At 54.6% G+C, this 70,079-nt stretch overlaps 1 protein-coding gene across 1 annotated transcript; it reads left to right on the forward strand.

Annotated features, from left to right (window-relative positions):
• Positions 1-9,574: 9,574 nt before the first annotated feature.
• Positions 9,575-59,554, forward strand: KCNK12 (potassium two pore domain channel subfamily K member 12). The gene is made up of 2 exons (XM_002709881.6): positions 9,575-10,773; positions 58,522-59,554. The coding sequence occupies exons 1-2, from the start codon at positions 10,383-10,385 to the stop codon at positions 59,421-59,423; spliced, it is 1,293 nt and encodes a 430-aa protein (XP_002709927.1). The 5' UTR covers positions 9,575-10,382; the 3' UTR covers positions 59,424-59,554.
• The last annotated feature ends 10,525 nt before the right edge of the window (positions 59,555-70,079 follow it).

A 70,079-nucleotide genomic window follows, 5' to 3' on the forward strand; every position in this document is an offset into this window, starting at 1 on the left:
ATCTGTTTGCAGCAAGAGTTTTAATTAGCATCTAATGAGCAAATCTCTTGTCTTTTCATGTATTTCCCAACTCACAGCCCAGAGCGAAGAGCAATCTGGGGACCAGGACAATGGCGTCCCTAAACTCTGTCTCCTCTGCAAAGCTGCTTTCCATTCCTTCTCCTCCGGGCCTCATCCTCTTTTTAAAAGTTTCCAAGCCAAAATGAGTGCTCTGATTCTCAACATATCAGTTCCTTATTCTTAAGCCTCTAACTCATTCAAACAATGAGCTATTAGCTATGGCAACTGCAAGGCGACTTTCTCCTCGTGCCTTTCTCTGCCACCATTTCTTTGGAAAGACACCGAGACAGACAGAGCTCACTCGCACGTGCCTCTAATGGCCAGGCTGGGCTGGGCCACGGCTGGGAGCCAGGTACTTGGCCCAGGTCTCCCATGTGAGTCGGAATCCAATCACCTGAGCAACCACCGCTACCTCCCAGAGTCTGCTTTAGCAGCAAGTTGAAGTCAGAATCAAATCCAGGTAATCTGATCCAGGGGCAGATGTCTGAACCGTTAGGCTAAATGCCAGCTTCCTCCCTGCCTTGTTTATTTTTATTTTATTTATTTGACAGGTAGAGTTAGACAGTGAGAGAGAGAGACAGAGAGAAAGGTCTTCCTTCTGTTGGTTCACTCCCCAAATGGCCACTATGGCTGGAGCTGCGCCGATCCGAAGACAGGAGCCAGGTGCTTCCTCCTGGTCTCCTATGTGGGTGCAGAGCCCAAGGACTTGGGCCATCCTCCACTGCCTTCCCGGGCCACAGCAGAGAGCTGGACTGGAAGAGGGGCAACCGGGACTAGAACCTGGGGCCCATATGGGATGCCGGAGCCGCAGGTGGAGGATTAACCAAGTGAGCCACAGTGCTGGCCCCCTGCCTTGTTTTTACTGTTAGTCTTGATGCCCTGGTGTTATGGGATTGGAATGTTAACGAATGTTTCATCTCTCTCAGTCACAAGAACAGTAATTGAAGGAGAAAATCCACAGGAAAGCCAACCCTGACAAGACCAGGGGGAGCAAGAAACCTGAGCAAGATGGGAAGATTGGGAGATGAGAGAGGAAAGTTGAAGCAAATGAAGAAGTCAGGTCTATGGTAGTCTCACCGCACCTGAAAGACTAAATCCCCATCTCAGACTCATTCCAAGCAGGGACTTTGGAATACGGCAACAGTGGATCAGATACACAAAGGTTAATTCTCTCTTTCCAGATAAAACCAGAAACAGGCAACTCTGTTCCTCCACACTGCAGCTTCTCACGCTCACCTCATGATTCAAGGTGGCAGCCAGAGCCCCAGCCATCTCATCTACATTCCAGGAAGGATGACTGATGAAGGAGAAATCATGGACGGGAAAAAGGTTCCCCTTCCCAATGGAACTGTTTCCTTCATGGAGCTTTCCTGAGAATCTCACAAAATATTTTGCTAAAACTTAAAAATAACATCTCCCCTAATGATAAAGGAAGCTGGAAAACAGGGTTTTTTAATTGGGCCTATGGATATCCCAAATAAAATAGTATTCTCTGGGTAGGACAGTGGTGAAGAATGTGTTTAGGAAGGAACTAGCAGTCTCACCAGGAAGCCAACCCCAAACGTGGATCGGGATTTTAATAGAGAAGGAAAGACTGATGAAAAGAGGAGGAGACCTAGAAAGCTGGCGCTCCCTGCCACTGCGACGCCCGGCCGCAGCTGCACCAGAGAGGAGCTGGGCAGACAAACGCAGCTCCTGTGCACACCGATGTGAACGAAGTCCCGTGGTCACCACTGCGACGCCCGGCCGCAGCTGCACCAGAGAGGAGCTGGGCAGACAAACGCAGCTCCTGTACACACCGATGTGAACGAAGTCCCGTGGTCACTGATCAATCCCAGCTACCTTGAATAATGCTTGGGACCTAGTAGGTGCTCCATAAAAATGTTTCTGGATGACCTACCTGAAAGAGTGTAAAGCAATATATAAAATATCCCTTAACTCTAAGAAAAATACGACATACATGTGTACAGATAGTTTAGAGAGATGATAGAGTGAGCCAGCCAACCATTAAAATGATTGATAGCAGTAATTCTCTCTGGATAATGGGATAGAATTTGGGGTACTTTTTATTAATTTTCCAATTATTCTAAGTTAATTATGCTTTACTTATAGAATCATAAAAAGTTATATCAAAATCCATTTGAGGTAAAATCAATACATGTATTTGTTGGTACTGCTTTACCTTCATACCAAAAAATCTGGCTTGGATTTTAAATAAGAAAGAGTTGCAATAGACATTTCACATCACTTCTTAATAGGGGGAGTGATTGGCACTGGGGAAGAGGACTCCGTGGAGATGTTTGGACAAGGAACCAGCAGCTTCCTGGACAAGGTCAGGGAGAGAAATGGCCTCCAGTGGCCTTTAGCTCCTCTTCCCCCCGGGGTTCTGCCCACATTTTCTAACTCCCTGTAACCGGGCATGACCAGTGGCTCCCTTACGCCTCAGCTATGCTGGTGACATAACGACGACACAGTGCGTCCTTCCCAGAGACAGGCAGGAAAGGAGCCCAGGATCTCACACAGAGCCCCTGACTCCATCGCTGATGCGCCTCATCTCTCTTGCTTGCCCTCTGCAGATGCAGCCCCGGCCTCTCCATGTGGCCGTGGATGTGGGGATGCCGCGAGTTCACCACAAAGCTGTTCAAGCCCAAGTTCGCCTGCATTAGATCTCTGACTCCCCTCGCAAGGGGGACCGCTCTCCTTTGGGTTTCACAGGGGCCGCTCCGGCAGGCTCTGAGAGAGGCCGGCCAACGAGGTCAAGGATGATAAAGGAGACATCCCTCCCACCCCTCTCCCCTGCTTCCCCTCTGCTCACAACAGTTCTGTCTCCACAAAATGCTTTTCCTGTTGGCACACGTGCAGCCAGGTCAGCTCTCCTGACTGGGGTGTTTCCTTTCTTCCATCTTTGAGTCTAGTGCACATCCGGCTGTCTAAAGCTCCCTTGTCTGATGGCCCATGAGCAGCAGAACCACTCAATTAGCTCCTAACTGCATCTGCTGTGCTGTGCCATAGTCCTTACTGCATCAAACGTGTGCATGTGTCTCCCCAGCCAGGCTTGGAGCTAGTGCAGGGAGAGTGAGGCGCACACACAGTTCATTTTGTTGGACCTGGTAGATTTTCTTTTTTTCTTTTACTTATTTGACAGGTAGAATTAGACAGTGAGAGAGAGAGAGACAGAGAGGAAGGTCTTCCTTCTGTTGGTTCACTCCCCAAATGGCTGCCACGGCCAGCGCACTGCGCCAATCCGAAGCCAGGAGCCAGGTGCTTCCTTCTGGTCTCCCATACGGGTGCTGGGGCCCAAGCACTTGGGCCATCCTCCACCGCCTTCCTGGGCCACAGCAGAGAGCTGGATTGGAAGAGGAGCAACTGGGACAGAATCCAGCACCCATATGGGATGCTGGTGCCGCAGGTAGAGGACTAACCAAGTGAGCCACGGCACCAGCCCTGGACCTGGTAGATTTTTCAACGACTGCTTATTGTTTGAAAACATTCCAGGAGGCAGATGAACAATCATAGGAATTCTTTAATAGTTTTAAGACATAGAGTTGGGGCCGGTGCTATGGCATAATTTGCTAAGTCTCCGCCTGTGGCACTGGCAACCCATATGGGCACTGGTTTGTATCCTGGCTGCTCCTCTTGCGATTCAGCTCTCTGCTATGGCCTGGAAAGCAGTGGAAGGTGGCCCAAGTGCTTGGGCCCCCTCACCTCATGTGGGAGACCCAGAAGAAGCTCCTGGCTTCTGGCTTCAGATTAGCACAGCTCTGGCATTGCAGCCATCTAGGGAGTGAACCAGTGAATGGAAGACCTTACTCTCTGTCTATAACTCTCTCTCTCAAATAAATAATAAAAATCTCAAAAACAAACAAACAAACAAAAAACATATAGAGTCTCAGGGCCAGCTCTGTGGCGCAGTGGGTTAAAGCCACAGCCTATAGCTCTGGCATCCCATATGGGTGCCAGTTCCAGTCCTGGCTGTTCCAATTCTGATCCAGCTCCCTGCTAATACACCTGGAAAAGCAGTAGAGGATGCCCAAGTCCTTGGGGCCCTGCACCCACGTGGGAGACTCAGATAAAGCTCTTGGCTCCTGGCTTCAGCCTTGCCCAGCTCCAGCCATCAAGGCCATTTGAGGAGTGAACCAGCACATGGAAGACTCTCTCTCTCTGTTTATGCCTCTGCTTCTCTGTAACTCCACCTTTCAAATAAATAAATAAATTTAAAATAAAAAAAGACACAGACTCTCATGATCTAACCACACGCTATGTAAAAGAGACTCAGTTGAGCTCCAAACACAAAAATAAGTCAAAAGGGAAAGGACAGAAAAGAGATATTTCATGCAAATGGTGATCAAAAGAGAACTGAAGTGGCTATATTCACATTAAACAAAAGAGATTTTAAGTCAAAAATTGCTTGGAGATAAAAAAAAGAAATTATATATTAATAAAATGGTAAAATGGCAAATCCACCAGGAAGCTATAAAAACTATAAATATATATGCACCAGATAACAGCCCCCAAATACATGCCTCAAGTAATTTGGAGGGAGAACTAAACAATTTCACAATAACAGTCGGAGATTTCGTATCCCAATTTCCTCAATCAGGAACAGAGGCTTCTTACTGATGACCTTTATTCAGCCCAAAGGACACACCCTGCTCTCAGTGCTGCCTGGAGAGAAGGAGTGAGGTACTGCAAATGCAGGCACAGGTACAAGTGCCACAGCAGGTGCTGCTGTCCCATTTGGGACATCGGCATGAGGCACCACTCTGCCACTGAGGCGCTCTCTCTTCCAATCACAAGTCCAGGTTCAACCTCGTCTTCAAATCCCACATGGTTCAAGGGCGATGAACTTCCAGGCCATCTAGCACCAGTTATATCCTGTGCCGCCAAAGCCCGCAGACCCTCCTCTGAACCTGAGTCTCTGGTGAGACCCCCTTCCTCAGAACAAATGCATAACAAGTGACCCTTCTCCCAGCTGCTGGGTGAGCCCCTTCCTATCCCTCCCCCCACCACACACACACTTCCACCCTTCTGCAACAAGACCTCCTGACCTCAGATTCAGGGAAGACCAGATACCTGGCTTTCCCAGAAAGCTCTAGGTAAAATGGGTTCACTCCTCCCCAGCCACCAGTTCTGTGAAACAGGGTGTGAGAAAACATTTGCCAAAGCACTTAACACATGACAGGTTTTATGAAACTCTAATTTCAGGATAAGAGAAGGGAGGTGGCTTGCTGCATTTGTACAACTAGGAAGGAAACGCAAATGACCCTTCACAGACTACAGATGATCAGCTTCTCTATTTTTTAGAAAAAAAATAAGTATCCTGTTCCACAGCTAATTGCCAATGAATAATGCAGACAATGGATATTAGCCTCTGAGAACAAGGAGATCAAAGAACTTTGGAGGCACCCAGGACATTTGAATCTGTCACTTAGAATGCAGAATTTTTAATCAAAATTTTATCAACACAGATTAGTGTTTTAAGAGAAAGTATTTTCCAGAACAAACTACTTTATTCAATTTAACTTTATAATCCATTTTCTCTACCGCACAGCTAAATTGTTTCTAATTTTTCCTGATAATTTAAGAAATTATTTTCCTTAGGCTCAATTCTAGTTTTTTTTTTCAGTATTTTCCTAAATATGTTGCATTTGTAGGTATCTCATCTATATTGAGATGTAACTCACATTCAATTCACTCATTTGAAATGTAGTTTGATGCTCTTTTAGTATATTTATAGAGATACACTACCCTCACCACAATCAACACTAGAATATTTTTTTCAATCCCAAAAGAAACCTCATATCCATTAGCAGTCACTCCTATTCCCCATCAATCCTGCAGCCCTAAAGCAGCCACTAAGTTGCCTCTGTCTACAGATTTGCCTATTCTGGATGTTACATACAAATGGAATCACCCAATATGTAGCCTTTTGTGAATGGCTTCCTTCACTTAGTGTGAGTTGTCAAGATTCATGCATGTGGCAACATGTATTAGCATTTTACTCCCTTTCATTGATGAATATCTTATCACATGTATACACTACATTTTAGTTATTCATTCATTAGCTGATGAATCTGTGCATTGTTTTGCTGCTATGAGCAACAGAGTACAAATTTTTGTGTGGATATATGTTTCTGCTGATCTTGGGTAAACATCTAGGAGTGGAGTTGCCAGTTGGCTGCATTTGAACTTGTCTAACTTTCCTAACACTCTCACGGTGTTTGACACACAGAGAATGACAGAAAGAAAGAGAGAGGCTGCACCTGTTCAGATGTTTTGTCTGAACCTCCTCAGTGCATGGCAGATCCAACAGCCAGGACAAAAGTGACAGCACCAAAGTTATTGCGCCAAACTATCCAACAAAGGGGGCCGGCATTGTGGCGTAGCAGGTTAAGCCACTGCCTGTGATGCCATCACATGTGAGTGCTGGTTTGTGTTCTAGCTACTCCATTTCCCATCCAGTTCCCTGCTAACATGCCTGGGAAAGCAACAGAAGATGGCCCAAGTGCTTGGTCACCCATGTGGTAGATCCAGAGGATGCTCCTGTCTCCTGGCTTCAGCCTGACCCAGCTCTGGCTGCTGTGGCCATCTGGAGAGTGAACCAGTGAATGGAAGATCTCTCTCTCTCTCTCTCTCTAACTCTGACCTTCAGATAAGCAAGTTAATCTTTTTTTAAAAAAATCCTACAAAGGAAATGTTTTCTGGAAAAAAAGTCTAACCTTAATTTAACTGGTATTTGAACATGAGAAAACAAAGAACTTGGCACTCTAGTAAGGACCACAGCACAAAGACCTGGTGACGGGGTTGAATATGGAGTGCTTGGAAAATAAGAGGTAGTAGAAGGCAAGGTTGGAATGACTTGACGGGAATCATATTAGCAAGGGCTTTGGATGGCAGCCTCAAGAGTTTAAGACGGAGGTTGGTGCTGTGGCACAGTAGGTTAATTCTCTGCCTGTGGCGTCAGCATCCCATGTGGATGCGGGCTGCTCCACTTCCAATCCAACTCTCTGCTATGGCCTGGGAAATCAGTAGAAGATGGCCCAAGTGCTTGGACCCCTGCACCTGCATGGGAGACACAGAAGAAGCTCCTGGCTCCTGTCTTCGGATCGGCACAGTTCCAGCCATTGCGGCCATTTGGGGAGTGAACCAGCAGATGGAAGACCTTCTCTCTCCTCTCTCTCTCACTGTCTGTAACTCTACTTATCAAATAAGTAAAATCTTTTAAAAAAAAAGTTTAAAGATGAAATTTTTATAGCTTTGGAGGAGCCACTGAAGACTGTGGATTAGAGACGCTGTCACATAACCAAATCAGCAGGGCGTGATCCCATCAGTGACTGGCAGGTGAGAGCAGGATGGGCCTTAGTGGGAGGGCAGAGAGAGCCATTCCTATCCTCACCAAGCTGTTGCAGCAATTCAGGGCTGAGGCAAAATCTTTGAGGACTTTGAGCCAGCTGGAAGTCAATGGCTTAAATATTGATTCAGTGGGCAAAAGCCACATTAATCATGAGGCCGATTCCCAAAAGGACCCGTGCCTATGTGCAAAGAACTCATCACTGCCCTATTACAGAAATTGATGAGGTCCTTCGGAGAAGATGTTGATGCCAGAGGTTTGCTGCTAATCAAACTGGAATAACAAGTTGGAGGACAAGGCAGGCTCTTTGCCAGCTGGGCAAGGAGCTGGCCCCAGAGGCACAGAACACTGCAGTGAAGCACCCTGTCCCTGCTCCGGGAGTCTGACAAAGACAGCCACCGAGGCCAGGCCATGCCCTTCAGCTGCCATCCGGAGGCTCCAGTCCTTGGCATGCCTTCTCTCTGGACCTCTGTCAGGGATGACCAGGGAAGTAGAATCCAGCCCAAGGTCCACGCCGGAGGGAGCTTGTAAGAGCTAGGAACTGGGTGAACAGGGCTGAGGTGACACGGTAGAGAGCCCAGCAGAGGCACTGGCTTGGAGAGACAGCAGCGGATGGTAATAAAACAGTCTGCAGAGACAATCATTTGTGTTTGTCTAAGGCTCCCACTACGCTCCAGAAAAGGAGGCGTGGGCTCAGCTTTCTCGGCGGCTAAAATGTTCTCCCCTTCCCCCTCACTTCGGCAAAACAGCCATCACTACCTGAAAGCCTCGTTCTGACGTTCTGACCACTGTATGGTCACGGTGGAGTCTCCCCCAGCTGTCCCCTTGCTGACCCAGAGGCGAAGGCAGACGCCTCCAACGATAAACTAGACAGACCAGCGCTTCTAGGGAGACCCAAGTCTGCAATGTGCCCTGCTTTGGGAAAACCGGCAACAAGTCGGATGCTTTCCAACTTTCTGGAAGCCGTCCCGTCGCCAGCCCAGCCCTCAGTGTGCGTTAGGCGCCGGGTCCGGGGACCCCTGTTTCCCAGCCGTGGAATGTTCTGTGAGTGGTAGAGGCTCAGGGCCAGAAGATATACCTGCCCCGCGGTGGACCGACGCTGGCCCCTCCACTCTGGATAGACTTTAGCTCTCAGCTTTTCTGGTCGCAGAAGCCGGACAGCCCAGCACTGGGGAGGGAGCGGTGCGGGGAGGTGCAGTCCGTCCCCTAGGAGTATCTAAGCGCAGTCACCATCACAACGTTTGTTTTCTGTCATATCAGGGTCCCAGTTCCCACAGCCCGTAGAAGAGGGGAGGCCAGAAAAAGAGCGCAAGCTACCGCGTGCACCGAGGGCGCTCGCGGCCACCGAACTTGGCTGCCCCAGCCAAGCGGGCTCGTGGCCGGTGGAGAAGCGCCCGCAGCGCGCGCAGCACCTGCCGTCCTTCCCCGCCGCGGTGGGGCCGGGAGCGGCCATTTCCTCGGGGCGTTCCAGAGCGCCCCCTTCCCAGCACCCGCTTCGTGGGGACTCGCTAGTGAGCTTCCCCTACACCTCCTCTACCCTCGTCCCCTCTCCCAGGGTCTTATCCTCGTCCTGGGCTGGAGGGGATCAGAGAGCTGGGGTGGCCAGAGGAAACCTGGCAGCCCGCCCGGCCCGGGCGCCTGCTCCTCCTCCGGTGGCACCGCCGGCCCCCACCCGCGCCAGACTCCGCCGCGTCTCTTCCGCAGCGTCCCCACCCTGTCGGCACCCTGCTCCAAAGCCTGCACCTGCCTCGGGGCGGGGGCACCGCGGGAGGCCAAGAGGAAGACGGGGAGGGCTTGGGAGCTCGGCGCAGCGGGTGAGCAGCCTAGTCCCGCGCCGCCGGCCCCAGCTGCCCCGGCGCCGCCCGCGCCCCGGCTGCGGCACCCATGCGCTGTCCGCGGTGCTGACGCGGACGCCCGCCCGCCGGGCCGGGAGGGGGAGCAAACGCCCCAGCTCCCCCAGAGGCACCCTCTGCGTCCTGGCGCTGCGCTGGGATGCAGGGCAACGGAGTGAGCGGAGGGAACTTCAACTTCGGACTGAAGCCCGAGAATCCCGTGTCGGGGATTCGCTAGGTGCGACCCCAGCCCTGAGACCGCAGAACGCCCTCAAGTTACACAAAGTTTCCCGGCGGCTTGAGACAAGGGAGGGATCCCGGAGCCGAGGGGCAGGGAGGATGAGAGAGCTCGCTGGCGAGGTGGCAGCCAGCACCGCAGTCGGACACCTTCCCGGGCGGCCCGCATTCGCGCCTCCCCAGCGGCCCCGAGGCGTCGCCGCAGCCCGACTCTCCACCCTCCCTCCCTCCCCAGCTCACCCCTCCCCGACACCCCGCCCCGGGCGCCAGTGACTCCGCCTCTCTGTGCCGGGCGCCTCTCCGGCTGGAGCTGGGAAGGGAGCGCTTCCCTGGACTCCGCTCCGCTCCGAGGCTCCGAAGCCGACGCCGCCAGCTCAGCCCCGGGGGCGGGAGCAGGACTGCCCGCGCGGCCTGCGCCGGAGAGACGCCGAGCCGGGAACGCCTCATGGGACGCCCCCGGGGGCCCTCTCCGCGCCCCGCTGCCGCGTCGCGGTCCTAGGCGTCCGGGCTCCACGGCCCGCCCCGCCCGCAGCCCGCGGCCTGTCCGGAGAGGAGTATGAGGCCCGGGGCCCCGCGGACGCCGGCCACAGGGCGGCAGGGGCCTAGCTGCGGAGCCCCGCGCCCGAGGGCGGCGGGTAAGGAGTCACGGGAGCCGACGAGGCGTCGGGGCGCGGACAGGAGCGCCCCAGCCCGGGCGCCCTCTGGGCCGCGGAACCCGTGTGTGGCCTGAGCGCCGGGGAGGAGGCGGAGGCGCGCCGCCGTCCGGGCTCTGGGGGAGACGGCGAGGGGCTCCTCCGCAGCCCCTGAGCCCTGGCCACCATCCTCACGCTCCTGCTCCCGCGGGGGGATGTCGCGGCCCGGGCCCCAAGCGCCACCCCGGCCCCGGGGCTGAGCTCCGGACCATGTCCTCCCGCAGCCCCCGGCCCCCGCCCCGCCGCTGCCGCCGCCGCCTGCCGCGCCCCTCCTGCTGCTGCTGCTGCTGCCGCCGCTCGCACCTCAACGAGGACACCGGCCGCTTCGTGCTGCTGGCGGCGCTCATCGGCCTCTACCTGGTGGCGGGCGCCACGGTCTTCTCGGCGCTGGAGAGCCCGGGCGAGGCAGAGGCGCGGGCGCGCTGGGGCGCCACGTTGCGCAACTTCAGCGCGGCGCACGGCGTGGCCGAGCCGGAGCTCCGCGCCTTCCTCCGGCACTACGAGGCCGCGCTGGCCGCCGGCGTCCGCGCCGACGCGCTGCGTCCGCGCTGGGACTTTCCTGGCGCCTTCTACTTCGTGGGCACCGTGGTGTCGACCATAGGTGAGCGGCACGCCGCGTGCGCGGCTTTTCCCCTCCGCGTCTTTCACCTGCCGCCCGGTCCCCTGCTCCGCGGCTCGGCCCGCGCCCGCAAGGCTCGTGCCTGCCCGAGGTGCCCCATTGCCGACTTTGGTCCCGCGCGCTCCCCTCCGCGCGCGTGCCCCTCCTCCTTCCGCATCTCTCCTGGCTTTGGGCGCGGGAGGTGGCCGGAGAGCCCCATCTCTGGCGCTGCCCCAGCGATGACTTGCCAGGCAGTGTGGCCGAAGCGGGGGATCCTCACCCAGGTGCCCGCGCTCCAGAGCTCGCCGGCCCCTGACCTGAGCTCCGTGCACTTGGCTTCTCCTCTGGGGGCGAACGTGCAGGACAGGGGCCGCTGGGCCTCCGTTTCCTCACCCAGGTCGTTTTGAAAGCCCTCTGTGCCCCGGCGCCCAGCGCTGTTTCCTCTGCCTTCCCACGCCCCTGCTCTTTCATCTTTGACCTTTACCCCCGGGGAGGGGGAATCGCTTCTCCCACCTTGCCTCTTCCCAGTGAAGCCCGGACTGCAGCGCCGCTGTCCTGCGCCCTCCCTGGGTGTTCTGCCCCCTCCCTGGGTGTTCTGCCCCAGTCTCCACCCCCGCCTCTCCTCCGTTTTCTCGGTCGCGGTTCGGGTTCCCTGGCCACTTTTCCCAGCCAGTAGTGGCGCCAAGGGGTTGCCTAGAGAAGGGATAGCTCCCTTGTATTTCCCATCATCCCTTATACTTTTGGTATCCACAGTTGATGTTTTCCCAACCTTGCCAACCCTGCTATGTGGATGCCCGCCCCCCCCCCACCCCCCAGTCTGCCGCTTCCGTAGAGATTCCGGAGCCAGGAGCCCCCGCTGCTCCCCAGCCCACCCCTTCCTTCTTTTTTCCTCTCCTGCCACTCACCTTCCGCCTCCTCACCAGTCCTTTCCCTGGGCCCTGGGGGTCCTGTGAAATCCAGTCCGCAACCAGCCTGCCCCGCTACTCACCTGGATGGAGTGCAGAAGGAATGCAGCCTCAACGCTTTGGCGGCACTCTATGTCCCACCCACTCCAGTTTCCAGTTCGAGGCTGGGGGGATGCACCTCCTGTCCAGCAAGGCGCTATCTCCTGGTGGTGCACTTTTTTGAAGCGGGGGTGGGGTGGGGTGGGGTGGGGGGAGTGGGGGTGGATTTGCTGGGCTGAGAAGTGAGAGATTCCATGGACACACCTTCCATGGTGGGCTCTGGTATGGTTTGGTATTCCAGCTCCGAGACAGGCGCTTGGACTCACCGACTAGTGTGAGCTGCTGCGGATGGCTGCTCGGAGGCAGGGAGAAAGGCTGGAGCGGTGTTCTGGCGTGAGCAGCTAGCGCCGTCTCTCTGACTGTATATGTAGAGTCTGTGCAAGGCCTTCCTTGCCTTCAATGATTTTTTCATGTGTCATGCTTGATCTGATGATTTTAAATAGAAAGGCAGATACGGCCCAAGTCCAAAGCACACACAAATTGGATAAAAATACCTTTAAAAGCTATATCATGTTGTTATGGTGATTGAAGATATAAAATGACCCCCCCTCAAAAAAAATCCCCTTTTAAGAGCTGCATCAAGTTGCTATAGCAACTCGAGTTTTTTTAAATGCTTTAAAAGTACTAAAGATGCTTAGTCCCGGAGGATGACGTCATGTGCTCATAGCTCATTACTGATTTGTGCTCTTCGTCTTGTAAGCACACCCTCTTGCTAAAGGCCAGCTATGCACATATGGGTGGGTACAGCGTTCTGCCCTGGTAATGTGTGTGCTGGCTTCCTACAGGCTACAGGGGAAGTGCTGTCAGTGTCCTTGACCCCTGCAAGCCGTGAGAGCATCCACACAGGCTCCCATTGCCGTGACCTGTGGTCTCTGTGCCTCTCTGATGAGCTCCCGTCAATCTTTCACACACTGCCCCTTTGGAGGCAGTGATCCCGAACTGGCCACAGCTTCTAAGGCTTCTCTCTCAGCCTTTGCACAGAATCAAGTGAGTACGTTGGTACATTGTCCCATGTTCCAGCCTTTAATCTACTGGCAGGTTGGCTATTCTGTAGTCAAGCAGAAAGGAATGCTGTTCTTTCCTGATCTGTGCTTTCAGATGTAGGCAGGCAGTATAGGCGACCTCCACTGAAGAGTGTGGCCTTGTCCTGAATCATCCAGCACATGGTTTCCAGAGTCTGCAGGGAAAGTTCTGAACCAGCCTATAGACAGCTCAGGGTTGAACTAGCCCCCTGCAGGGATGGCGAGACAGCCACACGGTAGGAGTGGCGCCTGCCTGGCTCTCTGGGGCAGTGGTTGAAATTGGCCACTCTTTTTTTAAAAGATTTATTTATTTATTTGAAAGTCAGCGTTACAGAGAGAGAGGGAGAGACAGATCTTCCATCCATTGGTTCACTCCCAAAATGGCAGCAATGGCTGGGGCTGGGCCAAGCTGAAGCCAGGAGCCAGGGAGTTTTTCAGGTCTCCCACATGGGCCATCCTTTGCTGCTTTTCCCAGGCCATTAGCAGGGAGCTGGATTGGAAGTGATGCAGCCGGGACATGAACTGGCACCCACATGGGATGCTGTCGCAGGCAGCAGCTTTACCTGCTGTGCCACAGCACCAGGCACTGAAACTGGTCACTTCCGTCCGTCAGATAAGTCCCCAAGTGCATGATTTCCATATCCGCCTTCTCTTTGCAAAAGGTAGCTGGATGGGATTTAAGGGAAGGCCTACCTATGTCAGTTTCTCATCTGCTTGCCTTCTTCCTTTCCCTTAAATGCTGAGTCTGCAGAGACAATTATTATTACTGCTGCTGCTTTTTATGGGTTTGCCAGCTCAGGGAGCCACAGCTCAGTCCATAATCCTCAGTCAGGATTCCCCGCTGACACCTCATCTGGTGCACAGGACAACGAACATGTACTCAGTTTCACTGGATCAGTGACGATCACAGTGTGTGTGCAGCAGTGTGGAATTCAAGGGACCAAAAAGATTTGCTTCAACTATGAAGCCAGTGTCAGCTCATGTCTGTTTTGTGTGGTGTACCCACAGCTCAATGACAACATCTAGACTTTGGTGTAGAAAGCCCTTCCTTCCTTCCTTCTGCAAGTAGGAGGAGGTCTTGCGTGTGTCAGGTCCAGCGGTGTATTTTGAATGGCTGGAGCTTACTCTACCTGACAAAAGTTAAAGTATGTGCCAACGTGGGTAGCTGGACTGCAGCATTAGCAGGCTTCATTTCATCTAAAGATGACCACAATAAGAAGAGGGCCTTTAGTTCGATCCCGTGTGGCATAGGGCTAAGGGACTTGTCCAGTGTCACATGGTTAATGATGGGTTCAGGGAGGTCTAGAATCCAAGTCCTGTGGTGTACGTCCCACCATTTAATTGTTGGGAACATTCTTGTCTGAGACGGAAGTATTTAATGATGGTGTATGTGTATCTAGGGGTATGTCTGACACCAAGGCAGGAACAAGCCTGTTGGTCTGGCCGGTAACTGATTAAGTGGAGAGAAAACTTGAAGGATCAAAGAAATCCTACAGTTTAGGCAGGTTTAGAAGCACCTGAAAGGTCGGAGACAGCTGAGCTAGCAAGAGCCAGTTTGAAAAAAGTCCGAGACAGGGGCGCTGGCAAGTAGGAGACTTTCTGGCAAATTCTGACTCAAGGACAAGGGCCAGTTGCTTCCTACCTTCTTTGGTATCAGTGTGTGTGTGCGTGTGTGCACGCTCATATTCTGAGAACATTAGTGTGCATAGGGGACGGGAAGAAGCAGCAGCAATGGGTCTTCCACCAGCAGGAGACATAAAGATTCAGGAGTGGCTGTGTGTACTCAAGGTGAGATGGAACACCATGGAATTTGTCTTGACATTTGGGCGCCGTATTCAGAGCTGGGCAGTTGGCAGTTGTGTCAACACATCTGTGTCCACACAGCACCCAGATCCGGCGGGAAAATTTGCCATGATTATTCAGCAGTAGTTGAATAGCTCAAGCAAATGAGAATCCGCTCTGTGCTCTAAATTATTCATACAGCCTACTTACATGGAAGTGAAGTCCCAGGTAATTATTATTTGTCCCATTCACACTATGTGACTTACTCCCTAGGGGCTGAAATCCAGTTTGTTTTAATGCGACAGCACATATTTATTCGTTCCTGCATTTAACAAGCATCCAAGACAACAGCGCTGTTGTGGACGCCTGTATGGCCTGTGGCGCCATGGGTCCCTGCATCTGCTCTGGTGACATGAATCCTGAAGATAAAGAGGGCGGCCATTGTTCCTTCTGCGCCAAGCAGTGTTCTAGGAGGCAGTACTCTGGCTCAGAGATACTCAGAGTGAGCCATAAAGTATTAATCCATCATTTCACATCCTAAAGGATGTTTTATTGGTTTACTTTGAAAAGATTAAAAGGAAACTCTCCCTGGGTTTTTAATTATGCATCTGCTGTCAGATTTACACATAGAAGAGAACATATTTAAAAATCTTTCTCAAATGGCAGCTTAATATAAACAGAAATATTTTTGCTTCCTTTTATTGGGTTTTCTGGCAGCGTTTTGTAGCTATAAAGCTAAAATCACGCTGTGTAGACGGGATGGTGTAGATATGAGAGCTGTCACTTTTGGCACTGCATAATTTAGCTTGCTACTTTCAGAATTAAGCACACTTAATTATTCAGCCATGAGATTAGTAACAAGTCCTAACCCCCCCCCCCCACTCCTTTGAACATGGATTTTTAGAAAATGTTTTTGCCACAAAGGAAACTGAGACATTCTAAGATTGAAATGTCACTGCCACATTTACATTTGGGTCTGACATGCAGGTCGTGCTGCTGGCGGTGTGGTTCCAGTAGCTGGAGTGACGTATATTACCCAGGAGGACAGCAGTGCCTTCTCTGCTATTTCTCCCTGTCACTGTTTTTTGTTTTTATTGAAAGATGATGTTATAATAGCACAGGAAAGATATTTGGAAAAAAACATATTATTGAATGTGGGCTTCAGATGGCGAGTGGGGAATGCACATCCATGCACTACTCCAGCCTCAGCATCCTGCATCGGACCCAGCACGGTAAACACTCACTGAAGTCGTTATCAAATTCTCCTTATCAAGAGAACACATTGCTCACAATAGCGCCACCAGAACCCGACTCTTTTTCCGTCTTTGCAGACTTCCCTGTGCCTCCTTGACACAGCTTTTGTAGGGAAAAGAAAGGGAGCGAGCTGACATGTGTCCAGGCCTTCCCTTTGTGTGACCACCTTAGCATCCTCCTTGTTTCTGGGGCTCCGCTTGGCCTCCCGCGCTGAGGTTAGTGGGTAGGTTCACTCCGCCGAGTGGATGTGCTGTGATTTACCGCCCCTATTGCTGCATGGCGGGGTGGCTCCCAGTTCGGGGCTATTTTGGGTAATGCCACAGCAATCATCTTTATGCACATGGCCTTTTCTTTCTGGAATACTTCCTTGGGATGAATTCCCAGTGGGGGAATTGCTGAGTCAGAGGGTACTGCTGTCTCCAAGGTGCTCATGGCCAACTCTGAGCAAGGAACTGCCCGGTCTCTCCCAAAGCCTTGCAGAGACCGGACAGCTATCCAGCTAATTGCTCCCTGGGAACAAGCCACAAATCCACTTGGTTTTCCCAGGATGGCGCTCAGCTCCAGGCGCTGAGCTTACTCCTGAACAAGGCTGTGGCGTTGGAATCTTCAGCCCCCTGTTTCCATGAAAGTTGCTTCCCTTGGGAAGTTTTGGGTGAGTGGAGAAGGGCAAGGATAGGCAGCTGGGAGCAGCCAGCAGGCGTCGAAGCCTCAGACAGAGGGGAACTTGGACCCTCTTCACTCCTGGAGTGCTCTGCACTACTCTCCGGCCAAGCCGGCAAGGGGGAGCATCCTTCCACTCAGTCCTGACCGTGCCCGAGGACCTAGCCCAGCCCGGAGTCATGCCAGACCAAGCAGAGATACCCTCCCAGAGGTTCCGGCGGGGGTGCCTTAGAAATCCTCAGAACCTTCTCCACGCATTTAGACCGTTTGGCCCACAGAAGCCAACAAGCAGCCCAAGGCAGAAAACAGCAAGCAGCAGAGCTGCTGCAGCTGGGGTGGGGGCTGGAGCCCTGACTGCTGGGCCTCCCCTTGGATGCCACCCACTCCTGGAAGTCTTTTTCCAAGGAGCCCTACAGCTCCTCCAAGACCCATCTTGTTCTTCACCTTATCTGAGGCTGGGAGGGCAGGCAGAGGCTGCCCGTGGTTACTCACACAGCGGGGGGCGGGGGGGAACATGAGCTAAAAGATCTCGCTCTCACTCAGGAAGAGTCGTGTGAGTATTCCTAAAGATGTATGATCTGCCTCTCCTCCCCCCACCCCCGATACCCCATTACGCACACACACGCACGCACACACACTCAGAGGGGGAGACAAGTGCTGGCTGCAGCCACAGTTCTGAGCAGCCGCCTGGGCATGAAGGGGGAGCGTTGCACTGTACAGAGAGGAGGGTGTGGGTGGCTGGGGAGCCGCAGAGGCAGCCGGAGGAAGTGACAGTGTCCCTCCAACAATCCTCGCCTGACCTGAACGTGGTGGTGGCGGCGGCGGCCTCGGGTCGGGCTTTGAAAGTGACATTCAGGAAGTGCCCCGCTCCCTGTGAGCGACAGCGGAGACCCCCTCCCCCTGCCCCTCAACCTTGCTCAGCCAGATCAGACCCCATGAAGCCGGGAGGCAGCTAAAGGCCACTGGTCTGTTCCTGTGGTCAACCCAGTTTTCTTCCTCTGTCTACTCCCATTGACCTTCCCAGGAGCCCAGGGTTGGAGCAGGGGCTGCCAAGCAGGAAGCCCAAGGTGGGTGTGCCAGGCAGGGTCCTGAGCTCTGACCCTCACCACAGCAGATCTCTATAGGGAGGGTTGGGGTGGAGGGTCTTAAATCTCTGGGGGCTTCGTACTTTCCATGAGATTCGGGAAAGCTGCATTGTAGGGCAGGGGAGGTAGTGGCAGAGTTCAGAGTGGAACTGAAGCCTAGGGCCTCACCCCAAACTGGTGCTTGAGGCCGTAAGACTCTGGCCTCAGGCAGTTCCACTTCAAACACTGCCATTCATAGCCACTGCCAGCTCTAGACCTCCCTTGGGGAATCTCAGCCTCTTCTCCATGTGCCTGGGCTATGATTCAAGGTGCCCTGGCCCCTACCCATCAGCCACATCCTCCCTGGGCTTGGCCAGTGGGGTGTGCCCAGCTCTGGAGTAAGCCCCTGGCTCATTCGTGGGTCAGCAGTGCAGTTGCAGCTGGGCCCTTGGAAGGAACCAGCAGGTAACTCGCTCCATCTGCTTCCCCTGGATCCCAGGGGGCTCATCTAGAGGTGATCGGGACAGAGCATCCAGGATCTTGTGTCCGTTCACAATGCCTTTATGCTCACAGTAACAGATGTCACAGAGCAGGAAGGCAGGGCAGCACCAGGGGTTCTTCCCAAACCACAGCGTGCAGGTGCATCACCTGGGGATCCATTACCCTGCCTGTAGGCTTCTGTTCAGTAGGTCTGGGGTGTAGCTCCCTGTGCTGCCTATCTGCTGACCCCCGGACCACACCTGATCCGCCCAGGTGCAGGGAAACAGCAGCAAGTCAGGGTCTGGTACCCTAGACCCCGCTGTGCCATCACTGGCTGCATGGCTTTGGGCAGGACACAGCACCAGCCATTGCCTCAGTTTCTCCATTCATTTATTTTTTTCCCTTAAAGATTTATTTATGGGGCCAGTGCTGTGGTGTAGTAGGTTAAGCCTTCAGTTGTGGCACTGGCATACCATATGGGTGCCAGTTCATGTCCTGGCTGCTCCTCTTCTGATCTAACTCTCTGCAATGGCCTAGGAAGGCAGAAGATGGCCCAAGTGTTTGGACCCCTGTCACCTACATGGGAGACCCGGCGCAATGGGTGCAGACTGGAAACAGGATTGGGTTCCAGTCCCGATTCTGCCACTTACAAGCTGTGTGCTCCTGGTCAGCGAATAAATGTCTTTGCCTCAGTTTCCCCCCTGTAAAGTGAAGATCCTGATGGTTCTTCCCCTTGGGGTTGAAGATTAAAGGAGGGAATCCTGGTGGTCAATGCCTGGGAACCCCGCTGGGGCCCCAGCTCCTGTGGGCTGGGCCACCCTACGGTGCAGGTGGGCAGAGGCCTCTGCTCTCTTCCCCTCCGGAATTCTGGGTCTCAGCCACCTCTGTCAAGTGGCTGCCCTGTGCAGGTGCATAACTGGCCCTCCAGGTGCTTACCAAATGCCTTTCCTGGGGTCCGCATCCAGACTGTCTTCATCATTCCCCTCCTGGAGATAGGGAGACTCACTGAACAAGGGTCAGAGTGGCCCTTAGGCCACATCCACCGGGTCTTTCCTGCACCCCACTCCCAGAGCAGCACCTTGGACAGCCACAGCCCTGGCTACCTCCTCTCTCCCAGTCGTGCAGGGGCCTCTTGGCAGTGCCCAGGCTGAGGGGGTGGTCACAAAGCAGAGAGCAGTGGAGCAGCCAGCTGCTGGCCGAGGCCAGGCACTGCCACGCTTCTCCGGAGTGGACCCAGTATTGGGGCTGCAGCTGGAGGCCGCTGTGGGGGAAGCTCAGCCGTAAACAGCCCCAGTGTTGGTGAGAGCCCCCCAGGTGGGTGAAGAAAGCCCCAGGGCTGACCATCTGGGGCAGGAGGAGGCTGCAGGGCCCACCAATGTCTGCCTGCCCCGGACCAGACCGTGCAGCAGCCAGGGCTTTGCTCTGGGGAGTGAGTGGACAACTGAAGCATCTTCGGTCTCAGTGAATGACTCCTCTCCCCACCTCGTGTCCTGCTTGCCTATTCACAGTGTTTGCTCAGAAACCTCTCCCAAACCATAGCACAGCAGAGAAGATGATATCCCAGTTCATGGACCAAGCGACGAGCCCAGAGAGGTTATGTGCCATTCTTGGCACTGCACAGCCAGTAAGTGACAGAAGAGGGGACCCGAGGTTGATTTGCCCCTGCACTGTGTACCACACGGGAGAGAAGCATCACAGCCCCATCTGAGGTCTGCGAGCCGTGAGGGTGGAACAGGATGGATCTCCAGGGCTGAAGCACCTTGTAGGCGCTCAGGCTGGGCTGTGCTGTGCTCCCTGCAGCTGCATAGCCAGGCTGAGGTGAGGGCTGCCTGCTTTCTGTGCTTCCCAGCCCAGCATTGCTCTGTGGGTGTGGCTGCCAAGCACGGGGCTCCCCATGAGGCTCCCCTAAGCCCCGGGAACTGCTATCGAGGGGCAGTGCGGAGGCCCAGACAGAGGCCCCTGAGCCTTGTACACGGAGCAGAGACGCAGCACAGAAAACCCAACAAGGAGGCCCTCCGATGAGCACACCAGCTAGACAGGTCCGGGAGTGCGTCCAGTCCCAGGCTCAGTCTCCCGGACCTGCTTGATTGGAGAGAGACCCTGCCCAAGGTCAGGTGCAGGTGCAAACCCTGCCCAGATGTTAGGGAACACATGAAACCAGATACCTGTCTGTGTACCTCCCTCTCTGGCCACCCCCCATCACACAGCACCCCAACCCTCTCCTCCCCCCAGACCCCAAGCCCACACTCCAGGCACTCTCACCCTGGGCCATTGCTCATGCTGCCCTCTCCCCTGGAAACTCCCTCCCCCTGCTCTCCAATTCCTGCCGGGTGAGCTTGGTCTTTAAGGCCCCGCTCCAGAGGTGCCATTGGACAGGGACTTCTGTGAAGTTCATTTACTGCCGCAGGCCTGTGGCAATGACTTGTTTCAGTGCAGCTTCCCTGGCGCCCATGTGAGTCCCTGTTTCGTGGGATAAGGTGCCTTTCCTCTTCCTGCAGGTCAGCATCTCTGTCTTATGGTGCTAGCCCTGTTGCAATGAATACAACAATAATAACCGTGATGGAGGCAGCCTGGCGTTGAATGACAGCTATGAAGTGGGCACTCTGGAGATGGAGATAATTAAAGAGGTAGTTTCTGTCAATCATGGTGTATAAAGCATAGCACAGAGTAGGTGATTAATCAACATATGTTGAGCAAATTGAATGAATGAGAAACTGAAAGCCTTGGATTGCTGGAAATTAAGGGGAAAAAAAAAAAAGGCAACTGAGCAACCCCAGGCCAGCCTCCAGGAATCTCCCAGTGCCGCCGCCTCCACTCCCCACCCTGCAGCTGGAAGTGTTGGCCATGTTCTGGCGCCTTTCCTGGGACATTGGTTTAATGATCTCTCTGCGGCTGGCAGGTGTGCAGCAGGGCAGCCAGCTCATTCCCTCTGGGGCTCCCCTGGCTGGCTTCTGACTCAGCTGGGTCCTTGTCCTGACCCTCCCAGGGCCTGGCAGGAATGAGGACACTGTGGCCAAGCCACAGCCCCTGGAGGGAAACCAAACCAGTGGCTTCTGAGCTCCCACCCTCTGTCTGCCAGGGGGCGGTGGGAGCGGTTCAGTCCTGAGCAAGGAGGCCTGGCTCCCACTGACTCGGATTCCCAGCCTGGCCCTGGCCGCATCCCTCTGCTGTCAGGAGGCCCTCTCCATCCAGCACTTCGCCCTTCTCTTTCACCTTCCCTGGGACACACCCCTTAGAAACCTGGTATCGGGTTTGATGGACAGATTTGATGGACATCATGCAACTCCACAAACCAGGAAAAGCCACCCCTCCCCACCCAGGCCAGCACCACTCCAATGCCTCCAGAAATATCTGGGGATGTTTATATCGGAATGGGGTGTCGCAGCTTTCTGGAAAGTTGCCTTTGAAACTGATGCAAACGCTGACTTGTGCTCTGTGTGACTTCTCCCTGATCCAGCGGCCGCCGTCTCCTTCCCTGCTGCCGGGTGCTCTGAATTCTGAGCCTGTTTAGTTGCTAACACAGGGCCTGCCAGGAAAGCTGCAGGGACAGCCCAGGCCCTGGAGGGAAGGAAAACCACCCCTGCCCACTCTGGCCTGGGTGCATCCTGGAGGCTGTGCGGCTGTTGGACATTGAGGTCTCTTCTAAGATGGAGGCCCAGTAAGGAAGCTGAGATGGTGTGAGCCATCCTGGGGGAGGCCTGCCAGCCCTGGAGGCAGGGGAGAGGGCCCTGGCCACATGGGCACAGGAGCGGGGCTGCCAGGCCCTGCCCCACCCCCTCTGTCATTCCCCACACTTCCACTTGGGACAGCATGAAATTATGTGTGTGATGATTTGTTTAGCACCTGCCTCCCTTGCCAGACTCTGGGTTCCTGGAAGATAAGGTCTCTGCCTCCTCTGCTCCCTGCCATATCCTCTGATTCCTGGCACCAGGCTTAGCCCATGGGAGGGCTCCAGAGAGATTTTTGGAATGATTGTGTACCTGAATGAAGAGCCATTTCTAAATTCTCAACCCTACTGAGGCATCTGTTTAAGAAAAAGAAATGAAGAACTCTGCAATGCAGATTGTGATTCACTTTGTAAAAGGAAGTTTCAGGGTGGGCATTTGGCACAGTGGTCAAGATGCCGCTTGGGACACCTGGGTTGAACTGCCTGCGTTGGAGTCCCAGGTCCACTTCTGATTCCATTTCTGCAAATGCACCTCCTAGGAGGCAGCAGGTGACAGCTCAGATGTTTGGATTCCTACCACCCACATAGGAGACCCAGATTGAGTTCTGAGCTTGTGGCTTTGACCTGGCCCTGCGCTGGCTGTTGTGGACACTTGAGTAAGTCAGAGAATGGGAGCTCTCTGTCTCTCTCTACCTTGCTCTCTGCCTTTCAAATAAAGTGAATACATATAATTTTTTTTTTTAATTTTGACAGGCAGAGTTAGACAGAGAGAGACAGAGAGAAAGGTCTTCCTTTTTCTGTTGGTTCACCCCCCCAAGTGGCCACTACAGCTGGAGTGCTGCGCCGATCCGAAGGCAGGAGCCAGGTGCTTCCTCCTGGTCTCCCATGCGGGTGCAGGGCCCAAGGACCTGGGCCATCCTCCACTGCACTCCCGGGCCACAGCAGAGAGCTGGACTGGGAGAGGAGCAACCAGGACAGAACCAGCGCCCCAACCAGGACTAGAACCCAGGGTGCCAGCGCTGCAGGCAGAGGATTAGCCTAGTGAGCTACGGTGCCCGCAGTACATACAAATTTTAAAGCAGGAAGCTTCAGCTTTCAAAGGGATTCACCATAGGCCCCCCTGTGAGTTAGCCAGGTACCCTAGTACTTAAAAAAAATTATTTATTTATTTATTTATTTGAAAGAGTTACAGAGAGGCAGACGCAGAGAGAGAAAGAGAGAGGTCCTTCATCTGCTGGTCCACACCACAGATGGCCGCAATGGCCAGAGCTGTGCCGATCCAAAGCCAGGAGCCAGGAGCTTCCTCCAGATCTCCCAAACGGATGCAGGGGCCCAAGTCCTTGGGTCATCTTCCATTGCTTTCCCAGGCATAGCAGAGAGCTGGATCAGAAGAGGAGCAGCCAGAACTAGAACCGGCGCCCACAGGGGATGCTGGCGCTTCATGCCAGGGCTTTAACTCGATGCGCCACAGCACCTGCCCCTCCCCCAGTACTTTTAAAGTGAGCTGTAACTTGTGACAGTGTGGCAGGCACCCAGCAGCTGCAGAACCTCCACACTGCTGCCATCTGCTCCTTCACACAAGCCCCAGATCCCAGGCCTAATGTCAAGTTAGTGAGCCTAACAAGAGCTGAGGTGGACGGCGCGCCCTGTACTGACTGTGCTTGTCCAGGCTTTCCTGGAGCAGTAGGGCAGAAATTAGAATGAGGGCCTAACATCCAGAAACTGCCAGGCAGAGCCCTGCAGAGTGCATTGTTCAAGCAGGCAGATGTGTATTATCATCCACATCTCCATTTTAAGATGGAAGAGATCTGAGACCGCTTGCAGAGCAGTGCAGTGCGGTGGCTGGGCAGAGCGCTGGGAGGCCCTGGGCCCAGCTCTGATTTCCTCCAGCTCTGCCAGCACCCCAGTGATGCTCATGCTTACTGTAATCTGCCCCACTCCAGTCTTCCCCCACCCACCTGCCCAAGACCCCAGCTTCCTAATCACTCTCTGTGACCATGGTTTTCCCCATCCTGCTCCAGCAGCCACTCAGTTCTGTGTCCTTGCAATGTCCAGGAACTGTACTGATTTCAGAGTTTTTTACTCCAAACATCTCACCTCCCCACTGCTTCCTTCCAGTTCCCGGCCACTGTGGCCCCCAGGACACTAACCCTTTGCCACAAGATCTACAGTCTCTAACTCTCCTATCTTGTACTTCCCACATCTTTTTTGGCCTCTCATTGTGTGTGTGTGTGTGTGTGTGTGTGTTTTGGTTTTTTTGTTTGTTTGTTTTGTTTTTTGACAGGCAGAGTGGACAGTGAGAGAGACAGACAGAGAGAAAGGTCCTCCTTTGCCGTTGGTTCACCCTCCAATGGCCGCCGCGGCCGGCGCACCGCACTGATCCGAAGGCAGGAGCCAAGTGCTTCTCCTGGTCTCCCTTGGGGTGCACGGCCCAAGTACTTGGGCCATCCTCCACTGCACTCCCTGGCCACAGAAGAGAGCTGGCCTGGAAGAGGGGCAACCGGGACAGAATCCGGCTCCTCGACTGGGACTAGAACCCGGTGTGCCGGCGCCGCAGGCGGAGGATTAGCCTAGTGAGCCGCGGCGCCCGCCTCATTGTGTTCTAACCCAGCTTAGAGTCACTCCCCTTGTGGGGACCCTTCACCTCCTTGTCCCTGTCTCCCTGTGCCACACCCCAGCACCCACTCTGACGCTAGCAAAATGCCAGCTTCCTTTCTGTGCCTCACCTGCACCCAAGCAGCTGCCTGAGGCTGGAGAGAACCCCACAGAGATGCTGACTGGTCCAGCTTTACCTTGGTGATGCCGAGCGCCGGTGGATACCACACACGGGAGGCCCACCCCCACTACGCTCCCTACTGGGTCCAGTTGCCACCTGCCCACTCTTTCCACCTTCAGCCCCCACGCCCTTTCCTCTGCTAGTCACTTTCACACTTCATTGAGAAAATACAGGATCAGACAGGACTCTTGTACATTGCACCTACCGCATGGGGCAGTTTTCTTGCGGTTACAGTGGGTGAATTGTTCACCCTCTTGCCTTCCTCACCGGGCCCCCTCCCCCTTTCTCAGGGACTTAGTTCCTGCCATCGCCCCCAACCCTGCACACTGTCAATTTTCGCTCTCCATCAATAGGCAAACGTGTATTTTTTTTTTCCTTCTTGATAGATTGCCCTTGGCCCTTGCATCATCTTCCAGCTGCTTCCCCATCTCTGTGCTCCCCTAAACAGGAAGACTTCTCAAAAGCACCAGCCCCATCTGCCTTCCTCAGCCTCCGCCCCCCACTTCCCAGGTCCATGTCCCTAGGGCCTCTGCCCCCACCTTTCCACTGAGCCTGTTCTTGGAAGTCCCCAGCCACAACCTTCCTGAAAATTCCAGTGGTGGCTTCCCTGTCCTCGGCTCACTCAGCATCTCAGCCGGGTTTGACAGAGACCATTCCTCCTTCCCACAAACCCCATTGCCTGGCTTCCAGGGTACCACTGCTCACGCTGGCCCTCAGCCCTGTGTGCTCGGTCCCCTTTGCAGCGCTCCCTCTCGTGGTGGGAGGGCCCCGTGCTCAGCCTTCAGAGGCTCCCTCGGGACTCCCTCTCCAGTCTCGGCTCCCCTCATCTCCAGTTTTCCTCCACCTTCTTAATTTCAGTGAAGAGGGCCCACACACTGAACTGACCAAAGATTTATTATATATACTATGGAAGAAAAAAGTGAAAACCCAAAGTAGTAGGCACTTTTTAAAAAAGATTTTATCTATTACTTATTTGAGAGGCAAAGTTACAGAGAAAGGTCTTCCATCCACTGGTTCACTCCCCAAATGGCTGCAACAGCCAGAGCTAGGTCAATCCAAAGCCAGGAGCCAGGAGCTTCTTCCAGGTCTCCTATGTGGGTGCAGAGGCCCAAGCACTTGGGCCATTGTCTACTGCTTTCCCAGGCCATAGCAGAAAGCTGGATCCAAAGAGGAGCAGCTGGGACTCGAACCGGTGCCCATAGGGGATGCTGGTGTCACAGGCGGAGGCTTGGCCTACTAAGTCACAGTACCGGCCCCAGTAGTAAGCATTTTACTTTTCTGATCCAGCTCCCTGCTAACACACCTGGGAAAGCAGCAGAAGATGGTCCAAGTGCTTGGGCCCCTGCACCCAAAGTGGAAGACCCTGAAGAAGCTCTTGGCTCCTGACTTTGGACCAGCCCAGCCTTGGCCATTGCAGCCATTTAGGGAGTGAACCAGAAGATGGAAGACCTCTCTTTCTCTCTCTCTCTCTTTCTCTGCTCCCCTAACTATGACTTCCAAGTAAATAAGATAAATCTTTAAAAACAAACAAAAAAAGATAAATTGTGGAGAAATGGAGGCAGCTAATGTGCCTGCCTCCCATATTGTAGTATCCAGGTTCTTTCCCCAGTCTGGCTCCTGACTCCAGCTCCCTAATGTGCACCCTGCCAGTCAGGAACAATGGTAAATTGTGAGACGGGACAGTAATGGAGGATGTAGTTTATTTTAGTAAGGTTTGTCACACAGTCTCATGAACTCTGTGAGCTGACGAGAGACCCTGCATAACCTCATTCTTAACAGCCACGGGAGAAGGAACACCGTCACAAAGGGACATTTGTGTCCTGCCTTTAGGTGGACAGGGGAGTGTAAATTTCCCTGCTTCTGCTGTTTCTCAGTTGCCTGCAGCTCAGAATAATCCTTCTGCCAGAGTGGCGTGTTTGGCTGTGGCGTGCTCTGCCCTGCTTTACCCCCTGTGGCTTTAAATCCTGTCTTTCTGCTGCTGACTTCAGATGAACAGTCCTGGTCTTCCACGCTAAGCTGCAGAACCACAGGTCCAACTGCCTGCCTGACGGCTCCACGTGGATGTCTAATACGATGAAAACTTAAGACGACCAAAAATACCGGGAGAACTCTTGACTCTTGCCCATTCTCACTATTTTTTTTTTTTTTTTAAAGAACAAAATCTTTATTGGGCTCGGACCAGGAGTCCAGGGTTCTTGAGGACCTCTGTGAATCTGTTAATTTTCTTTCCTGTGTTCTTTTTGGCCTGTTTTTGCAGCCTCCTGAGCTGCTTTTCCTTTTGGCAATGGGTCCTGGCCTGCTCCTGTTTTCCTGCTGGGTGGCTGTCACTGCCTGGGACCCCCAGCCAAGCTCAGGAGCCAGGAGCCCCAGCAGCAAGCGTGGAGGCTTCAGATGCGCACCCTTGAGGGCTGCAGGAACCACCATCTGCTTTTTCTTTTTTCAAAGATGTATTTATTTATTTGAAAGTCAGAGTTACAAAGAGAGAGAGAGAGAGAAAGAGGGAGAGGTCTTCCATCTACTGGTTCACTCCCCAGATGGCTGCAATGCCTGGAGCTGGGTGGATCCGAAGCCAGGAGCCAGGAGCTTCCTCTGTGTCTCCCACATGGGTGGAGGGAACCAAACACTTGGACCATTTTCTTCTGCTTTCCCAGGCCAGTTAGCAGGGAACTGAATCAGAAGTGGAGCAGCCAGGACTTGAAGTAAGGTGTTGCCCAGCTGTCAAGGCTTAAATTACTAAGCCCCGGTGCCAGCCCCCACCCGCTTTTTCCCATCATAGGGCGGCAGGATCCCATCTAACACCTTGAGGCGGTCTGAGGCAGCCTGGCTCCTCTTGGTCTTGGGGCCCGGAAATGGTAAGGAAGGGGTTGGTGTCCATCTACCTGTGGAGGAAGGCTGGATACCTAACTTATTTTTGTCAAAATTGCCAGAAATGTAGACGCCCTCAGAATGCACAACCACCAGCTCCCAGCCGGATGGCAATCCAGAACCTAGACCCATGTGGTGAGCTCCAAGTACCATAGCAGCACCTGGCAGACTCAGATTCTGGCTTGAATTAAAAGCCTGCCTAGGGCTTGGCACTGTGGCATAATGGGTAATGCCGCCGCCACTGCCTGCAATGCTGGCATCCCATATGGGCACCGATTCAAGTCCCGACTGCTCTACTTCTGATCCAGCTTTCTGTTATGGCCTGGGAAAGCAGAAGACGGCTCAAGTCCTTGGACCCCTGCACCCATATGGGAGACCTGGAATAAGCTCCTGTCTCCTGGCTTTGGATTGACCTAGCTCTGGCTATTGCAGCCATTTGGGGAGCGAATCAGTGGATGGAAGACCTCTCTCTCTCCTCTCTCTGTGTAACCCATTCAAATAAATAAATAAATCTTTTTTTTTTAAGATTTATTTTACTTGAAAGTCACAGTTACACAGAGAGAGGAGAGGCAGGGGGGTGAGAAGGAAGGAGGGAGGGAGAGAGGGAGAGAGAGAGAGAGAGAGAGAGAGGGGTCTTCCATCTGCTGGTTTACTCCCCAGATGCCTGCAACGGCTGGAGTTGTGTCAATTCTAAGCCAGGAGCCAGGAGCTTCTTGTGGGTCTCCCACGTAGGTGCAGGGGCCCAAGGACTTGGGCCATCTTCTACTGCTTTCCCAGGCCACAGCAGAGAGCTGGATTAGAAGTGGAGCAGCCAGGTCTTGAACTGGCGCCCATATGGGGTGCTGGGACTGCAGGCAGAGGCTTTATCCGCCATGCCAAAGTGCTGGCCCCATAAATAAATCCTAAAAAAAAAAAAAAAAAGCCCACCTAAGAGGAAGCCACATCTGAGCTGGGAGTCCCCCAGCTTCGGGGAGGGAATGGCTGGCAGGTCTCAGAGCAGTTACATGGGTTTGATCTCATGGTTGTGAGACTCAGCCCAAAGCGGGTGATTGTAGCTCATCATGGGCACCATCCCACCCTTAACTGTTCCTCGCTCAGTCTCTCATCCCAACAAATGTCACCAACAACTAAGACTTGTCCTGAGCCTTCTTGCTTCCTAACCTTGCATATCCAATCCATCCTCAAATCTCGGCAGTCTGCTCTGCAAACACCTTGTGGGTCCATCCGCTTGTCCGCGTGCCCATTACTGTCAGTCTACGCCAGCCTTCAGCGTCATCTTGCTGGTGCAGCTAAGTCAGTCTCCTGACCAAGCCCCCAGCCTGACAACCTGTTCTCCACACAGCAAAGAGGTCTTTAAAGGTGTAGACTCATCCAAGTCCTTCCCTTGTTTGAAGCCCTCCGGTGATTCCCATCACCTGACATAGCACTTGGCACCATGACCCGCAGGGTGGGAGCTCGCCCTGTCCCCTCTCAGCCTCACGATAGCTTTCTTCTTGGCCCAGCCTGCTGCAGCCACACCGCACTTACTAGATGTCAGGGCATTGACACTCACAGTTCCCACTCCTCTGGAGCACTGCCCCATGAGTCATTGCATGGCTATGCTCAAGGATGTTCAAGCCTCTATGCCTCAAGCTAACGTGTTGTCCTTTGATGAGCCTTCCCGGGTCCCCTCTTCATACCAGTCACCGTCCATCACACCGCCCTGCCTTAGTACCTGAACAGTGTGTTCTGCTTTCAGAAATGATCTGGTGCAGGGGTTTGTGGCTTGATCTCTGCCCACTCTCTGTCCCCGGAAGTCAGGGTTGGCCTCGCACAGCACCTGTGTGTTGAATAAATGAGCTAACTTTCAAAGCTTCCATTATAACACCTGCAAGACAGGCATAATAATACTACCTCTCTGGCATGGTTGTTGGAGGAATTGATTATACGAGGCAATGAATGTAGGTGCATAAGCTGGCCTGTTGTTTAATAAGCTCTCTAATGTGAACTTGTGTTTTTGTTAATGGCTAATTTGGCTGAGGTCACACGGTAAGTGACAGATGTAGGCCCTGAGCTGAGGCCTCTGACCCCAGAGCTTTTGCCCTCTTTCTCAGGTTGCAGAGGAGGTAGGCCTGGAGAATGGTGAGGGTGAGGTCTGGAGCAGCCTGCCCTCCGCCGGTTAAGGAACAACGGCAGGTGAAAACTGCTTTCATAGCTTGGGGTCATGTCAGAGGACCTCAAAGGCCCAGCAGAAATGTGCAGACTTGGTGTGGGAGCAATAGAGAGCCACTCTAAGTTCTTGAGCAGAGGCATAACATGCTGATGAGTGTTTTAGAAGAGCCTTCTGACCGTTTTGTCACTGTGTCATTGTGCCATTAAGCCAGGCAATCCAGTTAGTCTGAATTGTTGCTCTCCAGGCTGCCTAGAAACGACTAGATCATTGTGAAGGCCCTTGTTCTGGCTGTTTACCTCCAACACTTGCTTCAGCCCACTGCCAGCTGTCCCCTCGCTCCATCAAGCGCTGACGTGTCTCCATCAGTAGTAAATCCTTGAGGAAGATGTACTTGGCTTGTGCACTCTGAGCCGAGTGATTCCAGCATCATTCAAGAGGGTTGTCAGTGGGTACAGCTTCGGAGCTGCAAGTGGCTCATGGCCTAGGGTAGTCAAAATGTTACATTATAGTTACTGTTGAACATGCCTTGAATGAAGGGGTAGGCTTGGAAGCTATGCAGGAGTCTCTCAATGATGTCTTGGGGAGGCCATCACAGGTGGAATCCTCGTGATTGGCCGAGGGGCAGTAAATGCTTGCTCATTAGCTTCTCTGGCAGCCCATGGCGCAGGGGCTGTGGGGTCATGGGGCCTTTGGAAAGGAGGAGAAGAGGGAGGGAAAGGTGTTTCCAGAAGGCAAAGGGCAGGATTTAGAGATTGGCACTCAGCAGAGCTCCAGGCGACCTCCGCGGATCTTCGGTCTTTCTGCTCTCCATTCCTCCCCCATTTCCTGACGTGGGGGCCACACGTGACGGTCCAGGGAAAGGGGTGCCAGTGGGCCTGGGGTCTCCATGGGGCACCTGGAGATCTGTGGGCCTCTCTGGGAGTGGGAGGGAGGCTGTTGCAGACACTGCAGCTGGGCAGAGGGCAGTGAAATCAAGCTGGGGCTGCAGGAGAAAGTCCCTCCTCCCAAGTGGGCCACAGCAGGCGGCCCTGCCCTCCCTGCTCAGAAATCGCTGAGGCCAGCAGCCTGTGCCCTGCTGGTGGGAAAGGCACTGGCGTGGGAGGAGGCAGCAGAGGTCGGTGTGCAGCAGTGACCTTCACTCACGGCATCCGTGTCCCTAGACTCTCCCTCACCTCCAGCTGAATCCCTACTTTATTTTTTTTCATGTTTCTTCCATAAAACTTCTTTTTTAGCCACTAATGGCTGAAGGGCACCCTGGCTGCAGACTTGGAGCTGGTACTCTGATTCTACCCCATGTTCTGAGCCTGCTCCCTCCCCCAGAACTGAGCAGGGAGACACCCAATTGCTCTGTTACAGGATGGGATGAGCCAGCATTGCAAGGCCCCGGCTCTTCTTCCCTGCTTTCCCTGTAACACTACCATGGTGCGACACAAGCCATCCCAACCTGGAGCTATGCACAGGGCCATCTGTGGCTAGAGCTGACTCTCAAAACAATGGCCTGCCTTCCCCAGAACTGGTGTGGAATGGTTTCTGCATCTAACAGTCTAGAAATGGGGAACTCTAGAAAAGCTTGACAAGGTTACAGTATGTGTGCATGTGTCTTATACTTGATCTCCCATTTAAAAAAAAAAAAAAGATTGATTTCTTTGAAAGACAGAGTTACAGAGAGAGGTAGAGACAAGAGAGAGAGAGAGGTCTTCCATCCACTAGTTCAATCCCCAAATGGCTGCAATGGCTAGAAAGAACTGATCCGAAGCCAGAAGCTTCCTCCAGGTCTCCCATGTGGGTTTAGGGGCCCAAGGGCTTGGGCCATCTTCCACTGCTTTCCCAGGCACTTTAGCAGGGAGCTAGATTGGAAGTAGAGGAGCCAGGACTTGAACCGGCGCCCAAATGGGATGCTGGGGCTTTATCCTGCTGTGCCACAGCTCTGGCCCCATTTATCTCCCATTCTACATCGTCCAAACCACTTACGAGATCCTGTATTCCAATTTGGCATCCAGAAAATATCTCACTCATACATTTATTCTACAACTATTTACTGAGTACTCATTATGTACCAGAAACTGCTATAAAGTCCCAAGACACAGCAGTGGACATATAGTCAGAGTCTCTACTGTTTGAACCAAATGTTCTAGGGAGAGAGGTAATCAACAAACAAATGAGTAAGTATCAGGTGGTAATCAGGGCCGCAAAAAGAAAAAAGTGAGGGCATAGAGAGTAATGGAAGTGGGAGTGCTTTTTGATAGGGTGGTCCGAAAGGCTGTCTCTGATATGACCCTTGAGTGACAACCAGAAGTGAAGGGAGGGAGAGGACCATGTGGTTACCTGTAGGGAGAGTGTGCCAGCCAGGGCCAGGGTCCTTAAGCAGGAACTTGGATGGTTTGTTGGAGGAGGGGTACGTGGGAGTGTTAGAATGTAAAGTCAGATCAAGAGCCAGAGACATCTGTGCAGGGCCTCCAGGCCATGGCAAGGCCTCTGGATTTGGCTCTGGGAGAAATGCAGAGCCACTCAGGGGTTCTGAGAAGTGGAGTGAGGTGATCGGACTTGAACGTGATGATCACCCTGGCTGCGTCTATGGTCAGTATTTCATTGCTTTAAGTAGACGCCCAAGAGAAGTGACTTAGGAAGGCAGAAGGCTTATGCTGCTCACAGTCTGACATCTGATGAGGACACGATGGGGCAGGTGTGGAGAAGCAGTCACGTGGTGAGCTGGGAAGCAGAGACTGGAAGCAGTCTCTTCCCTCCCCCATGTCCATGAGTCTCTCCTTCACGAGCCTCCCCCTCCACGCCAGCAACGTAATCCAGTCCACTTGCCCAAGGCCCTGCCCTCCAACACCATATCTGGATCAACCCTCCACCCTATTCCATCATCAATGCTTAACATTGTTGACCTAAGACTTTCAGGTTTAAATGTCTGTATGACTTTGCAGAGCCAAATCCTGTACAGACCATAACACTGCTATTCAGGAAAAAACTATAGTGGGGCAAAGTATAGAAACACAGAAGCCAGTTAGCAGCCTCTCAACTGTTCTGGATGAGATGGTGGCGACTGGAACCAGGATGTAATCAGTGGAAACAGGGGGAAGCGATCAGGTTTCCCAGAACACTTATTAGAAAACATATTCACTAGGTATATAGCATTCTTTTTTTTTTTTTTTTTTTTTTTTTTTTTTTTGACAGGCAGAGTGAACAGTGAGAGAGAGACAGAGAGAAAGGTCTTCCTTTGCCATTGGTTCACCCTCCAATGGCCGCCTCGGCCAGCACACTGCAGTTGGCGCACCGTGCTGATCCGATGGCAGGAGCCAGTGGGTATAGCATTCTAGGTTGGGGAATGGGTGTTTAGCCTAGCAGTTTAGACACCTGCTTCCCATACCTGGATATGACTCCAGCTTCCTGCCAGTGCAGACCCTGGGAGGCAGCAGTGATAACTAACTGGGTTCCTTTCACCCCCATGGGAGACCTGGGCTGTGTTCCCAGACCCTGGGATCAGCCCCAGCCCAGCCATGGCCATTGCAGGCCTTGACCAGCAGGTGGGGGTGCATTCTCCTTTCCTCTCGCTCCCAAATAAACAATTAAAAATAGAATTCTAGGTTGATAAGTTGGGTTTTGTCTTTTTGTTTGATTCAAAAATGGTTTTCTGGCTTGCATAGTTTCTGACAAAAAGTCTCTGTGAACACCCTTGTCTCTGTCTATACATAAACAATGTGCCTTAATTTTTAACAAGTTGATTTTGTTATGCCTTTGTGTGGTTTTGTTTTTATCATGCTTGGGGTTTATTGGGCTGATTGATCTGTGTGTTTATAAATTTTATCAAATTTGGAAAATTTTTTTGACTACTATTGTCATCCCTATTATTTCTGGGCTTCAATTTCACAATGTGTGAGTCCATCTTATATTGTCACACAGGTGACCAAGGCTCTTCGTTATTTTTCAGTCTTTTTCTTATTGTCCTTTGTTTTGGATAGGTTTTATTGCTATGTCTTCACGTTCAGTCTCTTTTTCTGCAGTCTCTAATCTGTTGTTTATCTTATGTAGTAAAACATTTATTTCAAATATATTTTTACTCTATAAATTGTTTTTTCTCTTGTCATTTTTATCTTTTCCTGTAAATCTTCAGTATATTTAACATATTTATTACAGCTTTTTTCAAGGTACTCTTAATTTTATAGCTTTTTTTAAAAAAGATTTATTTGAGAGATAAAGTTACAGACAGAGAGGGGGAGAGACAAGGAGAGAGAGGGATCTTCTACCTGCTGGCTTATTCCCCAAATGGCCGAAATGCCCAGAGCTATGCTGATCCAAAGCCAGGAGCTTCTGCTGGGTCTCCCACGTGGGTGCAGGAGCCCAAGGACTTGGGCCATCTTCTACTGCTTTCCCAGACCATAAGCAGAGAGCTGGATCAGAAGAGGAGCAGCTGGGACACGAACCAGCGCCTGTATGGGATGCCAGCAGTGCAGGTAGAAGCTTAGCCTACTATGCCACAGTGCCAGTCCCTTTAACAGCTATTTAAATGTCTTTGCTAATTCCCTAAACTCTGACATTTCTGGGCCTGAATCTGTTATTTGTGGGTCACATCTTCCTGCTTATTTTACATGTCTGGATCTTGGGGTTTTGTTTTGTCTGAGATCAGAACATTATGAATTTTCCTTGTTGATGCTCAGCTGCATGGCATTCCTTTAAATAGGACTGGGCTTTATTCTGCAGTTACTTATAGATCTGTACAGACTTATTTTTAAAGGCAGATCAAAAGGAGCCTGTGCTCTGGGAGTAGCTTAGTCATGCTATCAAGGCATGAACTTTGTGGGGTCGCTCCCGGATGCTCCCATTGTGAGACCTTCCCCCCTTGGCAGGTGGGAACGCCAGCGGGCCCAGCTCCCTGAGAGCCCTGGGGTGGTTCTTGCCTGGCCTTGAACAGACTCTCCTTCAGCCAAAGGTCCAAGGGAATCCTCGTGCAGGCTTCTGAAGTGCAAGCTCTTCGTAGCTCCATCCTCTGCTGCATTCTGCCCTACAGATTACGGCTGCCGTGTGCTCCCGTCTCTGCCTCCCTCAATTCCACAGGACTCCAGGCTCTGTTTGGAGACCTCTACCTCTCGTGTTGGCTAAAAATTGCCTCCAGGTGGAAAACCAGAGCAGCTGCAGGGCTGGTGTGGGTTGTGTCCCCTCCCCAGGCTGTAGTCCTAAACAACATGTTTTACAACATCTGAAAACAGCTGTCCCGTTTCCCAGTTGATTATGGTAGGGGTGAGGTCTGGACTCAGCTACTTCCTCGAGGCCAAGTCCAAAGTCAGTGCTGGATGCTGGATGTGTTCTGAAGACAGAGAGGCACGATTCACTGAAGATCAGAGAGAAGGGATGAGAGAGAGAAAAGAAGCAGAAGGAGCCTTAAGACTTGTGACTTGAGCAACTGGAAGGGTAGATTTGCCATTTTCTGAGGCAGGGGAGGCTGCAGTAGAATCAGGGAGGGGAGTGGCTGGGAGAGAGAGAGGAGTTAAGAGCTCCATTTTGGAAATGTTAATTTGGAGATGACTCTGCCACTTCCAGGCTGGCTGCCAGGTACACAGTTGGATGTGCAAGTCTGAGGCTCGAGGGGCAGGGTGGGAGTTGCCGGCCGACAGGCCCCTGGTTCTTAGCCCTGGCTGCAGCAATGTCAGAATCGCTCAGAAGCAGCTTTTGAAAAAGCAGTGTGCAGCCCTGATCCTAGGCCAATTCCGTCAGAATCTCTAGAGGTCGGGCGTGGGAACTGAATGTTTTAAGAGATCTCCAGATGGTTGTAATGTGCAGCCAGGGGGAGAACCACTTCTATGAAAGTTATTTAAAGCCTTCCAAGAATCAGCTGCAACTGTAGCTCTCACCCCTGGCTGCACAGTAAAACTACCTACGTGGTTTTTAAAAGTCTTGATGCCCAGGTTGTGCCCTGTTCCCTTTCAATCAATTGCATCATCCTCTCGGGATGTGGGCGGGCTTAAGATTTAGTAGTTTGTAGAATTCTTTTTTAAAAAAATTTTTTTATTTATTTGAAAGGCAGAGTTACAGAGACACAGAGGGAAGTCTTCCATCTGCTGGTTCACTCCCCAAATAGCTGCAATGGTGAGGGCTGCGCCAGGCCAAAATCAGAAGCTTCTTCCAGGTCTCTGTTGGGTGCAGGGGCCCAAGCACTCAGCCATCTTCCCTGCTCTCCCAGGTGCATTAGCAGAAAGCCGGATGGGAACTGGAGCAGCCAGGTCTTGAACCCGAGCGCGTATTGGATGCCAGCATTGCAGGCAGAGGCTTCACCTACTACACCACAGCTCTGACTCCAAAATTCTTGAGGTAAATTCCAATTGTAGCCACAGTTGTAACCACACAGCCACTGGGTGTGATCGTGGGAGGTGAGCAGAGCTCTGGTGATTGAGCCTCAGGACCTGGAAGGTGCAGGAGGCTAGGCTGGGAGGAGAATTGTGAGAAGGGGTCACAGGCTCTCCTCGAATGTCTGAGCTGTGGCTGGCCACTCTCATTTTTTTTTAAAGATTTATTTATTTATTTTAAAGTCAGAGTTACACAAAGAAAGGAGAGGCAGAGAGAGAGAGGTCTTCCATCAGCTGGTTCACTCCTCAGTTGGCCACAATGGCCGGAACTGCGCCCATCTGAAGCCAGAAGCCAGGAGCTTCTTCCAGGTCTCCCACACAGGTCCAGGGACCCAAGGACCTGGGCCATCTTCTACTGCTTTCCCAGGCCATAGCAGAGAGCTGGATCAGAAGTGGAGCAGTCAGGACTCAAACTGGTGCCCATGTGGGATGCCAGCGCCTCAGGCCAGGGCGTTAACCCGCTGAGCCACAGTGCCGGCCCCCTGGCCACTCTCATTTAAGAGTTAGAAAATCAAACTGGGAGCCTGCGCTGTGCATAGGTGGGGCTTGTGGATGGTCAGTTTTCTCTCTGGGTCAGTGGCTGTGCAACTGGCCAGCTCTGCTCTTGGGGAGAGTTTGCCTCCTCCCTTGCTCAGCTGTAGCCCTCCCGGAGCTGCTGGTACTGTCCCATCACTGTCACCGTCACCATTCCTTCTGTAGCTGTGCATCTTCCAGGGGCTGAAATTTCTCACCCACTAAAAACGCCTCCCCTCCCCCCATTATCTGTGCTGCTGTTGCTTTATACTTACGTATGCTTTTACCATCACCTTAATGCAGTCTTCACAGGGAGAATAGATAAAGTCAACTATTGAACCAGAAGTGTCTCAATTCTTTTAAACGTGAGGATCACTCTAATTTTTTTTTATTTACTTGAAAGGCAGAGGCAGAGAGAGAGAGAGAGGGATGCAGACAGAGATCTTCCATCTGCTAATTTATTCCCTAAGTGCCCACAACAGTCAGAGCAGGGCCAGGCTAAAGCCAGGAGCCCGGAACTCAATGCAGGTCTACACATGGGTGGGTGGGAGGCACCCATGTTTGAGCCATCAGCTGCTACCTTCTCTGGTAGGTAGGACTGGAACCCAGGAACTCTGATAGGGATGTGGGCATCCCAAGTGGCACCAAGCACCTGCCCCAGGATCATTTTAAATGCTGGAAATATTTTCACAACAGCCAATGACAGAAGTTACACAGTCAGCCCCTCCATATCTGCAGGCTCCCACAGCTGCAAATTCAAACAAAGATCAAAACTATTCAGAAAAAGAATATTGCATCTGTGCGTATACAGACTTTTTTCTTGTCCTGATTCCCTAACAATGCAAGCATAACAGCCATTTGCATAGCACTTACATGCTATTATAGGTTATCCAGCGATGAGTGAAAGTAGAAGGGAGGATTGTGTAGGTTCCGATTTATGTATGGGACCTTGCGCACCCACAGATCTGCGTCTGCAGCAGGTGCTGGAACCAATCCCCTGCAGATGCTGAGGGGCAGCTATGTAATCCCCGGCTCTGTTAACAGGGAAAACACACGTGGACACACCAAGTCCTCGGAACTAACTCAGTGGGCTTTTTAAATACCTTGTCCTCCACCTAAAACCACTCATGTATATTTGGTAACTAACAGCACAAGCACGTGGGACCAAGTTAAGGCTGTGAGCGGTGCTCGATGAATAAGGAGATTCATTCGCCGTGGCGGTCGTCACAGGCTCGCCGGAGGACTGCCGGCCAGGTGATCGCCCTGGGAAGCCGCTGGAGGCTGCAGGAAGGGAGAGGGGCTGCACTCGGGCGCACAGGGCGCTTGCTTGGTGCAGTCTTTTCCTGCCCGTGGTTGTTTCTTTGCCTGGGAGATGGGAGCTGGGTGGGCTCCTCCCCACGGGAGCGAGTAGAGGACGCCAGCTGGCCTCAGCGCCCAGCAGTTTGCCCAAAGGAAACAAAGGCAGTGAAGTGCAATCCAGCTTGGGATTTTTCTCCTGCCGCCGCCGCCTCTGCACATGTCCTTACGCTGCGCTCCCTTCAGAAATGCCGCACCTTGCGGCCAGCGTCTCAAGGCCTGTGCTGGGCACTGTGCACGCCTTACCTTAGCTGACCCTCATCCCATCCTGTGGAGGTAGAGACAGCTCATGTGGTTAGAGAACAGCCGCAAAACTGGCTGGAGGAACTGCCATAGAGACCCCCGAACTGGGCCCAGTGCTCAACACACAGCGAGCCAGTCACTGGCACCCGGCTGTGGAAGACAGTAGGAGTCCTTGCAAAGTGTAGAGCCGGGAGCCGCCCAGCGATCGCTTACTTCCCAGGCACCCTGAGGGGTGGGGGTAAAGCTCCCTATAGACTGAGAGGGTGACAGGTGCGTCTTTGGCTCAGGTCTAGGTCCTGGTTGCTCTGCAATGCTCGGGCCCTCCTTTGATTGGTGAGTAATATTTGTGTGCCTTGGGGAATTGTGATGATTGCAAAGTGTGGGGGCTACCTGCAGGTGGTGAAAAGAAACCCCTCAAGATAAGACTGACCATCAAGATATTATCTATAAGGGGGAGATAAATGGCCTCATGAGCCTGGTGATCAGGGACCCTCTGGGGCCACCCGCACCACCTCCTCAACTCAGTGAGCTAATTTTAGTAAGAGATTGCTTTGCAATTAGAAAAGCCAGGCAGGGGCTGGCACGGCGGGTAAAGTCACTGTCTACAGTGCAGCATCCCATATGAGTGCCGGTTCGTGTCCTGGCTGCTCCTCTTCCGAACCAGCTCTCTGCTATGGCCTAAGAAAGCAGTAGAAGATGGCCCAAGTGCTTGGGCCCCTGCAACTGCGTGGGAGACCCAGAAGAAGCTCCTGGCTTCAGATTGGCACAGCTTCAGCTGTTGCAACCATCTGGGGAGTGAACCAGTGGATGCAAGATCTGTCTCTCTCTCTCTCTGCCTCTCTGTAACTCTGACTTTCAAATGAACAAATCATAGGAAGGAAGGAAGGAAGGAAGGAAGGAAGGAAGGAAGGAAGGAAGGAAGGAAGGAAGACAAGCAAAGCAAAGCAGGGCAAGGAGACTTTAAGCTGAGGGAAGCTGGGAGACTGTGGGGGACCAGGCCTGAAGCTGTCCAGCATCTACATCCAAGGCACTGTTCAGGGACTCACTTACAGAGAAGAAGCCGAGGTGGAGAGGAGTTCAGTGCCTTCCTCAGATCAGAGCTGCCAGTGACACGGCAGCGACTGTGATCCAGGGGTCCGCAGTCCCACAGGCAGCCCCCTCCAGCGGTGGTGCCACGTGGGTATTGGGAATTTACAGACATCCCAGCGACATCCCTGTGCAGGCCCCCAGAGGAACCAACCCTGCAAGTTAGGGTCTAGAAGCAGTCCCTGGCCTTTGCAGACCTGAGCGTAGCTAACACTGCCTTCGCTGCAGCCTCAGCTCCGGCCACCTGGCACTGTCCACCTGTGGCCTTCATCCAAAATATCACCTGCGCTTCGGATGCCCTTACCCATCTTCTCCCCTCCATGCATCCAAAATCCACCTAGCGGGTCCGCTGCCGGTCTTGTCCTAGCCATTCAGGCTTCTGCCACCAATAATCTGACTTCCCCCACCCTGCCAGCTCCACACACGCGTGCGCGTGTGTCGAGACCAAATGAGTTGTCTTTAATTCACTAGCATCATATATGCTGATTATAGAATGTTTTAAAATGAGAGCAGCACACAGGAGAGAGAGAAAAAACATCCCCGCTGTTGCACCACTCACGTAGTCCCCCAGAGATCTGCCTTTGAGTCCGATAAAAATGGGGAGTCATGCTTTCCGCTTGCTGACACACAATGCAGAAATAAGCCCTGCGGAGCCTCCCTTGCCTGCTCACATCTCCCCAGGCCCTCGCTCAGGGGCGGCAGGGCCCTGGTGGAGACTGCCTGAGTCATCAGGTTGTCCGGGGTGGGGGTGGGGGGTGGGATTATGTGTGGTGCGTGGATTGTGTTAGCTACAGGGGGCCACTTAGGAGGCTGGCAAATTACAGAGTGCTCCTGCCGAGCCCACAAGCCCACGTCTGCCTGCAAAGGGCACTAAAAACAAAGCCCAGGAAATTATAGCCTTTGCCATCCTGGAGTTACTCAGACGGGAGCGTCACAGGCCCGCAGTACTGGAGGGAGGACACTGGGAACAGAGGGCCCGGGGGTGTCTGGCTGACTTTTCCCGCTCTCGCTGAAACAGCAGAGTCAGGGCAATGGGAAGAGGCGTGGAATTGGTGGTGGTTCAAGAACGTTGTCAGCCCTTTGCCACGCCAAGAGCTCAGAGGGGACAGGCCCTGGAGGCTCAGCCCCACATCTGGGAGCCCCCTGCTCCCAGGAGCAGTGATGGACAGAAGTCACCGTGACAGCCTCAGCCCGGGGGCGGGGGGGAGGGGAGGAGAGGGCAGGCAGTGCCTCACTCCCAGGCAGGGGGATGCGAAACAGCCTTCCTCCCATCGCCACAATCACAGCGGTGGTGGGGAGGCGGGGAAGCGACCCATCGCTCACCCCCAGATCCCAGTGCATGGCAGTGTCCAGGGCTCGGGACAGTCCTGATGCTGCCGTCTGTCCTTTCTCCCCGGGAGCCAACAGGGCTTCTAACTCAGGGGCCACACCTGATTACGTTGTAGGGTGTCCATGGGGCAGGAACACCCAGCAGTCCAGCGAGTTTCCACAGGCTTCTGCTCTGAGAGCCCCTGTGTTGTCAGAGACCCACAGAGGAGAGCCCGCCACCATGGAGCCCCGGCCCGAATTCTGACACCCCCTCTACCACTTCCTGAGTGACCTGAGGCCATGCCTCTTTTTGGCTTATGTATTTGAAAGGCAGAGAGGAAGAGAATGCTTCCATCTACTGGTTCACTCTCCAAATGGCCACGACAGCCAAGGCTGGCCCAGGCCAGTCAGGGGCCCAGAACTCCATGCAAGTCTCCCATGTGGGTGGCAAGGGGCCATCACGTGCTGCCTCTGAGGGTGTGCAGCACCAGGGAGCTGTATGGGAAATGGCTCAGACTCAAACCCAGGCACTCAGATATGCAATGTGGGGATCCCAAGCAGTGTGCTAACCGCTGAGCCGAATGCCCACCCTACCATGCCTTTTGGAGCCTCAGGTGGTGCATCTGAAAACTAGGGGACACAGCACCCTGCTTACTGGGTGGTAGTGAAAGAAGGAAGGTAAGCCATGTGTGAAATGGCCTCTAAAGCCATAAAACCCCACAGAAGCCTTGGCAAGGAAATTAGCACCATGTAGCCATCACAGCTAGGACGATAGACAGAGCATAGTTGTCAGCTGTGCTTGTGGGCAGTGCTGGTTGTGCAGGGTCAGCTGTATCATGCCCCGGCAGCCCTTTGCCTCCTTGGTGAATCTGCTCAAGCAAAGTCAAGTCCCCAGCTCAAATAAATAACTCCTTTATCAAGAACGTGCACACTGTGTCCATGCCAGAACTGACCCGTGCATCAGTTTGCCCACGAGTATCAAGTGTGTTTCACCAGCCAGCACGAGAACCTGCAAGCTGTGCTTGTCATGAGCCGGCTTCCAATACGTCCAAGACAGAAGCCACCTGGGCACTCCCACCTGGCTTTGGCACGTTCACTTCACACCACCTCTGCCAGGGACCCCACGGGTCACCACGCAGAAGGCAGTTCTCTGCTAAAACAAAAATCTATTCAGTGTGGCCAGGGCCCACATGAAAAATCTCTCATAGGCTCCTGAAAGCCTGGCCTGGTTGCAAGACCCTGGAACAACCCCACAGTCCCTGGAACCACACCCCCTGCCTCCTAGAGACCCTCCCCTGAAAGCTGCCCAGACAAGAGACCGTGTTGATCAAGGTGGGAGTTGAGGCTAATGTTTTAAAGTCAGAAAACTATGTTTATTGAGCATCTACTAAGTTCCCAGCCTCATGATGAAGCTGGGAGAGAGGACACTGATGCCTTGTCTGCCAGTCCTCAGGCCATGCAGTGCCCTAGCGCTTGTGGGAAGCAGTCGCCAAAAGACTGGCCTGGGCTGAGGGCTGAGGGTGAGAGAGCCTGGCAGAGGTGGCAGGCCCAGAACCTGCAGGGCCCCAGCAGGCATGACCCAAGCAGCTGGTCCCGCTCACAGGGAAGGTTATTTCTCTGGGCATAAGCAGTCCCCTGCAGGCACCAGGATAAATATAAACACTGCCTCCCGATGACCAGGGTTCAGATGCACAGCTCTGCATCCTGGCTTCCCATGCCTGGCTGCAAGAGGAAACGGAAAAGGCCTGGGTGCAGCCCTGCGACGGGGCTGCGTGAGTCTGCCCGAGCATCCGCCACGGCGCCACAGGCCACGTGGTCAGCAGCAGCCTTTCATCTTCTCAGTTCTGGGCTACAAGTCTAAGATCAGGTGCTGGCAGGGGTGGCTCCTGCTGAGTCCGCTCTCCTGGGCTTGCAGACAGCTGGGTTCTCCCCACGCCTTCCCTCCCTCCTTGCACCTCTGCGTCCTGATCTCATACGGACACCAGTCGCTGATGGCTTCATTTCACCTTAATTACCTCCTTAAAGGTCAAAGACAGTCACATTCTGAATGTGTGGAGATTTAGGACCTCAATGTAAGAGTTTGGGGCAGAGGGCCAGCATCGTGGCACAATGGGTTAAGCCACCACCTGTGACACCAGCATCCCATATGGGCACGGGTTCGAGTCCTGGCTGCTCCACTTCCACTTGTGATCCAGCTCCCTACTAATGCGCCTGGGAAAGCAGCAGCAGTACTTGGGCCCCTGCCACCCATTTTAGGGAGTGAACCAGCAGATGAACAATCTCCTTCTCTGTTACTCTGCCTTTTGAATAAAAAAATCTTTTTTTTAAAAAAGGGTTTAAAGCCGGCACTGCAGCTCACTAGGCTAATCCTCTGCCTTGCGGCGCTGGCACACCGGGTTCTAGTCCCGGTCGGGGCGCCGGATTCTGTCCCGGTTGCCCCTCTTCCAGGCCAGCTCTCTGCTGTGGCCAGGGAGTGCAGTGGAGGATGGCCCAAGTCCTTGGGCCCTGCACCCGCATGGGAGACCAGGAGAAGTACCTGGCTCCTGGCTTCGGATCAGCATGGTGCGCCGGCCGCAGTGTGCCGGCCACGGCAGCCATTGGAGGGTGAACCAATGGCAAAGGAAGACCTTTCTCTCTGTCTCTCTCTCTCTCACTGTCCACTCTGCCTGTCAAAAAAAAAAAAAAAAAGGGTTTGGGGGATACAATTCAGCCCCGCCTTCAGATCAAATGCTCTGCCGTCACTCAGACTCTTCCCCGGGGGAAAAAAAAGGGGTTCCACAATCTCGGGGGACTGCTGTGATCTGTGCATGTTACGAGGGGCATCAGAAAGTGCATCTTTTAATTCCATCTTCCACATACTTCGTGATGCCCCATCCCCGTGGCTTCTAGGCGTATGACTGAAAACCAGCTTGCTTCTACAAAGGGCTTGAACACATTTCAGTGATAAAACTAGATAATAGTGATGTCACTGGATTCTAGTGCTAAAACTAGAATGAGCTGAAGCATGGCAGGGCTACGACCCAGCCCAGGGCTGGCTGGTGGCAGGTGCTCTGCAGATGGCATGCGCAGGACAGAGGAGATGAGGGAGGAGGGGGAGGGGATGAAGGAAGCTAGACAGTCACCGAGAAGAGGTGAGCGAGGGATCGAGTGCTGGGACACGGCACAGGAGCAATCACCATGGCGCTGCTTCAGAGCTTCCCCTGGGAGAGGTCGGCTGGGCCATAGGAAGCTCAGGGCTCAAAAGGAGCAGCAGGTGGAGGGGAGCCCATGGGAGCCCATGCTGCGGAGCCTGCACTCTGGGAGGAGGGGACCTCGTGGGTCTGTAGAGAGGGGCCACGGCTGGTGACGTCCACCTCTAGCCTTGCAGAAGACACAGGAGAGGCTTGCAAATGGGGCATCCATGCGTGTTCTTTGGTAACGTGAACCTTTCGAGGCCCCCACGAGTGGCCCACAGTGACTGCTTTCCTGGGACCTGTGTGAATCTAGAGAAGGCATCTGCATTCCCACAAGGGGGGACATGCTGCTGCCGGCCACCAGGCGCCAGCACAAGCTCTGAGGGTTAAGCTTGCACCCTCACTTCCCAGGCCAGACTCGCAGCCCCTGGCACAGCCCAGCGCCCCCCTTCCCAGCTGCACAGTCAGCTCGTCCCCGTGTGGGGACCGCGAGGAACCACAGGAGCCAGCGGGAGGGAGGGGGCTGTCGTGCTGAGGGCTGTCGTTCGTGTGTTCTCCAAGAGCCAGTCTGCCCAACCTGGCCGTGGCCACCTCCCCCTCCTCCCCAGCAGGCCGTCTAACCTCACAGTGCGCTCACGGACTGGATCTGTTCAGTGTCCACTCTGGGTCAGGCACTCTGCTAAGCACACAAAGCAGCCACCCAGTCCTGGCCGTGCTGTGAGCCAGTGCTGTGTCCATTTCACAGAGGAGGAAGCCGAGGCGCAGCGAGCACCGTGGTGGGAGTTGGATCGACCCAGAGCCCTGACCCCAGGATCTGGGATCCAGCCACTGTCTGACACATGGGCAGTCACTCAACCTCCTGGAGGCTGAAGAAGCAAAGCCTCCATCCTGGTCCACAGCCCTTCCCCACCTGCATCCATTTCTTCCCATCAGCACGTACAGTCTGTCCATCATGGACAGTCTGGCCATCCATGAGGCTGTGTTCCCTCCTCTTGTATCCAGAGCTGGTTTCTTCCCAGTTATGAAATCCCAGGGAAGTATTATGTTTGCATCCTGCCAGGCCCTTCTAGAAGTTTCTGAGCCTTTGCCCTTTCCCTCCTTGCCTCTTTGACAGTGGGTGACTGCATTCTCTGCTGCTTTTGTGACCTCCCTGCCCGAGTTCCTTTCTGGCTCCTGCCCTGGTCCAGGCCACCCCACCTGACTGATGTGCAGGCTCTGAACTGGACTTGAGAGATGTTTTTTCTTTTTAAATGACTGCCACACACCAATTTCAGTAAAGACTGAGAGCATAGAAGCACCATATACAAAATACAAACTGCTGTTCCTTCAAATACTTCCTTTGTTATAATCAAAAGATTACAGGTCTGAGAGTTGAGGTTGACAAAAGATAGAAACAAATTCTGGCTCCGACTCACAAAGTCAGATGACAGGCATGCTGTATTATTTCCCATGGATTCAATTTCCTTGTCTACAGAATGGAGCAATGATGATATTGTCTTTACTGGGTTATAGCAATGACCAAATTACACAGGACATAAACATTTGCTCTCTACTGTCCAGAGCTATTAAAAATGTTGATGGCTGTCCTTCTAATAAAATTTCCTTCTAAAATTGCACGAGATTCTGCTGATAGTTAGAGGGGGAAAAAAAAGACAGTCATCAAATAAGCATTTCTGCTGTCACTTGAAATTCACTTGAAATTCTATTGTATTTTATTTATTTATTTGAAAGAGTTACAGAGAGAAAGAAAGAGAGGCAGAGAGAGGTCTTCCATCTGCTGGTTCACTCTCCAATTGGCCACAACGGCCACAACTGTGCCAATCTGAAGCCAGGAGCCAGGAGCTTCTACCAGATCTCCCACGCAAGTGCAGGGGCCCAAGGACTTGGGCCATCTTCCACTGCTTTCCCAGGCCATAGCAGAGAGCTGGATTGGAAGTGGTGCAGCTGGGACTAGAACCGGTGCCCATATGGGATGCTGGCACTGCAGGTAGCAGCTTTACCCACTATGCCACAGTGCCAGCTCCCTATTGTATTTCTTTCTTGTTTTGTAAAGCCACTGGTTCCACTGTCTATCTCTCATGTTAAAATCAAATGAGAGGGGGCCGGCACCATGGCTCACTTGGTTAATCCTCCACCTGCGGCGCTGGCATCCCATATGGACACCGGATTCTGTCCCGGTTGCCCCTCTTCCAGGCCAGCTCTCTGCTGTGGCCTGGGAGTGCAGTGGAGGATGGCCCAAGTGCTTGGCCCTGCACCTGCATGGGAGACCAGGAGAAGTACCTGGCTCCTGGCTTTGGATTGGTGCAGCGCCGGCCGTGGCGGCCATTTGGGGAGTGAACCAGCGGAAGGAAGACCTTTCTCTCTGTCTTTCTCTCTCCCTGTCTATAACTCTACCTGTCAAATAAATTTAAAAAAAAAAATCAAATGAGTGTGAAGGTTCCTGTCCCATTCCGGGACATCTGTGTCACCTAAAGGTTGCCCGCAGTGCATGCAGGGATTTCCTGCAACAGCCAGTGTGCTCTCTCCCCTTCCTCTTCTCCAGCCTCCCTGCCTCAGGGCCTTTGCTCAGGCTGTGGACTGGCCTGAAACACTCTGACCCCAGATGTCACCTCCCTCCAGTCCTTTATCTCGTTAGTGGGGCCTGCCTGGACCTACCTCACTCAGCACCACTGCCTGCCTCTTCCATCTCTCGGTGCTCCCCTGCCCATAGCCTGCTCTCGTTTGCACAGCACTCACCGCCTTATGTAGCATCTGCCATTTGCTTGTTATGTCTGTAGCTTATCATCCGTCCCCTACCATGAAACACAAAGTTCCTGACGGCAGGAACTTTGGACCCCTGATTAGCCCCACAACCTGCCCAACCTGGCCGTGGCCACCTCCCCCTCCTCCCCAGCAGGCCGTCTAACCTCACAGTGCGCTCACGGACTGGATCTGTTCAGTGTCCACTCTGGGTCAAGCACTCTGCTAAGCACACAAAGCAGCCACCCAGCCCTGGCCGTGCTGTGAGCCAGTGCTGTGTCCATTTCACAGAGGAGGAAGCTGAGGCGCAGTGAGCACCGTGGTGGGAGTTGGATCGACCCGAGTGTCTGCCCGGACCACCCACGCCGTGTCCCCGCTCCCTCCACCACGCAGCTCCTGCGGCACCCCCTCCCCTGACCCGCCTCTTCCCCTGCTTGCTGGCATCCTTTTGCTATCTTTTCCATAGAGCATTAGGGTCAGTTGGTATTGAGGACAGGAACCATATTCTAACTCATTCTTACTTACGAACTTGACAAACTAGCAGTGCTTGTTGGGGGTGAAGTGGTGGTTTCCAAAATAGTAGCTACTCATTTGTGCCGCAGAAAATGTGAAATATTGAGACAGGCACTGATGAAACGGAAGACTCAGCCGTATGGCTTCAACCTAGAGGCGCGTGCCACACACACATCGCCAAGTGAGCTGGAAGACTCGGGAAGCATTTCCTTTACAGAAAATCACGTCATCTAATAGCACGCCGTGACGGAATGCCGAGGGCAGAGCTGTTTTGAGAAAGATGGAACTGGGCCTGCGAGCCAGGAGCCGGTGCGCAGCCTCTACGGCAAGGGGGCGGGGTCTCCGAGGCCGTGCAGGCGGAAGTGACGTCACAGGATGCCCGCCTCAGACGGGGGAAACAGGGCCGCTCATCCCCTAATAGTGTCCCCCGATAGACCAGGGCCCACACCACAAAAGTGACCACACAGGCAACGGCCGGGGACACCAGCGACTGCTTCCGTGCCAGCCGCACTCTGCCGTTCTCAGCTTCCGCCCCAGGGCGAAGTCCTGCCTCCTCGGGCCAGGCCACCCCAGCCACTCTCCCTCGGCCAGTGGAGCAACGAATGCCAATTTCCTACATCTCCCAGGTGTCCCTGGCGGCCTGGCTGCCCCACATAGCAAGGGTATCCATCCCCCTGCCCCCTCCCTGGCACACAGTGGTCTCAAAAACACAGTAAAGAAATGAACGTGAACTAAGCCCAGCGACTGCTGGAAGCCGCAGACAGATCGCGGGTTCTGCGAGGAAGCTAGCAGCTGCTGCCTGAGCACCTGCGTTCTAGAGGGTGGGAGGGGATTCAGGGCACTGGCAGGGAAAGCCATTTGGGCAGGGAAAGCCCAAAGGTCAAATGAGCGTTGTCACGAGGCAGGACAGAACTGAGGGGCTGGAGAGCTAAAAGCTGCCCGATGGGTAGAACTCAGGTGTGAGAACAGGAGGGAGTCGTTCCTGATGGTGAACGGCGGGCACGGGAGCTTGCAGGGTGCGACGCCGGGAGAGCTGTGCTCCGAAGGCCTCCAGTGAGCGACAGTGTGCACAAACAGACCGAAAGGAGGGAGCTTCCGGCAAAACCAGGGAGTCTGTGTCCCAGGTCATCCCACCGCCCCATGTTAAATGGGGCAGGGAGGCAGAAGGCAAGGCAGTGAGGTAGGAGGGAGATGCCTCTGGAGTTGGGCAGATCTGTTGCAATCTGGGTTGTGCCATTTTCTGTGACCTTGACAAGGTCATTAACATCTCGGGACATGATTCTCCACCTGCTGCTGTCAGTCTGTACAGCCTCCTGCCATAGACCCAGGGCAGGCAAGTCCTCCAGAGCAGTATGAGTGGATGCATGTTTCAGAGCAAAATGGCACTTGCATTCCCTGAACTGAAGGCTGAGCCGGGCCTCAGGAGGTGGACCAGAAAGAGCGGAGGGAGCGGGGGCTGGCACCTGCACTCTGGGCTTGTTACTGCACTCATGTAGCCTTGGTTTCCCCAGCTATGTAATAATGACCCCTTCCTCCCAGAGGTGGCCTGGGGACCAAACCATCGGCTGAGTGCCCTGCCTGGGGAGGGGCTCCAGAAATCCAGGTCCCTCCAGCCCTCACTTCCTGCGCCCCAGCCTCCCCTCCATCCACTGCAGAATGTGCAAGGAACCAACCCTGCCCTATTGGGAGGAGGGGCACCCCACACCCCTTAGCCTAGCTAGTGGCCAGTGGCCTGCCCTGCTGACCCCACCAGGCCCTAGCAGCCCGCAGCTGTGGGCAACCCTGTTAGCTGCTTGCAGGCCCATAGGTGGACACGCAGTGGGCCCTCCAGAGAGCTGCCCTGGCTGCAGCTTTCACTTCTGGGTCTGTTTCCATCATGGCTTCCTGTTCTTATCACTCCTCAGAAGCAGCCAACCAGACCCGCCTGGGTGTGGGAGCCCCTCAGCAGGGGAGAACCAGACCCTTAGGGTTGGCCCCAAGGACTCGGCATCAGCATCTCAGCGCTCTGCCCCTTCCCTCTGTGCCCTCCCAGCCTGGGCACAGAGGCCCTCGCCTGTGGGCGGTGGTGGGGCGTGCTCCTCCAGCCCACCATGGAAACCCACAGCAGGCTTAACTGGGCTGAGGTGAGGGCTTCCGTCTTGGGCTGGAGGGCAGGAGGGGTGAGCTCATTCCTTCACAGGATTAGTCATCAGAGACAGGCCCGTTCCGGGGACGGGGGAGCCGGGCTCTATGTAAATGAGTCATCTTCCCGCCAGCTCCCCAGGGGCCGGGCCTGACAGCTGCTCCCCAGGAGAGGTTTGCTCAGCGGGAGCTACCCGGAGGCAGGAGTAGTTAACCGGCTTTTAATAACTCATTTTGCTGAATGATTTCTGGTGAGGAACGAAAAGCTTCATCCCAAAGACGGGGCGCACCACCCCCGCTGGCAAGGACAGCAGTGTCAGCTACAGAACGGACTTGCCGTTGGCTCCTGGTTCACCCGGTAGTGGCAGAAGTCATGGGGCTGCACCTGCAGGCTGAGGCCTCGGGTCCCGGCTCAACCGGCTCTGCCCCTCCTCTACCAGCCCCACTTCCCCGCCTGCTGTCCTCCCACAAAGGAGCAGTCAACAGCAGGAGGAGACTGGCCGAGGGCGGGACACGTGCACGGGCTGATGCCTCTGTGCTGGGTGTGAGGGAGGTGTCGCTCCCCGTCTTCGTGGAGGAACGACACAGGACCCTGCGCTGTTCTTTTGTCTGCTTGGCCCTCCCCGGGTTTGCTGCTGGTTCTTCCCGGGTTGGCTGCCGTCCCTCCACCTCCGTGGAAGGGCGGTTCCCCTGGCCACTTTCCCCACTTCTGCGGGGGAGCGGCACACCGTCGGCCGGCTCTCTCGGGGGCTGCACAGGTGTTCCTTCAGATAGATGTTCCTGGTGCATGTTGTCTCTCTCCTCCTTTATAGTCCTCTTCCACCAATCCCAACTCTGCTACCCACACACCGAGTACGCTGCTCTTCTCCAATCAAGGAGTAGGTCCTACAGTTTATTGGTTGAACTGGAGGCAGCTGTGTAGAAGCTGTTTCTCCCTTCTCAGCGCCATATTGTGGGAGAGCAGATGCATAGAATAAGTCTTAATTCCAGTAACTTAGTCTAGTCCGAGTTGCTCCCCACAGATCCCCCTTTCTTTTTATTTTTTTTGGCGTTGATACGCGCCTGTCTTCGGTGCCCTGCGGCACACACTCTGCTCTGCTTGCTAGAGTTGCCCACAGGTGCTTACAAGCCCTACCAATCAGGCAAACCGAATCCGGGTCCTCTCTTCGCCATGTTGTGAGGAGGTTTTTAGGCGCTGATGCGTTCCTGAGTTCGGTGCCCTGCAGCACATGCTCTGCTCTGCTAGAACTGCCTGCAGGTGCTTACAAGCCCTACCAATCAGGCAAACCGAATCCAAGCCCTCTCATTACTGTCTTGTGGGGAGACTTATTGGTATTGATAACGTGCCTATCTTCGGTCGTGACCTGCAGCTCATACTCTGGTCGAGCTGCCTGTTGGTGCTTATCGCCTTACTAATCAGGCAGACTGAATCCAAGCCTTCTCATTGCGGTATTGTGGGGAGACTTATTGATGTTAATTCGTGCCTGTCTTCGGTGACCTGCGGCACATAAGCTGCTAGCCGCCCGCAGGTGCTCACCACCTCCCTAATCAGGCAGACCGAATCCAAGCTCTCTCATTGCCATGTTGAGGGGAGGCCTTATTTTTCTCTATTTCTCTATCTCCGGGCATTCCTATCTCTCCCATTTTACTTCTATCTACCAGCATTCCTATTTCTCTCATTTTACTTCTAAACTTCTGTTTCTCTTATCCCTGCGGCATCCCGGCGCCCGCCCCGAGGCTGCTTCTCGGCGGCTTCCCGGCTCTGAGCCGCTTCAGCCAGCGCTTCTCTCATCTGCGCGGCTTCCCGGCTTCGCGCGCGCACTCCGCGGTCTCCGCGCCCCTTCGCGCCCACACCACGGCCTCGCACTAGCCCCACGTTCCCTATCTATTCACGCCCCGTGCTCTCTCTGCACGCGGCGGCTTCCGCGAATCACACAGCCTAGCTCACGTTTCCGCCACCGGTTGGTTTAGTTTTCAGTCTAAGTTCCCCGGGCTAACCTGACAAAATGCAACCTATAGCTTACGTCTCCGCTCCCGGTTTGGCTTCCCGTCTTTTGCTCCCCGGGCTAATCTGACGGATTCCAACCTGGCCCACGTTTCCGCCTCTGGTTTAACTTTTCGCCTTTTGCTCCCCAGGCTGACTTAAAGAATTCCAACCTGGCTTACGTTTCCGCCTCGGCCTGCCCCCGCAGCTTCAATTTCCCTAACATTTTTCTCTACCCGGTATGTTTCCCTAAGTTTTCTTCCAACAATATTCCTCCCTCATTTCTCCTGGCTTCTCCCCACAGTCCGTATCCGAGTCTGTTTGTTCTAGCTTTCACTTTCGCTTTCGACCTTAGAGATTTCTCCCAGCTTCCCCCCGTAGTCCGTATCTGAGTCTATGCCTAGGCTTTCAATAGCTTCTTCCGGCACCTTTTTCGTCCGGCTTTTCCCTAGGCTCTTTGCTAGTCTCTCTCTCCGGTATTTTCCCACTTCTTCCCGTTTCTTCCCTCCTAGGTTTCCTATCCGAGTCACGGCACCATTATGTCGCTCCCCCTCTTCGTGGAGGAACGACACAGGACCCTGCGCTGTTCTTTTGTCTGCTTGGCCCTCCCCGGGTTTGCTGCTGGTTCTTCCCGGGTTGGCTGCCGTCCCTCCACCTCCGTGGAAGGGCGGTTCCCCCTGGCCACTTTCCCCACTTCTGCGGGGGAGCGGCACACCGCCGGCCGGCTCTCTCGGGGGCTGCACAGGTGTTCCCTCAGATGTTCCTGGTGCATGTTGTCTCTCTCCTCCTTTATAGTCCTCTTCCACCAATCCCAACTCTGCTACTTACACACCGAGTACGCTGCTCTCCTCCAATCAAGGAGTAGGTCCTACAGTTTATTGGTTGAACTGGAGGCAGCTGTGTAGAAGCTGTTTCTCCCTTCTCAGCGCCATATTGTGGGAGAGCAGATGCATAGAATAAGTCTTAATTCCAGTAACTTAGTCTAGTCCGAGTTGCTCCCCACAGGAGGTACCTGGCTGTGCATGGAAGGAAGCAAGAGCTTCCGCCCTCAGAGAGCTGACCACACCGTTTCACAGACGTGACAACGCCACAAATGCCAACAAGCAGAGCAGCCCCACTCAGCCTGTCCACAACGGTCTCATGTAAAAAGACGGTGCTTACCTGCAGCTGGGCCTCCTCCCCAGCGCAGCAGCCAGAGCCGCACATGAGTCCAGAGGCGAGGGAATGAAGGCCCGGCGAGGCAAACTGACAAACCAGTCGGGTGGAGCCAGGCTTCAGTGAGCTGGCGAGGGCTGTAGCTTGTCACCAAGATGGTGACACTGTGTCCTGCTTGGCCCGTTCTGTGTGTGCTACCCCCAAGGCTCCGGAGGCTTGGTACATTGGAGGCAACTGGCATGTCTTAGGCACCATGCAAAGAAGGCGAGAACCATGTCCTCAGCTGATCTTAACAGTGACATTCAGAGGGGCCATTTAGACCATTTAGACACTGGACAGAGGGAGAAGCTGAGTGTGAGGGAGGTCCGTGGTCTCTGTCCTCCCATTAGCAAGCAGAGGCACCACAGCCTACCTCTGTCTCAACTCTTTCCAGGCCTGCGGGAAGGAACGGTGGCTGAGTTTACCTGCTGAGTGCGAGGTTTCCAGAAAGCAGGGCATGTGGCCAGAGAGGCGCCTGACGGTGCAGGGCAGCGGGAGACGGGAGGCAGTGGGAGGGGCCGTCCTGCCTCGTCCTTCCCCTGCTTCCACAGACCCACCTGCTGCGCTGGCCAAGGTGAAAAAACACCGAGCCATGCACGGCCACGCACGGCGTGCTCTCGGGGGAGGGAGGGGCCTCATCTGGAAATCCCAGCCAGTCCCCGATGCCTTTCTTCCCGAGGCTCTTCCCCATCACTCCACTGGCAGGTCTCATGCTGCTCTGGGGGCACCTGGACTGCAGAGCGTTTTCAGTTCCCCAGGTGATTCTGCTCTGCAGCCAGAGCCGAGAACTGCGGCTCGAACCACAGGCAACGTGCCTCTCTCCCTTGTCACCTCACAAGCTCCTTCCTCCTTCCTCAGATCCTGACTTCGCCCCCAGTTTGCTCTGCAGTCTTGGGCAGATACTCAACCCCAGTGTCTGTATCTGGTAAATGAGACTCAGTTTCCTGATCTTACAATGGAGGAGGATAATCATCCCCACCACAGCTCATCAAATCTAAGAACTACTGACTACCAGTGCTGCCGGCCACTGAGTGTGAGATGCAGCCTGGTCTGACAGATGTTAAAATGCGAGGCAAAACGCTGTGACTCAGAATCAGTGAAACGTGGTGCCTCGTGGAGCTGCTGCAGGGACTAAACGAATTGATACGCACGAAGCACTTGGCACAGTCGGGGCTCAATACAAGGCCACTGCTGTTATCCCCGCCACGCTTTCACTCCTCGGTCCAGGCTTTAATGACTTTCCAGCCATTCTTTCAGCACCAGCGCTCCCAGAATGCTCAGGGCCTCTCCAGGAAGGTTGGTTGTCCTCCCCAGGGAGTGACAGGGAGAAGGCTGATGTGTACAGACCTGCTGGGGCCCATGGCCCAGGCTAGTCTCTGCCCAGTGCCCGGTCAAGTGTGCAGCTGTCCTGCGTGGGGCACGGCCAGGAGCCTCCCTCCGCCTCCTACAGCCTCAGGCTGTGCTGTGGCCACAGAGCAGGCTGACGGGGGTCCTCTCCACCCTATGGCATCTCCCCTGGTCCCTGCAAGGCTGGGCTGCTGCCACTGCCCTGTAAGAGCCTTGGGGTCCCAGACTGTAAAAGGGGGGCTCTTGATCCCTCTTCCCAGCAGATGAGGTGGGGTTTTGGGAGGAGGATGCCAGGCAGACAAGTGGGGGCAGCAGTAAGGTTGTCTGATTTAGCAAGTAAAAATACAGGACACCCAGTTAAGTCTGAATTTCAGATAAGAAATCACTTTTTGGTATAAATATGGTGCCATATCTGGGGCATACTTAAACTGAAAAATGGTTTCCTAAATACCTAAAACTTCTGTTCAGCTGGGTGCCCTATGCTTTATCTGCCAACCCTAAGGAGTCACAGGCTCAGTAATCCTACAGCCTTCCATTCTTGCCGACATTTCATACTCACCTTTGAGGGTCTTGAAATTTGCACTTGAACTCATTCAGTCCACAGAGACCCATCACTGCCTGCTTTGTGCAAGATCCCCCCATTCGTTGTAGAAAGAGTAATAGTAGGAAACCGTCAGGCTTTATCAGTGCACTCAGTGCTGTTCAAAGTCTTCTGTGTATATTAACACTCACAAAAAGTCATTGAGGTATCTACGGCCAGCATGTCCGTTCTACTGATGAGGAGATGAGCGTCAGAGTGGTTGATTTGCTCCAAGACACACAGCCAGGGAGGGGTGGGGCTAGGATTCAAACCTGGGCAGCCTTGTTCCAAATAACCCATGTGCTACAGTCCCTTCTTGCAAGGGGTTCCAGGCCCGTCACGGAGGCAGCCCTCAAAAGTTGATTAACACTCTCAGTCCCCTGTGCTTGCAGCTCAAAACCTCTCTTCTGACCAGCAGCAGGGGCACCTCCTGGGATCAGCTTAGAAATGCAGAATTGCAAGCGCCACCCTCAGGTCCACAAGCTCCCCAGGTAGGGCGAGGCACTCTAGTTTGAAAATCATTGCTCTAAGCAAGCAGAGTGTGATGACTATTCAATTCACTCAACAAAAGTGCCTTGAGAATGTTCTATGTGCCTGGCACTGTTCTAGAAGTGCCAGTGTCTTTTGAAAAATTTAAGAGGGGTGCAAGTTAAGTGGCTACTTGGGACCCCACCCCCACCCCATGTCAGAGCACTGGTTTGAGTCCTGGCCACTCCATACTTCCAGTCCAGCTCCCTGCTGACATGCCAAGGATGGCCTAATAATAGCCCAAGTGCTTGGGCCCCTGCCACCTATGTGGCAGACCTGGTTGGAGCTTCTGGCTCCTGCCTTCAGCCTGGCTCAGCCCTGGCTTTTGTGGGCATTTGATAAAGAAGATATATACAGTTGCAAGATGCCAAACCGGTAGGGTTATCTGTGATACCTAATTAACACTTTTTTTTTTAAAGATTTATTTTATATATTTGAAAGGCAGAGTTACAAAGAGAGGTCTTCATCTGCTGGCTTACTCCCCAAATGGCCACAACATCCAAGGCTGGGCCAGGCCAAAGCCAGGAGCTTCTTCTGGATCTCCCATGTGGGTTCAGGGCCCAAGCACTTGGGCCATCTTCTGCTGCTTTACCCAGGTGCATTAGCAGGGAGCTGGATTGGAAGCAGAGCATCCAGGACTCAAACCAGCATCCATATGGGACACCAGCCTCAATACTGTCTCTTACTTTGCCCCATTTACATCATATTTATCTGGAGCAGAACATTTGTTAACGTGCAGATTCCTAGGCCCCTTTCCTGGCCCACTAAATAAATTTCTGGAGGGGGCCCTGCCTTGGAATTTGCATTTTAATCATACATCCCAATTTCTTGAATAGCCCTGCTTTATCTGTGCTGTCCCGGGATAATTAGCAGCAGCATTGCTTTTCCTCTCCCAAGTTTCCCAGATTGGACTGTAAATTGTATTCCCTGCCCCCCTCAGAGCTGACAGCGCACAGCCCAGCAGGACAAGGTCCCCTGGGTAATGAGCCAAGACTTCCCATCTGTCTGGCACAGTGGAAGGGGCACGAGCTCAGCCACTTCCAAACGAACTCAGCGAGAACCTTCCCTGCCTTGGCCCGTGTCCTGGCCTGCAGTGTAGGGGGTAAGAGCGCCTCCCTCCCAGGGTGGCGGGGGCCTGGTTGGGGGAAGCGTGTTGAGTGTCTAAAGGCACCTCCCAGGGCAGCACGAGGCAGATCAGCTGCTGGCCTCCGTGTCCCTCTTCCAGGCTGAGCTGAACTCTGAAGGCCCTGTCACCAGGGCCCCATTTGCGAAGGCGGCACCAGACAGGCTGTGGGAACGAGCTTCACAGCTTTTGTCAAAGTGGCATAATAAAGCCCCCAAGTGTCTGCTCTTTGCAAGCCAGGATGGCAGATCAATTGTGGCATAAACAAAACAGCAGGCTGGGAGCAGCCCGGGGTGTGACTGGAAGGGAGGAGGTGCACTTGGGTGGCTGAAGTCCCTCTGCAGAACCAGCCTGGCTCCCCGCAGATTGCCAGATCTGGGGAGACTGCTCCCCGAGCAAGTGGCCAGGCAGTGGTGCTGGGCATAGGCTGCACTGCCCTCAGCAGGCAGCCTGACAGGGCCTCGCATCCTCCAAGCTCTGGCCTATTGATGTGCGTGGGGAAGGGAGCAGAAGCCAGACCTCAGGACGAGGACAGCAAGAGGACCTCCTGACCTGCCCGGCCCCTTCTTTCTGAGCAGCTGTGCCACGCAGCCAGTCAAGTGTCTGGTGTCACCTGGGGATGCAGGCACTGCAAGCGGAGCCAGGGCTATGAGGAGACCCCAGGGTCCCGCACAGAAGCAGGGGCAGCAGGTGGGCAGAGTCTGTGTAACACCCCCAGGAAGCATGGAGAGGGCCTCGAGACGAGACGGCAGCTAATGTCTGTGGCCTTCCCCCAGCACAAGCTGCTAAGCCAGGCCCTCAGGGAATGCTGGCTGAAAAGGAAGGAGAGGGTACAGGTTAGTCCTAGCCATGGCTTATCTGGGGCCTGTGGCCCTGTGGGGCCCTAGGACCAGCCACACCCCTGAGGAGGGGAAATGGGGCTAGGGGAGTCGATCTGAGTCTAGCTACAGTCACCCAGGGAAAAGGCAGATTCTAACCCAAAACCCAAACTTGGAAAAGGGATCTGGGCAGAAGCCAGGAGTCTGGACAAGGAGGGGATTACAGGCATTTGAGGACACAGAGAGGGGAGGAGGTGGCTGTGGCCCCATGAAAGCCAGGCGGCTCAGTCTTGGGGGGACCCCTGCGTACCCTGCCCTTGCTCGTCCCCATCAGGGCCTGCAGCACCAAGCTCCACTCGGTGCTCCCAGAAGACAGGCTGGTGCTGGGGAGAGGGCGTGCATGGCTGGCGGCCTAAGCTCTGCTGTTTTCCTGCTGTGGGCCGTGCCCCCTCCTCGCCCAGCCCTGTGGAGCCTCCCCATGGAAGGAGGCCTGCCTCCTTCTGGGGCTGCAGCAGCAAGGTGGTGCCCGCGGGGCTGGCGCTGGGAGGCAGGGCTGGCCCGCAAGTCCGGCTGGAACCAGCTCTGTCTTCATCTGCTGTCGTTAGCAACATGTTGGGTAGAGGCTGGAGTTTTCCAAATAGTTAAGACGTGCCAGTTTTGAGCCGGAGAGTCACGCTCAGATGTTAAATACAGCCTTCAAATTCACTCCCAAGCCACGCTTAGCTGCTCCCTCTGGGTCTCGGGGCCCGAGACTTTTTCAAACACACACACACAAACACACACAATCACACTCCACAAATAACTATGTAAATTCATAGCTAAGTTCTTTGTGAACTCAAGTGTAGCAAAATCCCTCCAGCAAGTTCCTGCTGATATTGCTACCTTTTTTTCTCCCCACTCTCTGTGGCCAAGTTCTGAAGCTAGGGACATAATTCACCTTCAGCACAGGTGACATCATAACCTGTTGCCCACCTGGGGCCAGCACACATAAGCTGAGTGCCATGGTCAGGTGATGGAGCGAGAAAATGATGCACACACCGACGTAAGGAATTTATTCTGATAGTACAAGAAATGCTTATCCATGGCCCACAGCAGGAAAAAAACAAGTGGCCAAAGGGGACACAAGTCTTCACCTCTTTCCAGGGCTGGTCCTCCCCCACTGGCTGCACTGGGATAGCCTCCAGCCCCCGAGCTGCTGTGGCCAGCGGTATTGAGAGGTGCCACGGTGCCGCTCACAGACGATACCTGTTCAGCTCGCACTGCGAGCAGCAGGTGAACGTGCCCACCAAAGCCAGGCAACTTGGGGTCCCACTAGTGGACTGCGCTGCCAAGAGTGGGCCGAGAGCTCCGGCTGGAGGGCAGAGCTGCCACTCCGTGGGACCCCGGATGGTGTTAAGGGCAGCCAAGCCTCCTGCAGGAATCAGCCCATGAAGACTGCCTGAAAGCCCGTGCTTTGAACAGTGGGGATTTAGTCACGAGGAAGCCCGCAGGGAGGCAGGCCTCCCAAGACAAAAGCAACTCCAACACTCACCAAACCTCCCCCTTGGCCACAAGTGCAGCAAGTGGAACTGGCCGTGGTGGCCCTGGGGTGAGGAGGAGCTGACCTCAAACAGCAGAGCCTCGTTCACTCTCAGTCCTTTTTCGCAGTCTCAGAAAGCCCTTCTCAGAGGCCGTTAACTCTAGGCACCTGACCAGTGCTTACCCCACCTAAGGCAAGGCCTTAGCCGAACCCTGCAGCTTGCCACACCTTACCTTAGTTAAACAAATCACATGCAGGGGAGCAGGTGTGGCTGGTGGGCTTTGGGCCTATCTCAGCGGCTTGCGCCTTGCCGGTGGCTTCTGTTTTGAGTGTCCTGATGACTGGTCCTTCCTAGGGCCTGTCCCATCCACCCCACGACGAGGGGCTGTGCCCCCTCCAGCAGTCTAGGGGGTTGCCAAGATCAGGAGCCACATCTGCGGGTGTTCCCCTGCACCTGAGCGGTGTCCGTTTGGGGAGGGGGGACCGCCGGTACCCGCCGGCCAGGACCTTGCTGAGCCTTTGCCTTGCGCCCTCAGGTTTCGGCATGACCACGCCGGCGACAGTGGGCGGCAAGGCCTTCCTCATCGCCTACGGGCTGTTCGGCTGCGCAGGCACCATCCTGTTCTTCAACCTCTTCCTGGAGCGCATCATCTCGCTGCTGGCCTTCATCATGCGTGCGTGCCGCGAGCGCCAGCTGCGGCGCAGCGGCCTGCTGCCCGCCACCTTCCGCCGCGGCTCGGCGCTGTCCGAGGCCGAGAGCCTGGCGGGCTGGAAGCCCTCGGTGTACCACGTGCTGCTCATCCTGGGCCTGTTCGCCGTGCTGCTGTCGTGCTGCGCCTCGGCCATGTACACCAGCGTGGAGGGCTGGGACTACGTGGACTCGCTCTACTTCTGCTTCGTCACCTTCAGCACCATCGGCTTCGGCGACCTGGTGAGCAGCCAGCGCGCCGCCTACCGGAACCAGGGGCTCTACCGCCTGGGCAACTTCCTCTTCATCCTGCTCGGCGTGTGCTGCATCTACTCGCTCTTCAACGTCATCTCCATCCTCATCAAGCAGGTGCTCAACTGGATGCTGCGCAAGCTGAGCTGCCGCTGCTGCGCGCGCTGCTGCCCGGCGCCCGGCGCGCCCCTGGCCCGGCGCAACGCCATCACGCCGGGCTCGCGCCTGCGCCGCCGCCTGGCCGCGCTGGGCGCCGACGCCGCGGCCCGCGACAGCGACGCCGACGGCCGCCGCCTGTCGGGCGAGCTCATCTCCATGCGCGACCTCACGGCCTCCAACAAGGTGTCGCTGGCGCTGCTGCAGAAGCAGCTGTCGGAGACGGCCAACGGCTACCCGCGCGGCGTGTGCGTGCACACGCGCCAGAACGGCTTCTCGGGCGGCGTGGGCGCGCTGGGCATCATGAACAACCGTTTGGCCGAGACCAGCGCCTCGCGGTAGGCGCCCGCGCCCGGGGCCCGCACCAGGCTGCGGCCGCCGCCCCCCGGGCTCGCTGCACTTCACTCAGACGCTGGCGCTTTCTTAATCTTGATCCAATAAAAATGAAACCAAAAAAAAAGAAAAAAGAAAAATTTTTTTAAAGCAGAGATACTGTTTGGCCAGGCCCGATGTTATCAAGGGCAGGTTAGGGGGAACCTGTTCGCCTTGGGAGCCCCCTCTTGGAGAACTGTGCCCTGCAGCGGGGAGAGAAGTGGCACCCAGCCCCAGGCCCGATGCACGCTGCAGGAGGCACGCTGCACGCTGCAGTGAGGAGCGAGCCACCCCCGGGGTTTGGCAGCCTGGCGCTAACTCGTCTCCATGCATATCAGCAGCTGGCAAAGCCACAGCCTGGGGTGCAACCTTCACGGCTCTGAATTACCTCCTCAGCAGTTAGAGTCCTAGCCCAGCCCAGCAGTTTCCTTCTAGAGTCACAGTTTTGACAGGTGGGGGTGGGGCCAGCCATCTGTTGCCTCCCGGTGTATGGGTAGGGAACAGCCGCTACACACAGGGGCCGGCGGTGGCATAGTATTATGCAATGAGATGAGACAGCACCAGCTCCGGCACTGTGGCATTTCCCCAGATTTGGAAAATTGCGGTGGGAAAGGGGCGGAGCTGGCCTTTCTCAGCCTGGAGTTGGCCCACTGAGCGCAGCACGCAGGGCAGTCGGGGAGTCGCTGGGGCGACCTGCAGGGGAGGAGCTCTGAGGATGCCCGCACACCTCCCAACCCCTCAACCCGCCTTTTCTGTCCCAAGCAGCAGCCTCTGGAATGCTTTTCCCTATTAACCAAAATATCCGAGTCTTCTCGGGCAAGCGTGATCTTTCTTGGCGTGGGGTTTCCTTGTGGACTTGATCGAGTCAACCTTTCCCCCTTAGAGGGCCTGGGGTTGCAGAACGCGGCCCCTGTGCTGCCCCCTTTCCTTCTCTGAATTGGCTCTGCCAGCCTCACCCTTGGGGACCCTGGGACCTGCAGCAGTAGGAACCCCAAGCAGCCATCCTGTGAATGTCAGGGCATCTCGCTCCAGTGCCCACAGGTGTCTGGGAGCAGACACCCCCCCCCCAATTCCTGTTTGGCCTCTGCCGGTACTCACGTCCATTCGTTTCCTCCATGCACAGAAGGCAGGAGGGAGGGCTGGCAGAGCCGGGGGGCGGAAGTCATTTTAAGACTAAAGTCTGGCTCTGGGTGACCCCTCACCTAGGGGCACAGACTCCCAAACGTGCCAGCAGCAGCGTGGGAGCTCACTACCCTGGAAGCAAGCCAGAGAGCCGGGGGTCCTTGAAGAACAGGTGGCGAGGGCTCGATTGTAAGGGAATGCTCCTCTCGCCCGCTTTTCCCATTGGAAGAGGATGACAGTCCCGGGGACATGTGGCAGAGTTGACACAGGCACGACGTGACCAAGGCATACAGCTCTGACAGGAGGTCTCAGAAAAGCACCAGTGCGCTGCTGCTGTGAGCCGTGCCACGAAGTCTCCCTCCCTGGCAAATGTGCTTGGCACACGCACACACATGCACGCACACACACATGCATGCACGCACAGCATGAAGAGCCACGCTTGAATGTTAAGACTCCTGTTTCCCTTTCATGTTCATGGCAGAAAGGAAAAAATCAGCTGGGCTTTCAATGACTCTCCAGCTCCTTGGACTAATTCCTATTCAGGTTGGAACTGGTTTGAAAACACAGACCCTGATCTGGAGAGAACCAAGTCAGCCTTGCTAAATCCTGACAGGGAGGCTCCCTCGCGGGCCGTGCTGCCAGCGTCCACTGTGGCTGTCGGGCCAGCGCTGCGTGCTCCCATGCAGGTGCTGATGGGAGTCCCACTGGAGGGGCTGCGGGCTTGGAGAGGCCCAGGTCTCCAGGGCAGGGCCTCTGACAGGACCCGGGTATAAAGTGCCAGGTCTATCCCTTTAAAAGCAGGCATCCAATTAGAGGGATCACCTAGGCAACAGGAAATAACTTAGGGCAGAGGCACGCAGACGGGGAGTACTTTGTCAGCAGGCAGAGTAGCCGCCTCCCTACAGCCAGACCGTGTGAGCCAGACAGGTCTGCAGAGGCGTCCGGGCCACCCCCCAGCCAGGGTGAGCACCCTGCCCAGAAGCCCATCTCCACGGGAGGAACCAGGACCTGCCTCCAGAGGACGGACACGCACAATATTCCTTGGTGGCCTTCTCCATGGGCAGTGCTTCCTACAGTCTGTCCGGGGCTGCTTATGCTGCAGCCTCAGCTGTTTTCACTTCTCCTGTGCTTTGGCTTTGGAAGGAGGCAACAGGTGGCATCCTGAGCAAAGGGACCGTAGGCACGGCTTGAGGGACAGCAGAGGGAGGCCTTTCCCTTCCTTCTCCCCAGCGTCCTAAGAGACGCCAGTCCCCCAAGGCACAGGGTGGCCCAGCAGCCAATGGCGCATGTGCACGCTTGCTCACGATCCCGGGCCCCCAGCTCCCAACCCCAATCCCAAGTCACTCTGGAGGACATCACCTTGTCACTGTTCATCACAGGCCAGAGGGCTCAGCTCCCACTTGCCAAGGACTGCTCCCCCGCAAAGCTGGGGCTCCTGATGTCTGGGTACCTGAGTTAGCCTTAGACCCAGGCCTACGGGACATGTGGGTTGACACCGGCCTGAGGGGGAGCCTTGAGAAGCCAGGTGGGGGTCTTCCTGTGGTAGCAGGAACACGGGCTCTGACAGCCCTGGCTTCCCTGCAGGTTCCTCGGAAGCCCCCCGCTGGGAAAGGTCTCACACCCCCTCCCTGACCATGGCCTTGCCCACTGCGGGGGTGGGGTATCTCCAGTTTGACCCCCAGCTGGCAGCCCACTGCAATCCGCATTCCCCCAGGCTCCAGGAGCTGCTTCCTAACCTTGGGCCACACTCCCCCATCTCGTGCTAGGGTGTGGGGACCCCATAAAGGCAGCACGGGCTCTAAAAACACCCTGGCCATTCTGCTGTGACCACCCAGAGCCAAGGGCTTGGTGTGGGGCCGTCTCAGATTAGGCAGCCAGCTGCATGGGGGGGCCTTGCTTGCTAAAGTCAGGTGGTCAGAGCATGCCAGAGCCACCAGGCCTGGTAAAGCAGGCCCTCAACTTGTGGAAAATTCCAGACTGCCCTGGCCAGGTGGCCAGCATCATGTGCACGTGCATGCATTCTTACACACACACACACACACACCCGTGAGCACACCAGCCTTACAAAGAGCCACTAGCAAATACATGAAATTTGTTCACCTTAAAAAATTTAATTAAAAAAAAAAAACCTACTAGCCCCTTTTGCCATGGAGGGAAAAAAAAAATCCCAGCCTAGGCTACTTTAAGAAGAAAGAGTTCCCATTTTTAAAAATTCACTAGAGATCTACGAGGCCCTGGAAAATTCTGTGTGTTGGAGAGTTCTATGTGCAATGTGCACGGACTTGTGTCTCCCACGGAAGCCAGCATCCATGCCCGAGCCCAACCCTGGAAACTAGCCAAGAGTGGCCGCCGGAGCCTCCGCCCCTCTCGCAGGCTTCCCAGCAGATCCACTCTTCCTGCAGGCTCTGGGGTGCGGGGTGGTTGCAGCCTCGCGGCCAGAGGAGGAGCCTCAAGCCATGGCCCACACAGGCCGGGACCGCAGGCATGGTGGGCTGCACACTTCTGTCTTACTCGAACTCTACATCCTTATAAAACGAAAAGCACAACTCCACATGCACACTGTCGGGGCAGCACAGCCAACCAGACAGCGTAGGGCCCTTGGTTTTGCTGCAGCCATGATTGTGTCAAGAGCTCGCCGGCCACTCCCTATGCAGTGGGAAGGAGCAAGCAGAGGAAGCACCAACCCAGGCCTCTTCCGGATCCCCGGGACGGGCCCAGCCGCACGGACTCGGGGCCTGGACTCTTGCCCCTGGAGCAGCCCTGGCGCCTTCAGGCAGCCCCGAGAGTGACAATGCTGTTGCATGAAGCCAGTCGTGTGCCGCAGTGAAGAGGAGCCCCTGCGCCCCACCCAAACCCCTGGTCTCTGCTGCCTGCTCTCAGGAGGGGCGGGGAGCGCAGGCTCCCTGCAGCCTGTGTCCACAGTGCGTTCACTCTCCAAGAGCGGACTTGAAGGGTGTGTAACGATGAATAAAATGCAGCCTGCCACCCCTTCGTGCTGTGCTTTTTGTCTGCCGCCTGCTGGCCCACCTTCTGTTCACCCTCCCTTCCCGAGGGTCCCAGGAGACTTGGGGCAGCAGCACTACCACCACCACCGGGGAGTCATGGGGTCATCCACTTGGGCCCTGGGCACCATGGGCCAGTGTGTGTCGAGGCACAGGGTGTCGAGAGGTGGCCCCACACGCGGCTGTGGGCTCCTGTTGCAGAAGATGCCCAGGTCCAGGCCCCAGCCCCCAGAGTCTGATCTGCAGGGGCTGAGGAGGGGCTCAGGCAGGCCCTGGAATGTTGGTGACTCTCCATGGGCAGCTGGGGTCTGGGCGCTCCACTGCAAACAAAGGGCACCCACCCAGGCCCCCCGGGAGGCCTGAATTCAGCTTTGGATCTGGCAGTCACGGGGCTCACTCAGAGCCTGTTTCCCCATCTCTAAGATGGGGTGCCTTCCCCCCACCTCCCAGGCATCTTAGAAGTAGACAAGAGTGCTCCAGGCTGCAAGGTGTCAGTGCTGTAAGAAGCAAGTCACAAGGACAAGGGGCCAGGGAGCCCCCTTCCGGGGCGGCCTGTGCCTTTACACACCTCGCTCTCAGCGGCACCCCATCACTGCTGGGACGGGGGACCATAGCACAGATTCACTGAGACTCCCACCCCCTCCACCAGCCCTCTCTGCCTCTTCCTTTCTTCCAGCTGCTCCCTGGATGCAGTGACTGATGAGTCCCACATACCAGCCCCATCCCCCAACATCCTACAACCCCCAGCTCTCGCAGCCCTGCCTTCCCCTCTATTCTGGCTATGGCCCGGGCTGTCAGCACATCGCACAATAAAAGAAACCAGAAGTTTCCTGCAGCTACATCGTTATAGACAGTGGACTGCTTCTCATTGCAATTTTGATTTTTTTTTTAAGACTTAATTATGGGCCGGCGCCGCGGTTCACTAGGCTAATCCTCCACCTTGCGGCGCCGGCACACCGGGTTCTAGTCCCGGTCGGGGCGCCGGATTCTGTCCCGGTTGCCCCTCTTCCAGGCCAGCTCTCTGCTGTGGCCCGGGAGTGCAGTGGAGGATGGCCCAAGTGCTTGGGCCCTGCACCCGCATGGGAGACCAGGAAAAAGCACCTGGCTCCTGGCTTCGGATCAGCATGATGCGCCGGCCGCAACGCGCTGGCCATGGCGGCCATTGGAGGGTGAACCAACGGCAAAAGAAAGACCTTTCTCTCTGTCTCTCTGTCTCTCTCTCTCACTGTCCACTCTGCCTGTCAAAAAAAAAAAAAAAAAAGACTTAATTATTTAGTTGAAAGTCAGAGTTACACAGAGAGAGAAGGAGAGGCAGAGAAAGAAGTCTTCCATTCGCTGGTTCATTCCCCAGTTGGCCAAAATGGCTGGAGTTGTGCCGATCCAAAGCCAGGAGCCTCTTCTGGGTCTCTCATGTGGGTGCAGGGGCCCAATGACTTGGGGGCCATCTTCCACTGCTTTCCCAGGCCATAGCAGAGAGCTGGATTGGAAGTGGAGAAGCCAGGACTCAAACTGGTGCCCATATGGGATGCTGGCACTGCAGGCAGCAGCTTTACCCACTATGACACAGGGCAGGCCCCTGCAGTTTTGATTTTTTTAAAATATTTATTTTTTATTTGAAAGGCAAAGTTTATAAGGAGAGAGAGGGAGAGACAGAAAAGTCTTCCATCCACTGGTTGACTCCCCAAATGGCAGCAACAGCAGGAGCTGGACCGATCTGAAACCAGGAGCCAGGAGCTTCCTTTGGGTCTCCCATGCGGGTGTAGGGGTCCAAGGACTTGGGCCATCTTCTTCTGCTTTCCCAGGCACATTAGCAGGGAGCTGGATCAGAAGTGGAGCAGCCAGGTCTCAAACCAGTGCCTATATGGGATGCCGGCAATGCAGGTGGCAGCTTTACTCTCTATGCCACAGCACCAGCCCCTGCAGTTTTGATTTTTTTAAAATATTCATTTTTTTATTCGAAAGGCCAGTTTATAGGGAGAGACAGAAAAGTCTTCTATCCACTGGTTCACTCCCCAAATGGCTGCAACAGCAGGAGCTGGACCTATCTGAAGCCAGGAGCCAGGAGCCTCTTCTGGGTCTTCCATGCGGGTGTAGGGGTCCAAGGACTTGGGCCATCTTCTACTGCTTTCACAGGCACATTAGCAGGGAGCTGGATCAGAAGTGGAGCAGCCGGGACTCAAACTGGTGCCCGTGTGGGATGCCAGCACTGCAGACGGCATCCTGACCTGCCATGCCACAGTGCCAGCTGCCAACTTGATTTCATGATCTGCCTGTGAATCGTGCCAGCAGCTTGCTGAGTGCTGACCTCCAGGGTTTTGGAGAAAAATGACCTTTCTGTTGCCCCGCTTCTAGCCAAGACCCATCGGCTGGGCTGCAGCGGTGGAGGGGCCTGGGCTCCCGTCACCCAGGTGCTCTCCAGCGGTGCCCCAGGTGTGTGAGGGGCACAAGTTCAGGTTTACCTGCATGAACATGTCCAGGTGATCCTCCTAGTCCCTGCATGTCCCGTGACTCCTCTGACATTTTGGACTGTACCCAGCGATCCCGGATGGACTACCAACCTTCTCTCTCCCGTGGTCACCCTCCCATGACTAACAGGTAAGGAAAGGGAACTTAGCCAGGCCCTTGGGAGAGAGATCTATCTCCATTAACACCCCACCATCGCCACCACACACACGCCCCAACCCTGGGAATTTGGTCGTCTCCTCCTGTTTTGTCTTGGGGCATGTAGGTGAAGAAATGTGTCTAGTTTGGAGCCAGGCACCCTCGTTAGAGGTTGAAGAGGCAAGAGTGAGAAAGACATTTCTGCTGTTCTCTGAGGATTCCATGGCCATGGACAGTCCGGGCTGCTGGGGACAGGTCACCCCAGCCTGGCCAGTCAGGGAAGACTCCCTGGAGCAGGCTGTCCACGCCAGGCCTGAGAGGGAGTCACAGGGAGCCAGGCAGAAGGAGCTGGATGTGACAGGACCAGAGCCGGGGGCTTGTTTGGGACCAGCGTGTGGTTCTGCAGGCCTGGAGCCTGCAGAGCAAGGGAGGTGATGAGGGCCCACACGAGGCAGGGCCTTGTAGGCCACAGCAAGGCAAAGCTTGGTGCTTACTCCTGCGGATGCTGGGAAAGGTAGCAGTTTAAGGATGCCTGTGTTGCAAAGCCTAGCTCAAGCTGCAGGCCTGGGGCTGAGGGAGGATGGCAGAGCGGGCCAAAGCAGGGAGGGTGAGGACGGAGGGATGTGGACACACTTGAGGGACATCTAAGGAAGCAGGTAAGCAGGGTGGATGTCTTGCCTGCACGTGGGCGAGAAGACTGAGAGGTGGACCCCAGTTTCTGGGGGAACAGCTGCGTAGACAGTGGTGCCACCACTGAGCCTGGGAACCTGAGAGTAGGAATGGGATTGGACTGGAGGGATGATTTCAGTGAGAGAGAAGCTGGGCTGGAGGGGCCCACGAGCTAGCCCAGGAGAGGCTTCCACTGCACAAGGGGCCTCATGAATCCGGAGTGCAGAACAGCGAGCCAGGCTACACAAACATTCCGGAAGCTCTCAGCATCAACATGGCAAACAGGAGCAGGTGTCCAGTCCAGCAGTGGAGATGCCTGTGTCGTACTCGGAGAGCCTGGTTTGATTCTTGGCTCTGTCTTCTCACTGCCAATGCACACCTGGGAAGCAGCAGTGATGGCCACACATGGAGGAGACCCGGATTGAGTTCCCAGCTCCTGGCTCCAGCCCCAACTGTTACAGGCATTTAGGGAGTGAAGAATGGATGGGAGAGTAAGTTCTCTCCTCTCTGATGCTTCAGTGAGTAAATAGATTTCTAAAAGATGGTGAATGAAATCACTCCAGCTGAATGTGTAGAATGAGATAAAAAAAAAAAAAAAAAACACACACACACAACAACAACAACAACCAGGGACCAGAGCCAATTTAAGGGGCAGGCAGAAGACAAGCACACACAGGCTAAGTAAGGAAGGAGGGAGTCAAAGATTTTGGAGAAAGCCGAGAGCCCAAGATACCACAGAGCCACGGGGAGGAAGGATTTCAAAAGGTCAGCGCTGCGGCACAGTGGACTAAGCCTCTGCCTGCAGCACTGGAATCCCATATGGATGTTGTTTCAAGTCTCGACTGCTCCTCTTCCAATCCAGCTCTCTGCTATGGCCTGGGAAAGCAGTTGAGAATGACCCAAGTGCTTGGGCCCCTGCACCCGTGTGGAAGACACAGAAGAAACTCCTGGCTCCTGGCTTCGGATTGGTGCAGCTCCAGCCATTGTGACCATCTGGAGAGTGAACCAGCGGATAGAAGACCTCTCCCCTTCTCTCTGTCTATAATTCTACCTCTCAAATAAATGAAATAAAATCTTTTTTTAAAGGGGGGGGGCGGTGCCACAGCTCACTAGGCTAATTCTCCACCTGCGGCGCTGGCACACCCGGTTCTAGTCCTGGTCGGAGTGCTAGATTCTGTCCCGGTTGCTCCTCTTCCAGTCCAGCTCTCTGCTGTGGCCCAGGTGTCGCTCCCCCTCTTCATGGAGGAATGACACTAAACCCTGCCTAGGCTTCATATCCGAGTCACGGCACCATTATGTCGCTCCCCCTCTTCGTGGAGGAACGACACAGGACCCTGCGCTGTTCTTTTATCTGCTCGGCCCTCCCCGGGTTTGCTGCTGGTTCTTCCCGGGTTGGCTACCGTCCCTTCCACCTCCGTGGAGGGGTGGTTCCCCCTGCCACTTTTCCCCACTTCCGCGGGGGAGCGGCACACCGCCGGCGGCCAGCTCTCTCGGGGGCTGCACAGGTGTTCCTTCAGATAGATGTTCCCCTTAGATGTTCCTGGTGCATGTTGTCTCTCTCCTCCTTTATAGTCCTCTTCCACCAATCCCAACTCTGCTACCCACACGCCGAGTACACTGCTCTCCTCCAATCAGGAGCAGCTCCTGCAGCTTGTCAAGTTGGTGAGAGGCAGCTGGGTAGAAGCTGTTTTGTCCTCTCCCAGCGCCATATTGTGGGAGAGCAGATGCATAGAATAAGTCTTAATTCCAGTAACTTAGTCTAGTCCGAGTTGCTCCCTACAGATCCCCCTTTCTTTTTATTTTTGGCGTTGATACGCGCCTGTCTTCGGTGCCCCGCGGCACACACTCTGCTCTGCTTGCTAGAGTTGCCCACAGGTGCTTACAAGCCCTACCAATCAGGCAAACCGAATCCAGGTCCTCTCTTCGCCATGTTGTGAGGAGGTTTTTAGGCGCTGATGCGTGCCTGTGTTCGGTGCCCTGCAGCGCATGCTCTGCTCTGCTAGAACTGCCTGCAGGTGCTTACAAGCCCTATCAGGCAAACCGAATCCAAGCCTTCTCATTGCCGTATTGTGGGGAGACTTACTGATGTTGATAACGTGCCTGTCTTCGGTGACCTGCAGCCGCCCACAGGTGCTTATCGTCTTACTAATCAGGCAGACTGAATCCAAGCCTTCTCATTGCGGTATTGTGGGGAGACTTATTGATGTTAATTCGTGCCTGTCTTCGGTGACCTGCGGCGCATAAGCTGCTAGCCGCCTGCAGGTGCTCACCACCTCCCTAATCAGGCAGACCGAATCCAAGCTCTCTCATTGCCATGTTGAGGGGAGGCCTTATTTTTCTCTATTTCTCTATCTCCGGGCATTCCTATTTCTCCTATTTTACTTCTATCTGCCAGCATTCCTATTTCTCTCATTTTACTTCTAAACTTCTGTTTCTCTTATCCCTGCGGCTTCCCGGCACCCGCCCCGAGGCTGCTTCTCGGTGGCTTCCCAGCTCTGAGCCGCTTCAGCCCACGCTTCTCTCATCTGCGCGGCTTCCCGGCTTCGCGCGCGCACTCCGCGGTCTCCGCGCCCCTTCCCGTCAGCACCACGGCCTCGCGCTAGCCCCGGGTTCCCTATCTACTTGTGCCCCGCGCGCTCTCTCTGCGTGCAGCGGCTTCCTCGAGTCACACAGCACAGCTCACGTTTCCGCCACCGGTATTCAGTCCAAGTTCCCCGGGCTAACCTGGCGAATTCCAACCTGGCGGCCCACGTCTCTGCCTCTGGTTCCAGATTTTCGCCTTTTGCTCCCCGGGCTGACTTGAAGAATTCCAAGATAGCTTACGTCTCCGCCTCAGCCTGCCCCCGCGGCTTCAATTTCCCTAACATTTTTCTCTACCCGGTATGTTTCCCTAACTTTTCTTCCAACAACAATATTCCCCTCTCATTTCTCCCGGCTTCTCCCCACAGTCCGCATCCGAGTCCAAGCCTCCTCCAGGTTTCACTTTCGCTTTCAATCTCCTAGCTTCCCTGCCATAGTCCGCATCCAAGTCTATGAAAGCTTTCACTTTTGCTTTCAATCCTAACTTCTTTCCCACAGTCCATATCCGAGTCTATGCCTAGGCTTTCAATAGCTTCTTCCGGCACCTTTTCCGTCCGGCTTTTCCCTAGGCTCTTTGCTAGTCTTTCTCTCCGGTATTTTCCCACTTCTTCCCGCTTCTTCCCTCCTAGGTTTCCTATCCGAGTCACAGCAC

This window comes from Oryctolagus cuniculus, chromosome 2 (genome assembly GCF_051225735.1).
Source record: "Oryctolagus cuniculus isolate XC-2025 breed Fujian yellow rabbit chromosome 2, ASM5122573v1, whole genome shotgun sequence".
Classification (NCBI taxonomy): Eukaryota; Metazoa; Chordata; class Mammalia; order Lagomorpha; family Leporidae; genus Oryctolagus; species Oryctolagus cuniculus.

Bases quoted from the DNA above. Each gene is read 5' to 3' on its own strand.
- KCNK12 (XM_002709881.6), top strand. From the start codon at position 10,383: ATGTCCTCCCGCAGCCCCCGGCCCCCGCCCCGCCGCTGCCGCCGCCGC. The intron at 10,774-58,521 runs GTGAGCGGCACG...TTGCGCCCTCAG, and splicing joins CACCGTGGTGTCGACCATAG to GTTTCGGCATGACCACGCCG.